The sequence below is a fragment of the Salvia splendens genome, chromosome 21 (assembly GCF_004379255.2).
Source record: "Salvia splendens isolate huo1 chromosome 21, SspV2, whole genome shotgun sequence".
In the NCBI taxonomy this organism is placed as follows: Eukaryota; Viridiplantae; Streptophyta; class Magnoliopsida; order Lamiales; family Lamiaceae; genus Salvia; species Salvia splendens.
Genome location: NC_056052.1, coordinates 10,257,409 through 10,329,497, shown reverse-complemented (window position 1 = coordinate 10,329,497; position 72,089 = coordinate 10,257,409). Strand labels below are relative to the sequence as shown.

Here is a 72,089-nt window from a genome sequence, read left to right as displayed (position 1 = left end):
AGCTTCCTTTCCTCTTCACAGGCTGTAGCATCCATATTCACTTTCTGTACTGCCCAGTATGCCCGGTGTTCAATTCCAACCGGTAAATGGCACATCTTCCCAAAAATGATCTGGTACGGGGACATTCCTATGGGGGTCTTGTAGGTTATACGATAGGCCCATAGAGCATCCTCTAACCTCACACTCCAATCCTTCCTAGAAGGATTTACAGTCTTCTCCAGAATCTTCTTTATCTCTCGGTTAGAAATCTCCGCTTGACCATTAGCTTGCGGATGATAGGGGCTCGAAAGTCTATGGTGCACACCGTACTTTTTCATTACAGCTTCAATTGTACGGTTACAAAAGTGTGTACCTTGATCAGATATGATCGCCCTCGGAACTCCGAACCGGCTGAAGATCTGACTCTTTAAGAACTTGGCTACCTCCTTTGCTTCATACGTGCTCGTGGCATTTGCTTCTACCCATTTGGAAACGTAATCCACCGCAACTAGGATATACAAATTGCCATAGGACGAAGGAAAAGCCCTATGAAATCCATTCCCCATATGTCGAACAACTCACAAACGACGATGAGTACCTGCGGCATTTCATCCCGGGCAGATATTCCTCCGATCAGTTGACAACGTTCACAGCTTCTGCAGAATTCGTATGCATCCTTGTTGAGGGTTGGCTAATAAAAACCGCTATCCAGAATCTTCCTTGCCGTCTTCTTGGGCCCAAAATGTCCTCCACACGCTAACGAATGGCAATGGATCAAGACATCCCGCTGCTCCCAGTCAGGAATGCACCTCCTTATCACTTGATCGGATCCCACTCTACACAGATAGGGGTCGTCCCAAAAGTAGTATTTTGCTTCACTCTTAATCTTCATTCTTTGGGCCTTGGTAATACTCGACACTTCTGGGAGCTCTCCAGTCACTAGGTAGTTGGCTAGGTCTGCATACCATGGTTCTTGCCCTACCTTTTCTTTCCCTCTTGCTGTATCGTACTGGCCAGTAAGCTTCATCACTTCTTCCCAGTCAATTTTCCTGACCTCAAAAATCACCTCACATAAATGCTCCTCTGGAAACGTGTCGTGCACCTCTTCGCTGTTTCCATCTTGCACTATTCTACTCAAATGGTCCGCCACCTTGTTCTCAACTCCTTTCTTATCTTCCACTTCCCTTGTAACAAGAGTACCCATCAGATCAAACGGGGTTTGGATTCTTTCTTGGCAATCAGATACTTAATCGCTGCATGGTCAGTATATACGATGACCTTGGATCCCAACAAGTATGGCCGGAACTTCTCGAAAGAATACACCACTGCTAGCATCTCTTTTTCAGTGGTATCGTAATTCCGTTAGGCTTGATTCAGAGTCTTAGATGCATAAAAAATTACGTACCTCTTCCCATCGATCTTCTGACCCAGTACGGCTCCCACTGCATAGTCGCTTGCGTCACACATTACTTCGAAAGGATAGTCCCAGTCAGGAGCCCGTATGATAGGTGCGGATATCAGCTTTTCCTTGAGAAGGTTGAAAGCAGCCTTGCATTGCTCATCAAAAACGAACTCCACTTCATTCTGAAGAAGTCGGGTAAGGGGTTGGGCGATCTTGGAGAAATCCTTGATAAATCTTCGATAAAATCCGGCGTGCCCCAGAAAGCCCCTTATCCCCTTCTGATCAGTAGGAAACGGCAATTTGGATATAACGTCCACCTTGGCTCGATCCACCTGGATTCCTCTCTCTGAGACCACACGTCCTAGAACAATCCCCTCGGTGACCATAAAATGACACTTCTCAAAGTTCAAAACCAAACTCTTTGCTTGACACCTTTCGAGAACTATGTCTAAGTGATGAAGGCATGAGTCGAAAGAATCTCCGTAGACCGTAAAGTCATCCATAAATATCTCTATATAGTCCTCAATTAGATCGGAGAATATGCTCATCATACATCTTTGAAACGTACCTGGAGCGTTGCATAGGCCGAAAGGCTTGCGTCTGTAGGCATAGGTTCCGAATGGGCAAGTGAATGTAGTCTTGTCCTGGTCCTCAGGATCCAAGTAAATTTGGAAATATCCGCTGTATCCATCCAAAAAGCAAAAGTACTTCTTACTAGCTAGTCTCTCCAACATTTGGTCGATGAAAGGCAAAGAGAAATGGTCCTTTCAGGTTGCGTTGTTTAACTTGCGGTAGTCTATGCACATTCGCCAACCCGTGACTAGCCTTGTTGGTATCAGCTCATTCCTCTCATTTTGAACGACTTGGATCCCCGATTTCTTTGGGACCATGTGAATGGGGCTGACCCACTCACTGTCCGGCACTGAATAGATAATCCCTAGCGACAACAATTTCAAGATTTCCTTAAATATTTCTTCTCGCATGTTAGGGTTTACCTTCCTTTGAGCATCTCGATGCGCTTTTGCTCCTTCCTCCAGCCTAATATGGTGCATGCAGACGTCGGGGCTTATCCCCACCAAATCTGTAAGACTCCATCCAATCGCTTTCTTGTTCTTGCTCAGCACATTCAGTAGCCTCGCCTCTTGTTCCTTTGTAAGGATGCTGCTGATGATCACTGGATATGAGTTCTCCTCTCCGAGGAAAGCATACTTCAGATTCGATGGCAGTTTCTTCAGCTCGACTTGGGGTGGAAGTGTGTCTTCGGGTAGAGGGTTTCTTTCAGCTTCTCCTTCTTTTTCTAATTCTCCCCCTAGGGGTTCCTCTATACTAGCTGGTAGCTGGGCCCCTGCGGCTCCAATGAACTCTGATTTCTGGCAAAATTCCTTGATTGCTTCTTCTATTTCTTCATCAGTCAACCCTTGGCTACTGATCAGATCGCACCATGCAGCAGCTTCTACGTCAGCCTGCTCATACATATCTAAAGCTTGAAGTTTCTCCTGCAATAGTTCGGTCTCAAGAAAATCTTGGACTAAGGGGTCAATCACATCAACATAGCATAAGTTTTCAGAATCAATAGGCTTCTTCATGGCCTCATTGATATCAAAAGTAAATTTCTCCCCATAGAAATCAATGCAAATTATCCCATCAGCCATGTCTACTATTGTCTTGGCCGTTCTAAAAAATGGTCTCCCTAACAATATGCCACTAGATTCCCTAGCCTCGGACTCACTCATTTTAATCACATAAAAGTCAGCAGGGTAGGTAAAATCATGCACTCTAACCAACACATTCTCTAAAACACCCTCAGGACTTATGCATGACCTAACAGCCAGTTGGATCAACACCCTAGTACTCGACAATCTAACTCCCTTCAATCGGTTATAGATTGACAATGGCATAACATTTATAGATGCCCCCAGGTCACACATTGCATGCTCGACTTTTACATCTCCTACAGTTATGGGTAGAGTGAACATACCTGGGTCGGCTCTCTTGGACGGTAGCTTCTTCTGCACTATTGCTGACGCTATCCCTTCCACCATGATTTTTCCATTCTCCTGGGCCTTCCCGGCTATGAACTCTTTAATGAATTTCCCAAGTGGGGGTAGCTTCACGGCCTGGAGGAATGGTATGGTGACATCCAGCTTCCCAAAAATCGACATATAATCCACTGGATTTTCCTTCTTCCTTTTGGTCACGAACCGGTAAGGGAATGGCTTCTCCCCTTTAGTTCCTTCCGTCGGTCCCTCAACAGCCTTCCCGTAGTCTTTCTCGGGCGCATTTTGGGCTGGAGTTTCCTTCGTCAGTTCCTTCTCCTTAGATGAGTCCACCTTGGGCTGCATGCCTCCGATTTCACTATTCCTCGACGGTTCTTCATCTAAGAAAAATGGATCCTGCATCCGAGGCATTGGTTTCTTTAGCTCTTCCAACGAAATGGTATCGCCCATTTTTTTCATCCCACTCGGTTCTCCATTGGCCTTTTTCGGTTTGGGTCCTTCATAGGTGGTGCCGGACCTCAGTGTCACCTTACTAACATTCTCTTTTTCGGGTATATGGACTGTAGAAGGGAGTTTCCCTGAATTTCCTCTCAAATCACCCACCAAATTGGCCAGTTGGGCCAACTGCCTGTTCATCATATCCATGTTCGCTTTATGTTCCTTCTGGGCATTCTGCATCCCATGCACTACTTCGTTGTGGGATTGCAACTCGCCCTTGATACCTTGCTGCGACGCGAGCAATTCTCCCATCATGTCCTCCATGGATCATCTTGTCCTGTTGGGATATTGTGACTGATTTGGGCCTTGGTGCTGGTTATACTGGGAACTTTGGTTGGGCTGGAAATTTTAGAAGTTTTGTTGGTTCTGGTTAGGTGGGTATTGGTTATACTGGCCAGGAGGGTTGTACTGGTCATGGTGATATTGGTTCTGGTTCTGGTTTTGGAACTGGTTTTGGTTTTGCTGATGTTGCGGACCCTGGTTAGGCTGATTCTGGTAATTTTGAAAGTTTCTGTGGTGGGGTGGTACATAAACAGGGTTTTGATTCTGGTTTTGTGGGTGTTAGTTTTGAGGTTGTTGACTATGGGGTTGTTGGTTCCTTCCTGACCAGTTGAACTGGTTGTTTGGATTTTCTGGGCTCCGGTTGAAAATCTGGTTCGGGTGAGAGTGGTATTGGTTCTGACTTGGACCTTGGTTTTGATTTTAGCCCCCATCTCCCCATCGAAAGTTCGGATGGTCCATCCATGGTGTATCCCGTTGTCTTCCCTAGATCCAATGCCCACTAGAATTGTAATACCCAGCAGCGTTGACTTGCTCCATATTCACGAAGTCATTAGAGCATCCCCAACGGTGGTGGAATGCTGCTCGTCCGTCCTTGCCGCTGGCAAGGACGCGCTCCGCCGCCGCTGCGCTCTTGCCGCTGGCACGGACGTGCTCTTAGAGCATCCACAACCGTGCTCTTGCCAGCGGCACGGTTGTGGGCCCGGGCGGTACTATTCATGCCTGCTCTCTGGCAAGAGCACAACACCCACAACTGTGCTCTTCCGCAAGGACGAGCACAATTAATATAAAATTCAATTACACAAAAACATTTTCATAATACTAAAATTCATTAAAAAAACCACAATAAAAATAACAAATTACAAATAAAATAAAAAGACATAATTAAAATCCTAAAAATTAAAAATTACATAATTAAAATACTAAAAATTAAAAATTACATAATTAAACTCCTAAAAATTAAAAATTACATAATTATTGGCTAATATAACCCGAGGAAGACTACGCATCCGGCGGCACCAACCCCAATTGTTTTTGGAGACCCAATATCATGGACTCGTGCGTTTGAAGTTGCGTGGGGGTCATAGTTGACCTATCGGCCATATTGAGTTGGGCCAAAAGGGCCCACAACGAGTTGTTCGGGGGTGGAGGTGGAACATAGGGTGCGGGTTCGGGAGCAGGGGCAGATGGAGTCGCGGCGCGACGTCATTCGGCCGCCGCCTTCTTCCTACCTTGCGGTCGGCGTCGGGAACCGCTTGGTTGGGCATCGGGGCTACCCAAGTTAGCTTCGGCGAGTTGGCTAGCCACTTCTTCGCCGGCGTCGGATAGGGATGCCGACCGTGAGCGTTTGGAGGAGCCGCTAGAGGAGGATGTTATGCCTCCCTTATACTTCGGGTGCGTCCGCGTCTCCTGCCAAACGTTAAGATATTTGAACGACTTACCGTTCATGGATTGGTAGGTGCTCAGCGAGGCGGTGATGATGTCGACCTCGCTTCGGCCGCTCCCGGCATTCCGGGACTCCTGGATGAAATAGCCGTTGAACTTGCCAATTTCTTCGTTGGCTCGGCCGATGCAGTTGCGCACCATACTCTCGTTGCGCTCGATCGTTCCCGGCGGCCGGTGTGCATTGTACCGGCTAGAGACGCGCCACCAAAAGTGATCGCCGGATTGGTTCGTTCCAACCACCGCATCTTCAGAGATTTCCAAGTACGCCTTGAACAATCTTTCCATCTCCGCCGGTGAGTACGGTGTGCGGACACCGGCGCGAGATGGAGGATTCGGCATTTGGGAAGGGGCGCGAGGCCTAAGCTCCGGTGTCCACCCGTAGCGCCCATCGGAGGCACCTTGATCGTCGATTGGGTATGGCCGGTAGCCACTCGGAACGCCCGAATCTTGGGTGAGAGGAGGGGCCGAATATTCCGTTTCCGGACTATGAAACGGTTGCGAACCGAACCATTCGGGGTTCCAACCGTGAGAGCCGCTTGGGTTGTCGTCGTTACCGGACATAGTGGTGTTGTAGGGTGTGAGAGGAAGATGAAAATGGATATGAGAGATTGATGATGAGAATTGTGTAGTGAAAGTGTGAATTTTTTGGAGTGAAATTGGGGGTATTTATAGATGAAAGTGTGTATTTTTGGGATAAAAAAAATAAAAAAAAAATTAAAAAGTGGGGAAAAACGGTTATAAACGGATATAATTATTTGGGGAAATGAAATTTTTTTTTTTATTTTTTATCGATTTTTTTAATAAAAATCCGATTTTTTAAAAAAAAAAATAAAAAAATGTTTGAAACCAACGGCTATGCCGTTGGCGAATGGGAGACCGCCACGTGTGCGTCCGCTGGCACGGACGTGCTCGATACATCGAGCAGCGCCGTGCCAGCGGCGCGGTTGCAGCTGTGGCGGTCCTTCGCCTTGCCGCTGGCACGGACGGCGGTGGCGCCAACCGCCACCGCTGCGGATGCTCTTAGCTAAGAGCACGGCCGTGCCAGCGGCAAGAGCACAAGGCGTCGACGTGGCATGGTCTGATTGGCCCGTTGATTTATCATTTTTTATTATTTTTTTTTAAAAAAATCAAAAAAATCTGAAAATTTCAAAATTAATTAAAAAAATATTGTCTCACTTCCTAATAAAATATATCCATTTTTTCACACTTTTAATTTTTTTCCCATCATTTTTACCCCAAAATTCTTACTTTCATCTATAAATACTCTCATTTCAAACACAAAAAATGACACTATACTAAACAACTCTCTCAATCTCAATTTTTAGGATTTTAATTATGTAATTTTTAATTTTTAGGAGTTTAATTATGTTATTTTTAATTTTTAGGATTTTAATTATGTCTTTTTTATTTTATTTGTAATTTGTATTATTTATTGTGGTTTTTTAATGAATTTTAATATTATGAAAATGTTTTTGTTTAATTGAATTTTAAATTGAATTGTGCTCGTCATTGCGGAAGAGCACAGCTGTGGGTGTTGTGCTCTTGCCAGAGAGCAGGCAGAAAAAGTGGGGTCGGGCCCACAACCGTGCCGCTGGCAAGAGCACGGTTGTGGATGCTCTTAGGCTGATCATAGCTTGGTCCTTGGTTTCCCTGTTCTGCACCCTTGTAGTTCCCAGCTGGGGAAGTCGGTGGTGCATTCTTCTCGATTGAGCTCAGGAGTGTCTTCTTCAATTCGTCCATCTTCAAATCCATCTTCTGCTCTATCTTCTGCTCCTGGTCAGTAGACAAGGCGCTAGCAATCCTTTCTCTGTTGTAACCATCTCTTGAATTGTCATACTCCTTCTTCGTGCTCAAAAGTTTCCCTATGACCCTCTTAGCTTCGCTGACCCTCAACTGCGTGAAGCTTCCTCCTGACGAGGAGTTTGCTAGGTCCTTTGTTGCCTTGTTCATTCCCTCATAAAAGGTATAATGTACCTCTATATCCGCCATGCGATGGTTGGGACACGCATCCAAGAGGCTCATGTACTTCGCCCAATAATCACTCAAGGGCTCATTGTACTCTTGCTTCGCACTAGTGATCTCTCTCTTCAGCGCGCTCGTCTTCGATGACGGGAAAAATTCTCCTAGGAAAGCTGACTTGAAGTCGGCCCAACTCTCGATGGAATTAGGAGGCAGTCGCATGAACCAGGTGTTTGCCTCCCCTTTCAAAACGAACGGCAAAGCCTTCAATCTGTAGTCATCCTCGGTTGCCCCTGTTGGCCTCCTATGCGCCCTACAAATCTTACAAAACTCATGAAGGAACTCGTAAGGGACTTCATAGCTCTTCCCGCAGTACGTAGGTAGAATTGCGATAACATGGGGCTTCACATCACAGGCAGTCTGCCCCGGGGTGACTACTATAGCTTGCGATGGTTCTCCCTCGGTATGCGCATTCAGCGTTCCGATCTCTGAATCATCATCTACATTGGCAGCCATCTCCATTAGGTTGCCTTCCAACAGTGGTATTCCTTCTGGTATTGACCCTTCTATGGTGTATTGCTCCTCGTCACTACTCGAGCCTAAGTCAGACAAAGCAGTCAACAGGCCGGATCGAGTGGTTACAAGTATAGATCCTCGCTGAAGTATCTTCGTTCTCCACTGGTCAGGAGCCGAACTGCTTCTCATAAACTGAAATAAAAAGAAAGAGAAAAATTATCCACAATATATACGCCAAAGCATCACACACAATAACAATAAATAACGCCATTCATCCCCGGAAACGGCGCCATTTGAAAGAGCAGGTTCGCGTCAGGTGTCGTTAAAGCGAAGGTATATCCTACTGATCAGTATGGAATCCCTGGCTCAGCCTGAACCTGGTATCAATAAATCCTCAACCCTCTTCTACTGGGTAGTATAGTGAAGGTAGGGGTCGAATCCCACAGAGATGAATGCGCTTTGGAAATTGTGGTGATATTCTGGAAGAGTTGGTTAGCTACCACGCTTGGGTTGAGTTTCTACCTAGACGGGAAATTAAGATGGTACTCTACTGACTAGGAAGGGTGAAGGGTGGTCGACATGTGGTTGTGTACGTGGAAATTGGGGAGCATAGGGTTCAGGAAATATATGGAAAGTACGAGTTTACTATAAAAGGCTAAACGGAATATCAGAGGAAAAGAGATAGTTAGGTGACTAGGCCTACAGATCTGAAAAGTGACAGCTGAAAAGTAAAGGACAAAAGTAAAAAGTGGTTAAAAAGCAAAAGTGGTCCAAAAGTTTGATGGAGATATTGTCTTCTTCAACATGAATCAAATCAGATCAGCGAATCTAGAATTATCACCATAGAAACACAGATTAACAACTTCATGAACACAGATCTACAATTAAAACCTCAAATCAAAAGATCAAATACCAAAACTGCAGCTAAACTTACTGGGCGACATGTAAGGTGGCAGAAATCACGTAAACTAGGCTTTCACACTTAACCATTTCAGATCTAAAATCTAACAGCTATCTAGACTTGCAAACTCAGGCAGATTAACTACAGAAATGAAAACATGCGATTCAACACTGGAAATTACCGTAACTACTGGATTTAAGCTACCTAGGCAGAATGAAACAGATTCAACAGAAAACGATGCTCAAAGACAACTTCATTGCATAAAAGGTGTTTGGATCTAAACGAAATTCTTCAAAAGCAAACGGAAATTGAAAGTGCAACAGGTCCAACGTAAGGAAACACGTAAAGATTAACTAAGAAAGCAATTAAAGATTGTTTGCCACTCCGGGCGATGAAACTGTTAACACTACGAAACACGTTGACTGGAACGAAAGGATGTGGAACTCCGGCGAACTAATAAGCTTCAGGTGACCATGGCTGTCGGCGAGGAGCGAGAATCTGGACTGGGCTGAAGAACTGAACTACCGAGAGATTTCTACCTAAGAGTGGATGATCATCCTCTTTTTCTTTTCAAGTGGCTTCCTTTTATAGGGAGGTTTGCCCTTGATTTTAGGGTAAAACTTCGTTGCGAAATGACTTCTCTGCCCTTAATTGCGGTTGACCAGCCCCAGCTATCCTTCTTCTCCATCTCGAGCCATATTTTTTTTGCATGCATCCTGGTCAGTATGTAATCGTTCTGACGCTCTTTTCACCTGAAGTATCCGAAGCTTTGCCTACTGGCTAGAACACTCATCCTGCACACTTAAGTAACTGTTTTGCAGATATTATCCAATTATGCACATCATACTGACCAGTACGACTTATCAAGTGCCTATCAACTTCCACTTGTTTCGTACGATCATGTTCAACTGAATTTCCGAAATGCTTATCGCCGCTTTATTATCACAGAACAACTTGCACGTTTGGGATGAAAAAAGTTCCAACTCCGTCATAATCTTCCGCAGCTATAGTAGCTCGGTCAGTCCACTCTTAATACCCTGAAATTCTGCTTCTGCGCTAGAAAGTGCCACCACCTTTTGTTTCTTACTTCTCCATGTCACAAGGTTACCTCCTACAAAAGTAAAGTACCCTGCTGTAGACTTCCTATCGTTTGGGTTTTCGGCCCAATCAGCATCAGTGAATCCATGTATCTGTAGGTGCCCATGCTTCTAAAAAAGAATCTCGTGTTCGACTGTCCCCTTCAAATATCGAATAATCCGTAAAACTGCCTCCCAGTGCTCATCTTGGGGTGCGTGCATGAACTGGCTTACAACGCCCACAACATAAACAATATCTGGTCTTGTATGTGATAGATAAATCAACTTCCCGACCAATCGTTGGTATCTTCCTCTGTCAGTCTGCTTTACCTCTTCCTTTATCTGCAATCCGTGGTTTTGAACCATTGGAGTATCTGCGGGTTTACAATCTATCATCCCAACTTCAGCAAGTAAATCCATCACATATTTCTTCTGATTGATAAAGATTTCCTTCCTCGATCGCAGTACTTCTATTCCAAAAAAATACTTCAACGGCCCCAAATCTTTCATCTCGAATTCGCTGAATAGATTTTTTTCTTAACTCCGCCATTTCTTCGGTGTCATCCCCGATAAGAATCATGCCATCCACGTATATGATCAGACACGCGATTTTATCCCCTCTTCGCTTGATAAACAACGTGTGGTCGGAATTGCTTTGCTTGTACCCATACTTTCTCATTACCTCTGTGAACCTGCCAAACCAGGCTCTCGGGGACTGTTTCAGCCCATATAGGGTCTTCTGCAGTCTACACACTTCTCCTCCTTGAAACTCGTCAGTGAATCCAGGTGGGGGCTCCATAAAGACTGGTTTTGGCAATTCCCCGTGTAGAAAGGCATTTGTCACATCAAATTGGTGAAGTGGCCAATCCTTGTTGGCAGCGATCGAGAACAGAACCCTTACAGTGTTAATTTTTGCCACGAGTTTCAGCGTAGTCAAAGCCATAGGTTTGGGTGTATCCCTTTGCCACGAGTCTGGCTTTATATATCTCTACTGTGCCGTCTGGCCTCCTCTTTATTGTGAACACCTATCTACAACCAACAGTTCTGACTCCTTCAGACAACTCATCTTTGACCCACGTAATATTCCTCTTGTAGATGCCAGTGTTTATGCTTCATTGCCTCCTCGGTTGACTGCAGAATCTCTTCTTCGTCATATAGGGCAGCCTCGAATGCTCTTGCCATTTTTGCTAGATTTCCTTGCACAAAATTTGTCACTCCGTATCTGCTTTTCTTCCCAATCTTCTCAGGGGAATATCTCTTTGGTGGAATTCCTCTTGCGCTACGTGGAGGAAGGACATATCTCCCAATGTCACTGTCAACTATGTTGTCTTCTTTCGACATTTCTGTATTTACCGGGTCAGTATCAACCGTATGGATATTCAGTTTAGTAATTACCTCTGATATCGGCGGAGAAGGATCGAGGGATCGCGATTGAGAAGACTCGCTTGACGAGACATGCTAGGCGGTAGTGACAACTGGTTCTGTTAGATCCTCAATCGAAGAATTTGGAAGTGGCACAACCCAACTTAGATAGTCCACAGAATTATCGGACTCATTTTCCCATGACTACTAAGGTGAGTGTGGTAGAAAATTTCGGTCTCTAAGAAATTACAATTCATGGTAGTGGTGGTCTTTCTAGTGCTGGGATCAAAGCATCGGTAGCCCTTTTGGTTCACCCCGTACCTAACGAAGACACATTTGGTAGCACATGGGGATAATTTGGTTCTCTCGTGTTTGGCAATATGGACATAGACCGTGTAGCCAAAAATCTTGGGTTGAAGGTTCAAGTGTTTGGGAATTTTAGACAAAGAGGACAGGATATCAAGTGGGGTTTTTTTTTAGGATTTTCGTGGGTAGGCGATTCATGAGGTAGACAGATGTGGCTATGGCTTCTGGCCAAAAATGTTGATGGACTTTGGATTCAATCATTAGCGCTCAGGCTATTTCCAGAATTGTCCTATTTTTTTGTTCGGCTACCCCATTTTGTTCAGGTGTATAAGCACAAGAAGTTTGATGGACCATTCCCTTTTCTTGAAAAAATTTCATCATAGGGCCATTAATAAATTCCCTCCCATTATCGGATCGAAGAGTTTTGATTGAAGTATGAAATTGGGTTTGAACCTTTTTAAAAAACAAGACAAACTTATCCATAACCTCAGACTTATGTTTCATGAAATAGAGCCAAGTCATCCTAGTGCAATCATCAACAAATATAATGAAGTATCGAAAACCATTCCCCCCAGTAAAAGGTGCAGGACCCCACACATCAGAATGTACCAAGGAAAAAATAGATTGCACACGGGTGTTTGAGAGCTTAAACGATTGTCGATGGCTTTTAGCCAAAACACAAGTTTCACAAAAGAAATCATTAGGAACAGACAGGTTCGGAAAAAACAGTTTAAAGTAACTAGTGGAAGGATGTCCTAGTCTTCGGTGCCACAGCCAAATTTCTTATTTCATGGACCCGTGAGCCAGCATCGCACTACCAGTTTGAGCTATCTCGTCCATGTAGGAGAGTCCACAATTCTCAGTGCCACGCCCAAGTATCCTCTTCGTCCGAATATCCTGTAAAATGCATAAATTTGGGTGCATCAGAAGAGTACAATTCAATTCTCTCGTTACATGACTGATAGACATCAATCGTTGAGATAAGGTCGGAACATATAAACAGTTCTTGAGACGCAAAGTAGGAGATATTTCAACAGTGCCAGACCCTTCAACAGTGATCAACTCCCCACTAGCTGTTTTAATATAAGTCTTGGTAATTTTACTCATATTAATAAAGTCATTCATATCTGGGGTCATAGTATCTGTTGCCCCACAATAAAAAATCCAACCCTTTTGTCATATTTACCTATTTATTTACATGAAATGCTGCGGAAATTTTTTCTAGGGGAGCAAATGGATTTTTTGAATCAAAAACACATATATGGTGGCTAATATTTTCGAACTTTTATCACAATGGGGTCAAAATGCAATTTCGAATATTCTCGGGGACCTTTTTGCAAATCAGGGGGTTGAAATTCTAATTTTGAATACTTAGGGGGGGCTGGCGTGATTTAAAAAAGGCCTAGGGTTTGGTTTTAAACCAAACCCGTTACCTCCATATGTCGGCGCCGCTCCTTCCCTTCCGACGAAACTGCCGGCTCCCGGGACGTTGCCGCCGTCGGTTGGGCCCTCAGGGTTTTCAGCTGGTCCGAGACCGGTCGTCCCCAACGGTTTCCAATTTGATTTCGTGGTTGACCCTCCTCGGTGACTCCGACGACCATTTTTGCTTGCGGCAGCGCCGCCCTCGTCCTCTGTCTCTCCTCCCACCACTCCGGATATCCGAGTAGTTTGAAGCACGTCTCGTATGTGTGCTTGGGTTTTTGGCAGTGTGTACACCACCGACCGGATTTGTTCGGTCGTCCTCCCGACCGGCTGGCAGCGATGGCGGAGCGAGGTGGTCCTCCGTTCCGGCATGGTGGGCGCTGATTCTGGGCAACGAATCCACTTCTAATGCCGTCCCTAGATGATGTATTGTCGGCGTCTTCGCCGATGGCTTCGCGGGTGGGGGATGACGATGCCGGTGGCATGATTTGACGTCGAGCCGCCTCCGTCTTCACCCACCCGTAGGCTGATTCGACTGATGGGTATGGTTCCGGTAATATGTCTCCAAGTCCATACTCCCCTGTTTGATCGTGATTATTTTCTCATCCAGGTCGTTGATGAGATATTTGTCAGCTTTGTTCTCGAATGTCACAGCGAGACTATCCCATAGTGCTTTTGATGTTTGGTGATGGGCGAAATCGGCAGTGATTTCGTTCTCAATGTTGTCGACGATCCACGAGAACACCACCAAGTCGTCCTCTTCCCAATCGTTATATGCCCGGCTTTCGGGTTCTGGGGGCTCTTCCCGTATGTGCGAGTAGGCGCCCCTGCCTCCAATCTTGACTTTCATAAGTCGAGGCCATAATGAGTAGTTTTTTCCGTTGAGCTTAAATGCTACTGTGACATTTTTGCTATTTTTCAGTTTTGATTGTTGTTCTGGATCGGTTTTGTTATCCTCCGTATCTGACATTTTGATGTAGGGTTGGTTATTTTGGTTCTTGGCTAAGGAAAGGTCGGGATTGGTATTCTCCGACTAAGATGATAATTTTCTGAGCCGAAAGGCAGTCGGCTCTGATGCCATGTCAAAAGGAATCGGTTAAGAAGAAGAAGTCGGTAAAGAAGGGATTCTATTATTCATTCATTTGTTTATTATACATTAGGCACTCATATATAGGATTAGGATAGACTATACAAGGAAGAAAACAATTAATTACATTGATTTGGTATCTTCTATGTTTGGTAGAATATAATCTCCCATATCTTCGGTAATTTGGAGGATATCCTCCGTGATCTTCGTGATGTTCTCCAACAGTTTAATAACAAGAAATTTACACTACAAATAAAAAGGTATTTGGCGAGCACTTTGTGAGTAGCAAGTATGCTTTCCATCAGCTGTCATCCCAAAGTATTGCGAGCATATGCCGAGCACATGGCTAGAAAATTGCGAGCATATGTGGATGCTCGCAATGAGGCTAGAGATTAGTAATTTTCGAGCACCTTTCTTTGCTCGCAGATCAGATTGCGAGCACCTCTGTTGTGCTCGAAAATCTGCTCAATTTAGTCGAAGTTCAGCTATCCCTTGTGCTCGAAAATAATTCAATTTTATATCAAATATTTGCGAGCACAGTAGTCCTGTGCCATAGAAAGATGATGGTTTTTATTTTTCAAAAAATTATGTAAATCCTATTTTTTTCAATAAAATTTGTACTCCCACCGTCCCAAGGAAGACGTCTCATTCCTTGGATGGAATGAGATCTATTGCAACTTTATTTTGTGTGTTAAATGGAGAAAGTAAAGTAAGAGATAACGGAATATATTAGAGATACATGTATTTTTAATTTTAGTAATAGGTCATCTTGGTTGGGACAAAAAAGAAAGAAAAGTGGGTCATCTTCAGTATGACGTATTTTTTTTAATTATTCTCTCCGTCCTACCAATGATGACTCATTTTTCCTTTTGATTTGTTTATACCAAGATGACTCATTACTAAAAATAGAAACACTTTTATCTTTACTTTATTACATCTCTCTTACATTATGAAAATCTTTTCACCTTCTCTTTTACTTTATCATTTATTGGCCCCACCATCTACCGTATCATTTCAACTATTTTTTCTCATCCATCTTACTTTACCAATTACTCTCTCCGTTCCACAATAAGAGTCACATTTGGTGTGGGCAGAGATTTTAAGAAATATAAAAAATAGCGGGTTGGAAAAGTTAGTGGAATATGGGGTCCTCTTTTTTATAATAGTTTTATAATAGAATGTGAGTGAAGTGAGTTAAGTGAATATAAGACCTACTTATCATCTATGTTAAAAGTGAAATGTCACTCTTATTGTGGGACGGACAAAAATGACAAAATGTGACTCTTATTATGAGACGAAGGGAGTATGTAATAAAACTCGTATAATCCCAAATGGTCTATTTTAATTGACGGAGGGAGTATTATGGTTTATTTTATAAAAATCATATGAAATGAATTTAAGCCACGAGAATCAAATCATCATAATTGCACTTGCTTGAGGAAGCACAAGCACTAATCTTGTCGTTGGACAATCAATTCTCGTTTCAAAAACCTTAACATACACACGATGAAACTGGATTTTGGAAGTTCAGCAAAAAACACAATGAATATTGGAAACAATAACTTACAGCATTTGCATCGGTACTCTTAGTTAAGAGCAGGCACTGTGCTGACGGCGCGGCCAACACCCTGCTCGTCGTTGTGCTCTTGCCGACGGCACGACCCTGCTCTTAGCTAAGAGCACCGTCGTACCGATGGCAAGAGCACGAGCAGCTGACGTGACATGCACTGATTGGCTGTTGTTTTATGATTTTTTTTTTGTTTTTTAATTCGAAAAAATCTGAAAAATTCAAATTTAATAAAAAAAATATTTTTCCACTTCCCAATAAAATATATCCTTTTTTCCACACTTTTAATTTATGTTTTATTATTTTTATCCCAAAATCACCAAAATTCACACTTTCATCTATAAATACCTTCATTTCAACAAAAAAAAAAATCAAACTATACCAAACAACTCTCTTACCCTCAATTTTTAGGATTTTAATTATGTAATTTTTTAATTTTAGGATTTTAATTATGTAATTTTTAATTTTTTAGTAATTTGTAATAGTATTTTAGGTATTGTTAATGCATTTTAATATTGTGGAAATATTTTTAGTAATTGAAGTATTTAAAATGAATAATAGAATGGTGGGACCCTTGAGCATGCTCTTGCGAAAGAGCATGGATGTAGGTGTTGTGCTCTTGCGGAAGAGCATAGATGTGGATGTTGTGCTCTTGCGTAAGAGCAAGGAGTAAAAAATGAATAAAAGTGGGTCCGGGCCCACATCCATGCTCTTTGGCAAGAGTATGAATGTGGATGCTCTAAGTTATTGTTTCCAATATTCATCATGTTTGTTTGTAGAAAATGCAGAAAATGTATTTGTTTTCAATAAATGTCATATAAAATATAATAGCCCAATGGTTTGATTGTTGGGTTTTTAACTAAGTGGTCAGGGTTCAACCCTCAACAAGAACATATTTTTTCCATTTTTTACTTTTTTATTTTATCAATTCATATTTCTTCTTATTATCAAAATAATACCTTTAAAATACTTTATGAAATCTAAACTTTTACTAATTTGCATATATTATGTGATTATACTTATTCTTTAGTTAAAATAATTTTAATCTTGTGTTAATGTTTTTTTCCTAAAGTACTTATAATTTGTGATCCCTGCATCTTAATTATTCTCTATGTAACAAAATAAACATTTTAAATATTTTTGAAGTCTAAATATTTCCTACTCTACTTATATCACTTTTGTATATAATATTTAGGATGATTTTGAATGTATATAATGTTTACAATGATTTTATATTTTTAAATGAATAAAACATTTGAAAGCTAATGCATATTTATATTTTATTAACAAAGCGAGTGCTACTTAAATATTAATATAATATTATTTATTTTATTATTAAATTAAATATTTAATATTTAAATATTAAAATCCATTCCCTCCATTTTCGGGGTTTGAATCCATCACTGCCTAAGACTGCACTCTTGTGTCTTGGCATTTGTGCCTTTGCATAGGTTTCCTTCTAGAAGTTTATTTCTTGATAACTCCATGCAATGTAAGGCCATCCGCAATGCTGTCTCTTATCCGTCTCTTAATCGTCTCATCTCTTAACTATTCATGGGCTCCACTGTACTTTTCACTCCATCTCTTAACTAAGAGACAAAACCTGCAACTCTCCATCTCTTATCTGTCTCTTAACCATCTCATCCATTAACTATTCATTCAATTTCATTTTTTATCTTTATTTCCAACAAATTCAATTAATAAAAACACACTTCATTAAATAAAATAAAAATTACAACTTAAAATCCTAAAAAAATAAATAATTAAATTCGTGGCAAAATAAATAAAAGACATAATTTAAAATACAATTTTATAGAAATTATAAAAACTACTCCGTCGGTGAATCATCCCCCGGAGGCGGTGGAGGCGAAATACCAAGTTGTCCCGCCAGATACACAATGCCGGCATGATGGGCTTGAAATTGGGCAGGCCTCATGCGGGAAGTGTACGCCATTGTGGCGGTGAAGTACATGAACATTGAGGAGGAGGGCGGCCCTTGGGAGCCCGCCTGGCTTGATTCGCCTCGGCCCCTCCTCCCTCTAGCCGCCATCGCCGCCTTGGTCCCTTGCGGCCGACGGCGCCCACGGGAGGACCCCCCCTGAATCGTCCGCCGTGCCCTCAACCTCCTGCGAGGCAACCTATTATGCGGCGCTGCCTAAACCGCCCCCACTAGACGAGTATTGGCCACCCGCCGTGTGCTTCGTGCGCTTCGAGGTCGAGCCCGTGCTGGACTGGACACCGCCGGCCCACCTTGCCTCGTCTTTGACGATCTCCCAAACATCGACATGTTTGAATTCTTTGACGGTGTTGTCGAAATAGACTCGCAAAGCCGATCTCAGAATGTCGGCTCCCGTGGCTCCGCTTTGGTAATGAGCCGCTTCAGTCTTGTAGATGCTGCAGAATTTTTTGACCTCTCTGTCGACTCGGTCAAAGTGAGCGTTGAGCATCTTTAATGTGCGGCGGTGGGACCCCTTCGGCTTAATCTTGTTGTAGGCCTCGGTGACCTTTTCCTAGAAGCACTTCTGGGTTTGTTGATTCCCGACGATGGGATCGTGCGAGACGCTGATCCAGACGTTGTACACAGCCATCGTGTCCTTGCGGCTGTACGGATGCCGGCCTACATCCTCATCCTTCTCGACCGCCTCCGCCTCTTCCTCCACGGCGTCGAATGCCCTGGAGCTTCCACCGCCTCGTCCTCCTTCCGGAGTTGGTTCATCCGGATAATCCTCCCTAATTTGGGATAATCCCTGCGAATACCTCAGGGCGGAGGGACGAGCGTATGCATCCACATCAAAATGGGGTGGTTGGTACCCGCCGGCGTCGATGAGCCTTGGGTGCCCGGCGTCGACGAACCGGAACCCGAACCACCCAATACATTGTACATGCCCCCCCAGTCGCCAAACGCGTTGATGTCAAACCTGCCGGAGCCGCCCTCGTTTCCGTCGCCGGACATTTTGTGATGAAAATTGAAGAGGAAATGGAGATGATTTGGGAAGAATAAATGTGTGTTTGTATGTGTAATGAGGATGAAATAGGGGTATTTTATAGAGTAAAAAAATAAAAAATAAAAAAAAGAAAGAAAAAACGGTAATATTACCGTTTGATTTTTTTTATTATTAAATTTGAATTTTTTTTCAAAAAATTATTTATTGCGTCAGCGTGACGAAGCCCACTCGTGGGCCGGCGAGTGGGTGTCACGCGTGGCGCCAGCCCGCGCCACGTCACGTGCGCGCGTGGCGAGCTGGCTCGCCATCCGTCTCGGTGGGGCGGGCGTCTTGGCAGGATGGTGACGAGACAGGACGCTGCAACGCGTCCCGCGCGGATCTCGTCTCCGAGGGACGAGATAAGAGACACCCGCGAGATGCGTCGTTGGTGCTCTAATCCACTATGGAGATGTGTCCACTTGGTCAGCTTGATGATTTTTCTGCACGCTCTACGGCCATATGACTTTTATTCACACTAAATTGACCAGTTTGTGCACTATCTCCTCAAAAGATACAGATGAAAGTTGACCTAAAGACCAACACAAAACATGTGTTATCATGAATCAAAATAATAAAAAAAATTTAAATTTTTTATAAAATAAAAAATATTATCCTACACTTCATTTTAGTTCATATTAGTAGTCTATTCTTCACTTTTTCTCATTTGTTGGAATTGAATCTCCACCTGATCTCGCAATCATTTTTTCTTACTATATTTCTTTTTTTACTAATTATTTCTTAAAATTTATACAATTTCAAAAGTTTTATTTTTAATGGACAGAAGTATCCTTAACCTCACAACTAGTTCTAATTTATTATAGATTATCCCAACTAGGGATTATGACGTGGATCAAACGGGATCTCTCTAACTAACTAAAAAAATCGCATTCCATACTTTAGAAGTAATCAACTCAATTAATCATTTAGGAAGAATCAATTCAATTAAACATTTAATACCTAAAATATATAAATTAAAGATAAAAACAATTATAAATACTGACATGGTTCAGTGAAACCTTATTATCAATCGCAAAACTAGTAGTACTAGAACATAAAAAATGACTGAACACTAGATTCACTGTATATTCACTATTAAGGAGTAATAATTAGCTGATCAGTGTGGAATTAATAATAATCTTTAAGCTTCCTAGTTTTAATGGTGACACGTTACACATATTTTAAGAAACTGTAGCAAAAACAACATAATTTCTGTTGGATTAGATCATATCAGCAAAGGCACATAATAAATTGGAAAATCAAATAACTGTTAAATTTATCTGATCAATTAGTTCAGTTTTTAGGTAAGTTGAATATGGTGTGGTTAAAGTTTTATCAAATTTTCGGAACTATCCGGTTTTTTATAACGTGTCATCCACAACCACACCAGATTAGATTGATCTTTCAATATAAATTAAATGGTCACAAATTTTGCTTATAACAACTATTCTAATATAGTTAATGAAGCTTGCATTTTTTCGCCTGCTTTACGAAACTTTAATATATAGCCACGATACCTTTATATTATCAAACTCTTTCAAGATGAAATGATGTGTTTTATTCTAACAATACACGTAATCCCTTATTTTATTACCCACCTGTCTTGTGGATATGGTGGACATAATTTACACTATTAAAAATACTCCATCTGTCACATTCTTTAGACCATATTGAATAACAATGAAATCGAAACATGAAATTCATTTTAATTACTATCTCTCTACCATCTACCCTCAATTTTCGTGATTGAATTTGATTTTAGGATTGGTCCAAATATTTTGCGATAGAGTGTTCTCGATTTCAGTCGAATTCATCCCAAAATATCACTATAAGTCTATAATAAATTCATAATAGTAGTAACTTTTTCAATGTTTCTTCAACTTTATTGTACTGGAGTCGAATTAAATTTTAACAATTTCGTTATAATTATTGAATCATTTTTTCGGGGTAAATAACAAAACGTATCTCTCTTAGTTTAATTTTCTATAATTTTTTATAACTTATGTTGTATATTATACTGTGTCTAGTACTTTATTTTTACTAAACGCCATTTTTTTTATAAAATCTCTTACTATATAGATAAATATGTTAGTAATAGTAGAGCGGAGAAAGTACTAATTATTTGAAGTGGCCATTTAATGTAAAATGATGTGACAAATTTGAAGTATCTAGAACACACATCTAATCATGATCATTATGAATTTAAAATAAAGTAGTGGTTTTTATCAAATATAAATATTATCCGTAAATGAAATTTAATGACCCGTTACAAATTTGTTGTGTATTTATATCATAGTCGACATTGTCGTACTAGTAAATTATAGTTAGTCCAAAATTTAATATAGATAAAAAAAGGCATCGCAATTGGCAATTATACAATAACACATCTCAAGAAAAAACAAAGAATAATATTAATAAAGCCAAGAATGCGGCATCCGAAAACGCAACCTATTTTATGAGAATCTGCAAATTTATTTGTTTCCCAACTTTTCGCATAGCTTAACTTGAACTTGTAGAGACACCTCCATTCATCATAAAAATGGTTGAGTTTGATGATAAAGATAAATTATCCGATGCTCTTCTCAGAGATGTTGAATCCTCATCGTCAGATTCCCATGCTTCCGTCAAAAGAACAGGTTACTCCAATTTAATTTCCTCAATTATCTCAATTTATTACAAAATGAGCTCTTTATTTATGGTGTGTGTGTGTGTATGTGTGTTTCTTTCTTTTTTAATTTCAAATTGTAGAAATGTGAAGTAGGTGTAGGCTTATATTATGATACTGAAAAATGGGAGCTTCTTGAAATTCAATGATGTTTTTTCTACTACTTTGATTTTTCTAAGTTTTATTGGAAAAGGACTGGATTTTTAGGTTTTTTGTTGATGGATTTTGTGGTTTTGGATGTGAAGGGACTGTTTGGACGGCAATTGCCCATATTATAACAGGGGTGATAGGCTCAGGAGTGCTGTCATTGGCATGGAGTGTGGCTCAGTTGGGGTGGATTGCAGGCCCTCTCAGTATGGTGTTGTTTGCAATTGTCACTATTATTTCTTCCAATATTCTTTGTGATTGTTATAGATATCCTTATCCTGAGGATGGCCACATCAGAAATAAGTCCTATGCTGAAGCTGTGGGCTCTTATCTAGGTATATTATCATCCCATGTTTCGTTGTTATTACTACATATCTCAACACGAGCTATGCCTATTGCCATTGATGTTGATAGATAATGGTAAAGTGCTGCTAATGATGAATTGCAAGGATTGGAGAAATTCACATTTCCTTTTCTTGACCAAGTTGTTTAATTGATGGGTTTGGAGAGACCTTGTTACGTTCTCTTGTTTTTTGAGATGAATAAAAGTTTTGAACAGCCCTAAGTAAAATATTCATGGCAGGGAAGAAGTGTATGTGGGTGATTGGAATATTTCTTCACGAAAGTTATTTTGGATTTGGAATTGCATATACCATAACATCTGCAGTCAGTATGAGGTATTTTATAGTGCCATTAAATCTGATTTTGATATTAGTTTGTTGGATAGTCTGCAATCTAACGGTATTGATGAGGTTTCAGAGTAATTGTGTATCGATGAGTGTCACTGGGAAATTAAATTTCTTAGTTCTCCTCGAAGATCTCCCTGATCATATGTGCTTAGTTAGTTTCAAAATCCTGCAGTTAGTGGAAGTTGTCACCAAGTGTTCTTACATAGTTATGTATTATCTTTTCAAATTTTCACTTATCGATTTATAATAGATGCAACAAAGACTGCAAAGACCAGCTATAGAAATTTCGTGCTAATTATTCTTTATGTTCTCTTTGCTCACACTGAATGTCATATTAGCTTCGAGTTTCATAAGAAGATTGAGGCTTTGATACTTTTCACAAGTCGTTTCAAGAAAATATAAATTTCAAGAGCCTGATTTTCTACAACCTAATGCCTTATATGTATTACACATCTTTTTGTATCCGTAGTTCTGAATCATCACACCGAGAATATCATTGATAGTTATCTTTATGATCATGGCTTATTTAGTTTCCGAGTTTTGTTGGTTTAGGGCTATTCTGTTATCAAATTGTTACCACAAGGAGGGGCACGATGCTCCATGTGAATATGGAGACAGTTTGTTTATTCTCTTGTTTGGGGCCGTTCAGCTAGTATTCTCTCAGATACCTGACTTCCATAACATGGAGGCGCTCTCGATAATGGCTGCTGTCATGTCCTTTGCTTACACCTTCATCGGTCTGGGTCTTGGTGTGGCAAAAGTAATAGGTACCCTTTTAATTCATTTTGATGCCTTGTTACATCATGTTTTTCAAATCTTGTGTTTATCTATGGCACCAATGGAGCCACTAATCTTTTGCATCTATATATTTCAAAGTAAATCTGCCTAATTCATAATTAATCGATGCATCTAGATTTTGGACTCCGGTTTTACTGGTTGCTTTGATCAATGCAGGAAATGGACAGATCAAAGGTGATATTCATGGTGTAACGGCAAGTAGTGCTATTCAAAAACTGTGGCTCTCTTCACAAGCATTTGGAGACATAGCCTTTTCGTTTAACTACAACATAATTCTTTTGAACATTCAGGTTAGACACCCTTTCTAGTCTTGATTGTGTTGTTTTTTCGTGAGAAATTTCCAAATCTTAAATACTGAAAAGACAAACTTGCAAATGAAGGACACTCTCAAGGGACCTCTTGCAGAAAACAAGACGATGAAGAAGGCTTCATCTTCAGCCATACTTATCACGTCCTTCTTCTTCCTCACCTGCGGATGCTTCGGGTATGCTGCTTTTGGCGATGAAGCTCCAGGAAATCTTTTGACAGGCTTCGGATTCTATGAGCCCTACTGGCTCGTTGACCTTGCTAACGTGTGTATTGTTCTTCACCTCGTGGGAGGGTATCAGGTATATCCTATCTCTGAATTCCCGCTAGTGTTTATTTGATACTCGAAAGATTAGAACCACAGTGTTTATGTCGTATTCATACATGGATTTAACGAGGGTGGATGCATCGAAATCTTCATGCAATTGTTTCAAGAAAAGCTACTAAAAGAATGCTTACATACGCAAAGGGGTTATATATTTGCAGATATTCAGTCAGCCATTGTTTGCAGCAGCTGAAGCAGAGGTGGGAAGGAAGTACCCGGATAGCGGGTTCGTGCACATGGAGTACACAGTGAAGCTCCCACTGGTGCCTAGTTTCAAGCTGAACCTTCTCCGGCTGTGCTTCAGAAGTGTGTACGTTGCAGCCACGACTGGACTGGCGCTACTGTTCCCCTACTTTAACCAAGTGTTGGGAGTGCTCGGGGCCTTGAATTTCTGGCCGTTGGTGATATATTTTCCGGTGGAAATGTACCTGGTACAGAATAGGGTGAGAGCTTGGACAGGTATATGGATACTTCTCCAAGCATTCAAGATCTTCTGCTTGCTCTGCACCATATTCGCGTTTATCGGCTCGGTAGAAGGCCTTATATCCAACAAATTAAAATGAGTGCCACCATGATTCTCTTGTATTGGAGGTTTGAACTCATATTTTGTGACTGTAATTACTGAAATCATTTGTGTTTGCTCCTTGTGCTGTTTTGTAGTATTTGGGAAGTGTTTTGTAGAACATCAACAGAATATATCAATCGATATAAATCTGTATTTGAATATATCCATTTATGGGTTTGATAGTGGAATTGAATATCTTAGGTAGTGCCGTTGATGAAAATAGGGTAATCACTCACAAATTTTAGTGATATACTATAATCAATAATTATGGTAATCCTATTATCCGAGCAACAACATGCTCAAAATCATTTTCACATTATTTTAATACGTATATGTCCAAGCACAATAGAGCTCGTTATTTATATCCGAACACATTATTACTCTGAATATTTATTTATATTTATTGGATTTTGTCGTAAGCACTGCACAAGTAGTGCGATTTTCCACCAAATTTGTTTGGGCCGTGTTTTTGTGTGAGCACTTATTGGTGCTCGGAATATCTAGATTTGTTGAATTTACTTTATAATTTTTTGCAGATTATTATTCGAGTTTATTTTATGTTTTCTGATTTATTGTATAATTAAAATCAAATAAACAAATGACATCAAATAAAGGGTTATTGGTGGGATCGAAACGGGTACCCGCGGATACCCAAACTCGATTTTACGGGTACCTGTACCCGAAAATTCAATATTGTACTACTCAATCCCGACCCGTATAGTTATACGGGTTTACCCGATACCCACAGTTGCGGGTACCCAAACCCGCAAGCATAATTTGAATTATGTATTCAATGGTATTATGCTTTTAGTTTTCGCTTATCATCAATGCTAGTCATCTAATATAATAATTTTATGTACATGTTTGTAATTCTAGAATGAATTTTGGGATTTTTGCTAGTTGCTACACTATGATTTTGATTTGTATTTTCTTTGACTTTGTTGTATTTGCATAATTTCCAACTATTAACTATGCACAAATACGGTGATTTCTCATCTCTTAAATATAATATGACTACGTATGAAATATAATGCACATCCAAATTTCAAATAAGCAAATATGATAGAAATATCAAGCATGTCTAAAATTAAATCACCATTCAAAAGTTTAATATAAACTGATTATATATAAATTTGAAACTAATTAACTAAAATAAAATATTTTAAAACCACAACCCTAAAAATAACGGGTATAATCGGGTTTAACGGTTATACCCGATCTGACAGTATCGCCGAACTTTTCCACAGGAGGAGCATTGTTATTGTTTTCGGCCATGAACTCGGCTTCTGAATCACTGCTACTACTCCCAAAATTTGTTTCAAGAGGTGGATTTTCTCTCACTGGACTCTGATAGTCCTGATGTGTATCAATCACAGCTGAATTTTGTCCTCTTCTATGATGTATCAATAACCCAAATTGCGGTGTACCCTTAAATCTAGTTCGCATCCACTGTTTTTTTTTTCTGTTTTCAATTTTCTAGAACACCTACACAACAGAAAAGAAACCAAGCACAACTCAAATATACCAATTCTACCGAAAGCGAGACTCTCGACAACTTCGGGGTTAGTCTTAGAAAAATTGTGTGCTGGAATGTGTACTAGCAAACTTTAAAAGATAAAAAAGAAGAAAAGAAAAAAGAAAAAAAACACAAGGAGTTAGAAAGATACTACCACAAATAAAACACTCCTTCGTCTTCGAGTCCAGACGTGGTAGATGGCTATCACGCGTAAGAACACGAATTAAGTACCTATAAAATAAAATTAAAAAGATTAAATAAAAATAAAAATAAAACAGAAAGTTAAACAAACTATTGCCTTCCTCGGCAACGGCGCCAAAACTTGATGTGTAATTTTAGGTCTTTTTAAATCAGAATAGATATGCACTCAAGTTCACAAAATTATCCCTAATATTACCACTTCACTGCAAGAGTACAGCTTCGTGTGTAGTAATTTAAGGTGTCGATCCACAGGGAAGGTAAGTTTGTTTAACTCCAAATAAATAAAAATAATAGTAAAGATGAATGTTTTTGTTTGAAGTTTGTTTTATGAAAATAATGAAAAATAAAGTTGAATTCAAATGAACACAAGTGAGACAATTGTTACTCCAAACACTTGCTGACAAGACACGGATTTATCCTATGCATTCAATTCTATCTCATAGTTCGGGACAATTTAACATAATCAACATGCAAGCACTAAACATGCTAAGCATCAACTAGTCAAAGAATAGCTAAACACTTACTCTTTAAACCAACTCAATAATTAAGATCAAAATCCATTATCAAGTTGTCATCTAAACAATTCCAATTGATAATTCATTACCACCACAATCCATCCCAATTCAAGCTAAAGAGGCATTAAATCAAGACTATAGAATTATCACTAAAGATGCACCTAAAGTAATAATTCATTCAATTAAATAAGTAGTAATAACGAACATGAGATAAAAACGAGCATAGAATAAATCACGAAATCAAAATGTCATACTACGTGTTTGGAGCAACACAAGATTCTTAGCCTAACATAATTAAACCAAGAACAATGATAAATGGAGACAAAACCCTAGAAACCATGGAGTAAATTTGGAACAGATGATGGCTGGAATTTTCTCCTTTCTATTCTCTCTTAATTTCTCACGTTGAATTCCTCCGAGCTTCTGCAGTTTTCTCTCTTCTCAAAAGCGGCGTATCTCTCTGTGTCTCTGGTCAAAAGTAGCGTCTCCTTCCCTTTTATAATTTGAATTCCTCCTTCAAGTAGGTCACGCCTAATTGGGCTTCTTTTATTTTTTTTAACATAATTGATGGGCCCATTTGATCAAGCAGCAGTAAATGGCGTGTGCTTTTCTAGTATGTGAAGAAAATCTTTTCTGCTCAAACAAATAAGAATCAAATCATACTTTGTACAACACGTCAATTTACATATATCAACTTGTAAAAAAATAATAAAACTTTAATGATTAATTGATATATGATTTAATATAAAAATTAGGAGAAATCATGGAGTAAAATTAACATTATTTGATTTACATCACCCACGTGGGTAGCGGGTATACCCATACCCGCAAAAATTTAAAACAAACTACCCGATCCCGCTCCGTTTCCCATTGTTGTCGGGTAGCGGGTATCCGATACCCGGCGACTAGCGGGTCGGGTTGAGGGTTTCCCGATTCCCGCTACCCGTTTCGACATCCCTAGGTTGGAAAACCCATATACTTATTAGGGTATATGTATAAATCATGCATAATCGAATTGTTTGTATGCAAAAACCTTTATTTCAATAAACAAGAAAAAAATATTTTTTATTGCATGGTGTTTGTTATTTCGTTTATATTGTATTTAACAAGCATTAATGTGGTTTAAGCAAACATGTCAATGTCTTCCGCAGGTCATAACTAAAGGTCTCTTAATCGGTGTCTTAAGAGCATCTCCAATGGCGGACGTCCGGTTGGACATCCGCGACGGGCTACCGGGACGTCCGCCATTGTAACGAAGCAACTCGGATACGGACGTCCCGTAAGGACGTCGGATGTCCTCGGACGTCCGGGCGACGGGCGGGCGGACGTCCGCCATTGTGGCGTGGGTCGGACGTCCGGTATTAAATTTTTTTTAACTCTATATATACGGCTCGTTGAACTTCATTTATGTTTTTTTTCGAATCATGTATGTTTTTTTTAATGAAGTTGTTAATTTTTTCCGTTCGTATTCGTGTTGAAATTTTATTTCCGTAAACGTAAATTGCTTTATTTGTGAATTTGTGATTTTTTTTTATTGCGGGAAGTCCTAGAGGGAAGGGCGATGGGAATGGCGGATTGTGCAGGGGAAGTCCTAGTGACGTGGCAGTGGGATGGGAAGTCCTAGTGACGTGGCAGGAGGTGTTTTTGGGAAGTCCTAGTGGATGTCCGAGTGGGACATCCGTGCATTGGAGATGCTCTTACGTAAATAAAATAGAATTTCACAACCTAGTAAGACTTTGGCAATCCATCGTGAAGGATAGCGGTGTCAACCTAAAAGTTTCCTAACCTTGGGAGACTAACGATATTGGTGTAGTTTATCACTGAACGGATTCACAGTGAGATAGTTTTTATAGCTAATTATTGAAAGATAAGATCTCAAAAATTATTTATTTCTTAATCTTTTTATATAAAACTAAGTACACAATATAATTATGCATTGTTTTGACTCATCAATATGTGTAGTTTTTTCACAATCTGACAAACTTGATAATTAATTAAAGTCAATAGCGGACTTAAATTAATTATTGATATTGAAATCTTAAACACAAGAAATGAATTAAACTAAAAATGAAGCCCAGATTACTCGTAATTTGGATATGGATGGGTAATCAATACCAATCCGACCACTAAACATAGTCTCATTGATGGACGACACAAATTTTAATACGAAATTGGTCAAGTATAAGAGAGAAATAGATAAAGTGGGTAATCATGTTGGTGATCAGATTCAGGGGCTTAGATGTTGCATTGATCGTGGCAATGATAACGTCGAACTAGTACGACCCCCACTAATCTCCGTCATCCGATGAACGAGAAAAGGATCCTACTTCGCAATATCAGGTACAAAATTTCACATATTTTCACGGAGGGAAACAAGGCGGCGGACTTCCTCACGAAAAGAGGTGTAGAAGACTTTCATTCAAGGTGGATACAGGCAACCCGAGGACAATTTGGAAGGTTGTAAAATAGACTAGTTTGTATGTCTTGTTATTGTCGATGTAAATATGTAATGTTGGGAGGTGTTTTTTCCTCGGCTGAGGGCTAGTCCCCTTCCTGCTCTCATTTTGTTGTTCATTGTCTTTTGCTTTTTGGTTGTTCCTTTGTTTCACACTTTTTGTCGGTTGTGTATTTTCTCTCGTTGAACCTTGGAAACCTCTTTGGGAAGCAGAACTGGTCTGTCAAGTCATTATAATTCAGAGCATCATGACTAAAACTATGAAATTTATGTGTTAGGGTTTGTAGCGGAAGATTTGCAAATTAAAGAAATTCACATAAATAATCTATTTAGGTGATCATATGATTTAATCGCTTTCATGAATATTCGAATAACAATATGCATAAAACACAATTAATGCACGTAAAGAATTAAATCCTAAACATGAATTCTACTATAACTTACGGTTTTATTTCTTCAAAGAATCAAAGATTACTTGCACGTCTCTGCATGATGATTTTTCGTACTCCACCATGAATCTTTTAATCTTTATCAAACTCAAATATAATCTTTTGTGTGGACAAACTTGATTATATGCATATGACTTGATTTAGAAAAGTGTGTTTTGTAAATGCAATTTTCAAAATCTCACCTTTAGGAACTAGGTGTGTCAAAATTTTGCTTGTGATGGCTAGGTTGTTTATAGGGTTGTCAGTGCAGCCCGCAACCAATTAGTTAGCCCGAATAGCCCGTTAAATCTAGAGGGTTGGGTTGAAAATTTTCAACCTGATAAAATTACAATTAGTTTAGCCTGCAACTTGATAGAGCCTGACCTGAAACCCGATGTGTTGGACCAAGGTACAATAGTGACTATTATTTCTTCATGTTTGACATATAATTCGCTATTTTATTAATTGTTTTTATAATATAAATAATTATAAAAAACATTTAATTTTATTTTAATATAGACATATGTCAAATTTTTATTAATATAATAAAAAATAAATAAATTAAAAATTCATATTAACTATACAAAATAGTTTATTTCCAATATACGCTTTAAAATTTCTCAAAATATATTTAATTTTTATTTTATTTATGCAAATTTTGAATTAGTACTAAGTTTGACTTTAAACATAGTATATCTTAAGTTATCATAATTAAATGATTTACATTCTATAAATATAACTATTTTTCATCGTTATGTATTGGATTGATCATATGTTAATTTTATTGGTAGCAGCCTGATTAGCCCATTGAGCTAGCACGAAACCTAAATATTTATAGTTATGGTTGAATATTTATAACCCAATTAGCCCACACTCGATTAACTCGTAGTCCGAGGAGGGTTGGCTTGAAACCCGCTGAGTTGACCTGATTAACATCACTAGTTATTTTATCTCTCGTCTAGTCTTCTATTTGTACATTTATGTTAGGCTATATCAAGGGTCAAAAGATCATTGTTTAGCATTTCTATTGAACTTTAACTAATATTGACTGACTGTCCATATCCAAATTATAAGTAATCCAAACTTCCCTTTTAATTTATTTTATTTTCCATATTTAAAAATTCTAATATCTATCCGTCCCATTAGAATGTAACATTTGCTTTTCGGCACGAGATTTTATGTAGTGTTGTTTTGTTAATTAATGAGGAGAGAATAAAGTAAGAGATATGAAAATAGTAGTTATGGTGTTGTTTTCATTTTATAAAAAGTTTCGTTTTTAATGGGGTAACCCAAAAAGAAAAACATTTTATTTTTAATGTGACAGACAAAATATTTATTATTTATGGAATAAATTCTAACTAGTTGAATTTCTACTAAATAATAAAACCTTAACTAAACACTCGTGAAAATATTCTTAGCCCTAACACGATTCAATACAATAATAATTATAATACCGCTAAACATTAAATACAATTGGCCAAGGTAATAAAGGATACAAAATTAATTGTTTTTGTTGAATGCTCTGTTAGGGTTGGTATATTGAAGACTGAAGAGCATGTTTCATGTAGTTCGCACGAATAGAATTTTGCTTGTATACAATAAACTTTACAATCCACTTTTAACTCAATTTAAGAAGAAATAATATTATTACATTGTATTTGTTTATGCATTTATAAGATGTTTCTCAAATATTTAAATGTATAGGCAAACGAGTCTAACTCTTTTGCTCAGTAGTCTTGTTGTGGGCGTCGTTCACAGTAAGGTAACACAGTCGGTTCTATGCAATACTTTACAAAAAGATTTCACAATCTAGGTAGGCTTTGACTACCTATCGCGAAAGGTTGTAGTGTCAGTCCGCATGTTTCGTTACCTTGAGGGAATAAATGTGGTGTGGTATAGCACTGAACGGATATAACGGTGAGATAAGTCCTTCTTGTTAATTACTGAAAGACGAGGTTTCAGTGATTGTTATTTCTTAATCATTGTTGATATAACATTGAACATACGATATTCATTATGCACTACTTTGACCTATCAATAGGTGCGGATTTTTCGCATACCAAGAATCTTGATATCTTGGGTAGTAGTGATAAATGTCTAGAGGTGCTTGTATTGTTATTATAATGAATCCCAACGCTAGATGAGTCTAGTATGATAATATCCTCAAGAGGTGTTCGAAATAAAGATTTATTATTCAAGAAATCTGGTGGGTTGAAATTTATTCCATGATGATAACTATATTTTTCGAACTAGACAATTCTTGGAAAAATATGTTAATTAATTAAAGTCAAGTAGCAGACTTAAATTAATTAATGGATATTTATATCTTAAGCGCGAGAAATAATGTATTAAAGAGGAAAGCCCAGACTTGCTCATAATTTGAGATTGGACGGAAGGTCAATATTGTAGTACTGTAGTAGCTGATTATAATATTCTGTTTGAGCTTGAAATAAATTGAGGCTCAATTTAATTAATAAGAGTCTAACAACTTAGCCCAAGTCCAATCTCCATGAACCCCTAATCTGACCCATCATAACTTTGTATAAAGGAGACTAGACATAAGACATTATAATTAATTGATCATAAATTTTAAAATTCCTCTATATGAATTTTCGAATTCTCTCTTAGATTTTTGAGAGAAATCTTGTCTTCTTTCTAGTCTAATCCTTTTGATTTTGATATGATTTCCGCATCCAAAGGTCATTATCTGAGTTCGTGAACAGATTAGAAGATTTGTGGTCGAGTTCTGAAGATCATCACATGGATAAGATGCAAGCAATCATTGATTCTTTGGAGAATCAATTCGGTAACCCGAAATCGTAGAATTCATGTTTTAGGATTTATATTATTTAATAACATGAATTATTTGTGTTCTAGCATGCACTTATGTGTTAACATGTAAATTGATTAATCTCATAATCGGTCAAATAGAACTTCATTATGATTTATTTGTTTTATTCAAGTCTTTCACTATGCAAGGGGCACCAAACCTCAACATGCCCTTCGAAATAGCTTATGAAAAAAATAACGAGACATTTCAAATATTACTTCTTGTAAATCATTTTTTCATTTTTTTAGACATTTAAGTTTTCTACATATAAGTACTCTAAAGTGACATAACAATATTTTAATAAATTAACGATATAACAAATACTTTAATAAATTAACTGAAATAGAAAAGATAAAATATTTTAATAAATTAAAGATATAACAAAATATGACTCTTATTTAGGAACGGAAGAAGTAGTCCAATTATATTCAATGAAAGAGTTAAATTCAAATTTCGTCCCTAGAAAATATATTTTGCACATATTATGTTCTTGAATTTAGAAAAGACTAAAGGCCATTTATGGTCCTAAACATATGACGATTTTACGATTTTGGTCAAGAACATTATGCTTTGAATTAGTGCATCCTGAACAAATGAAAACGGTCCAAATTTAGTCCATTTTGGACGGAGCCGTTAAAGTTAACACTCAACGCTAATTAAGTGAATTTTGACTAGATTAACAATTTTTAATTAAAATATTTAAATTATTCAAAAAAATTCAAAAATAAAATAAAACAAAACACTTAAAGAGAAATATCAATACTAAGTCTCTGAATTAGAGTATCATATAAGGTCCTTAATTTTCGTTTTTAACCTTGAATCCTAATAAGAGCATAAAATTTCTTTTGTCATTTTCTATAATTTCTTTTCTATTTCCTCTCCCACACAACTTCTCTCTCATCTTTATTTTTCAAGTGGTACAATTTTGACGATAGTTAACCTTTTATATTTTGGGCTGATATAATTTAATACTACAATCTTAAATTTTATATTATACTATTGTTCAACTCAAATTTATGTTATTTTCTCAACAAATTCAATTTCATTTTAATTTAACGAATGATATTATATAAAATTATATATACATATATCAATTCACATTTGTACAATATTGAAGTATTGAGTTTTCAAACTCAGCAGGAAGATATTTATCAATTAACATATTATATTATAATTTTAATATTTTTAAAGTACGACAATTTAATTTTCATGTAAATAGTAATCATATGATAAAAAGTGGAAAAATGAGAGAGAGAGAGAAAGGTTTTGTGCATTTTCCCATTGTAAAATTTAACCTCCTCCTTCACACATATTCCCAACCCAATTCATTTTAGCCCTTTCTCTCTTCAGCCCTAATTCCTGTGATGCTTGTCTATCATTGATACACAGACACGTAATTCTGCCGCCAGTATATTTGAAGGCGAGCTTCTCCCGGATTCACCGTCGGTCTTCTACACTTCTCTCCGATTGAAGTTTGTACACCAAGTAGAATGGTAGTAGTTCTTAATTTCCTATTTAATCTTTATTTATTTTTGTTTTCTTTGAACCGTATGTGTATCTATCGAATTACATCTTAAACTGATTTCTCCAATGTCCAATTGCTTAGAATTGGCTTGATTTTAGTTTTATTGGAAATTTCTAGTGCCTAAATATTTATGCGATCAGGTCTTAGGTTTAGCGAATTTTCACCTCCATTTATCCGTTGTCATTTTAAAATTCGTTAGATTTTTATATTTTGCTTTTGCTTTTGATAGATGATACTATTCGTTTTACCGTAATGTACACATATTGTGGATGATCCTGCTCTCCTTGGAGCTTCGTATTTAGATCCTATTTGTGTTGGTTAATGCTTTTTCTTTGAAAGGATTTTCCGTTTAAATCTGTATTGCCTCCTTTATTATTTACTATGTTTGCTGTCTTATTTTATTCACCACATTGTAGTCTTTGCTTGTACTATGCGCTTGCATATATTTATTTAATTGAAAACAAATTGCTGTATTTGGCGTGTTTTCTTTTTTCTGAATGTTTGTTATGCTTTTTCTGCATTTTTTTTGGAGTCCAATTTGCAGGACTATCCGTATTTAACTTACTTCTGTAAATAGCCTAATTATGTTAATGGTGTGTTTGTTTGGAAACTATATGCTCATCTTTTAGGTTGATTTATCTTATTTGTTGATTCTTCTATAGAGCTTCAGAGAAGGAAGAGGCAGACCTCGTCGGGATTACCCTTCAAGATCAGAAGATAGATCCTACCATGGTCGGGGGAGTAATCCGCCTTCAAGGCACCTCTGGGTTGGAAATCTTCCTCATAACTTAAGTGAAAGTGATGTAGCACATCACTTTTTACACTTTGGAGAGCTTGAGAGCATTGCATTTCAACCAGGCAGGAGCTATGCTTTTATTAATTATATAAATGAAGAAGATGCCTATGCTGCCTTTAAAGAGCTTCAAGGTTTTGGTATCGAAGGCAATCCACTTAGAATTGAGTATGCCAAGGCGGTTAGTTTTGCCAATCCTTGTCTTATTTCCTCTGGTACTGTATTGATGCCTTTCCTGTTCTGCTATTCATTAACCTCCGTTCAAGATAGGGTGTTTGTTATACTGCTGAAGATCCCAAAATACACACACATGGAGATTCGACTCATTGCACAATCAATTCCATCTCATTCTTTGCATATCAGTTACTATTCATTATTCAAAGGGTTCCACTCTTCTTATCTTCCATTCCAACATCAAAGGGGATGCAGAAAAATAGACACTTAATTAGGCTCACTTTTAATTGATTAAGATGCTGATCCTCATTTTGCTCCACAGTCTGATGTGCAATTACTTAGAACAAGTTCAGCTATTTCTTGAAAAACATCTTACATCAATGCAATCCGAGGTGCTGAATCAATGCCTCCTTTTTGCACGTGATCTTGCCATCAAAATGTGGATTCTTTGTGCAACTCTTCTTAAGTGGAAACATGCCTAAGTTTTACCTGTTACTGCTCTGTTTATCATAGATGCAATTGAAAGAGCACACAATTTAACATGTGGAAGAGTTACTGCAAAGTACTCTAATTCAACCAACAAATTTTCAGTTGCACTGACAAAGGTGAAACACCATTGTGGACCAGGAAATCAATAACTTGTCACGACCCACATTTGATTAGACAATTTCAAACCACCTGCCCTAGAAAACTGCAAAATCATATTTGATAGGTTTGGAATTGATGTGAATCCAGATAATTTCTAGTGATTGCACTAAATAGGGATTAGGAGGATGTAAGATGATTCTACAGTAGTGTTGATTTCGGTTAAGAGTTTGGAGGGAAACAAACTATTCACACATACATACATCATTCTAGAAATCCCTCCAAGAGGATTAAAAGGGACATATTTGGTGCAAAGCCTTCTTCTGCCCTGTCCATTACACCGCATCTGACAGTTATTAGGCGGATACATTTCCTATAAGTTATATATTTGTAGCAAAAATTATACGTTGGATTTTGGTTTTCATAAATGACGTCATTTATGAACGTATGCTGGCAGATAAATTAGATTTTGTACTTCATCAAATCATGCTTGAAAATGCCTGAAACCACCTTGCCTCATCCTTGTCTTTTCTTAGTAATTTCTCGTGGGATCTTGCAGAATAAAATTATCTGAAATAGGCTCTAGAATGTTCTTGAGTATATTTTACTGTTACATGTATAATTTGCCAGAAATCATCTCTAGTAAATTCTTCATATGATGAAGAAAGCTATGCCAACTAGCTCTATTTCTTATATATGTGCATCCGGTAGCCAGAAAAGTCAAGACTTTATATTCTTGTTGGTTGCTGGGATTTACATCACATGAATAGGATTAGCATTGATCAGCAGGCCCTCTAAGGCATATATCTCCAGACATGTTTCCAAAAGTTGGAATTAGTTGAAATGTGTAGTACTGAATTTGTGGTTTCCGTTCCCCAAACCATAATATGTATCCCACTTTGTGGTCTCAGTATATCAAACATTGCTACAAAAAGCAGCATTTTGCAACTTGGTGGATGTACACAATAACACAACTAACTTTAGACAACAAACAAACCTCTTATTGGAATCTACTTTGCTTTTCAAATCAAGCAGGACTTCTCATCTCATCACAATGCTAATACACAACTTTATACCCTCACAACTGTATATTCACGTATTGAACTTATTGTTCGGCACTGTTACTTCTGACAACACTGCAAGTAATATCTGATCTTGTATTTTTTCATGTACCATATGCAATTCCATTGCATCAAACCAAGCATATCGTTATTATGTTTTCCCATAGCTTGTACCTGGTAGCCAGTGATTGCATTAGAAACTCAAATCACTTTTCTCAGGAAAGTTGAAAACAATAAAGATGAAGAAAACAGTCTGCACGTCTCTAATGATGCGATAAATATAAGTTGTTCATTTCATAGTGATGAAACATATTTGGCCCATGATACATGTATCTTTTATGCAATTCTGTTTTTAGAGAGACGAAGATATATTGTTCATGGTCAAGTGAGTTGGGCCACATGTATCCATGGAAGAGTTCGGCTGTATGGTGAAATCCATTCCTCCAAAGAAATGGGAAGGTCTAAACTGTCACCACAGTTGCCCATTCCTGATATATAGCATTATGCCGTATGTGTGATATGGACCAAGACTTCAGGATGGGGTCAAAAGAGTTTCTGTTTCAAGGAAGCAAAGTACCTTTATAACATAGTCACCATCAAATGCATGCCCCATATTAGTGCATCTCAACTCCAACAAAAAGAACAAACATCACATACAGCCAAACGTCAACGAAAAGCATGTGGAGTCAATGAATGAAATGTACAATGCAATTTCGAATCGAATTAACCATAAACCTATGTATCTGATTCTTGCTCTGATTGATAAACTTTTCCTACTAATTATTCCAACTGGCTAGCATTCTGGTTTAGTTCAATAACATGCTTGTCAGGAGAAAGAACACATGAATGTAGTAGCGTGATTCTCTCAGCTGTTGATGATAAGCAGAATGCTGTATAGAGATTCCCCTTTCTGATTTCTTTTGAAATCTTTTCTCAGCATTAATATTAAGCTGTGACGATAATGGTGAAGTTGGTTGCTGCATTGACATGTAGTTCTTGGTTATATAATAGCTGCAGCTAGTCATTTTATCAAGAAAACCTAAGAAAACACATGTATAGCTGCTAGACACTCCTCAACAAAACTTTTCCAAGGGTACTTAGGATTTTCTTATCTTATATAGGCCAATATCTGTATATAAGGGGATAATCTAGTCTGAAACCATGGGCTGATGTATAGGCTGAGGTCTACACTTGCTTCCATGTTTTTTAATGAAGGCTAGGAGACCCTAGGTTTTTTGAGTTCCTTTATTTCTGCTTAACCAAGGTGCACTAAAAAATGTGCAACTCATGGAACTTTAAGCACGTGTGAATTATGGTTAGGTGAGACATTATTTGAAAATTTGAAATTATTAGGAATGTCAGTTAAGGTAGTAAGAAGATTGTTTTAGGGGTAGGTATTGTTCTCAGGCTATCACTGAGAATTCTGAATGCTGGTGTTAAGGAGCAAAGCCATTGGTGACCTAGAAATGAATTCTTTTGTTAACTCTTTTGGACCTCAGAAGTTGGAGATCTTTGTGAATTACTCTGGTTCAATCTTTTTGTTCACTTGAGATTTATACTGGATGCATCTCCCTGTTTAGATGCTATATGCAGGACTTTTTTTTGTTGGTACCCTTAGCAGATAACTTTCCACACACACTCACACATGTATGTACAAATTTAGTGTATCCATTTTATTTCTTTCGAGGGATTTTCCTATATCTTAGCTCATCTACTGTCAAGCGAGTGAAACAATGTGAAATCCTCTGATGCTTGTGGTCGCAAAACTCATTACCAAACTACTGCTTGAAGGCTTATATGTTGCTATTATGCTGAAACTATGTGAAACCTCTGTTTGTCTGCATAAGTGAGACCTTTTCCTCTCTTTTGTGTTTCTCAGCATTTTGATTTATCGACTGCTACTTTTTTGATTTGGAACGGTGTCAAGATATCATGGTTCATTTTTTTTTCCTTCTGTTTTATGCCACAGTGAAAATGAAATTTCTTTCTTAGAATTTAGGCACTGTTTCTCCGGTCCCAAAATGATATGGATAATAGGAAGGTGGACTTTTCTTTTCAGTACTTTCTCAATTTGTGTTTCTCTCAACTCTCAAATGTTTAGACTATAAAATCTCTTTGCTGATTTTTCTAAAGTAAACCCTGAAATGTCTTATTCGAGAAGAATCAGTGCACATTGACCTGGGGGCTAGAACATGTGTATGCGTTTGTGTCTGTCACAGAGCGAGAGAGAGAGAGAGAGAGAGAGAGTGAGAGAGGTTGGAAGGAATCTAATGCAGTTGCATCTTGAACAATTTAATTATGGATTAGGGTTGCGGAAGAAGCATTGACTTTTTAAGTGTGATTCAATAGTTGTAATGGAGTTCAAATTTGCAGGAAAAATCATTAGTTCCACCACGTGATGCAGACTACGCTGAGCGAGAACAGAGGGACAATTCACATCCCAGGGGACGAGGGTCTCCCTTCTCCTCGAGGGACGCAAGAATGCGTTACTCTAGTCCTGAGTCATTACATCACAGAAAATCCAAGACCAATGACAAAAATGCAGAACCAAGTGAAGTCTTGTGGATTGGATTTCCTGCCCAACTAAAAGTAGATGAATTTCTTTTGAGAAAGGCCTTTTCACGGTTTGGTGATATTGAGAAGATAACTGCATTTCCAGGCCGCACTTATGCATTTGTTCGATTCAGAGATGTGATGGAGGCCTGCAATGCTAAAGAAACTCTGCAGGGTAAGTTATTTGGAAATCCCCGTGTACATATATGTTTTGCAAAGAACGAGATGGGGCAATCAAACAGAGAGAGGAACTCAAATGTTCCTCCTTCACCACACATTGTAAAATATGGACGGACTGAATATTTTGATTATTTCCCAGCTGATAGGGAGTATGGTCATAAATCTGGGGATCCCAGCATGAGATCTCCTTCTGTGTCGAATATGGATCGTCGTGATCGCAACATAAGGAATAATAATTCGTGGTCCGGGAGAAATGATATCCATGAGCGGAGAAGATTCAGCGGTCAAGGGTCTGAGCTAGGGTTATCCCCAGATATTTATGATCATCCCCATAGCCCTTCAAGGAACATGAGAGTACGTATTCGTGAATTCTCTCCTGAAGGTTATCCTCATCAAGGTCCTATGTATGATGATCCATGGGATTTACCTGAAGATGTCTCTCTCTTGCACGGGACAAAAAAAGCGAAGACCATCACATTTCCTACTGATAATGAGTTACCAGATTTTCCATTATCTGATTTGGAGAGATCAAAACGAATGCCTTCTCGTAATATTCCTCAGTCTGGTCTCCTAGATGATGACAATTCCAGACATTCAGGTTATAGATCCATTCCTGAGCATTTGATGAACACTGGCCAACCATTTATGGAAAGGGGTGATCATTGGAATGCACCATATGACGATTTTCAGGTTGCTCCTACGCCGATGCCTCCCCTTGATCGGAGAAAATTTACTCCTGACTCACGTGGATCTTCCTCAAAAGAAGTGTGGAGGTGGGAGGGAATGATAGCCAAGGGAGGAACAATGGTTTGCCGTGCTCGCTGCTTTCCTGTTGGTAAACCGCCGGACATGGTCCTGTAAGTAGTAGCCGATTATAAACCTGTTAAAAGAATATGGCGACTGCTGAGAATTTCTTGAAATTTTGTGCAATTGACGATAGCCTTTTCATTACCTATTTCACCTTGTGCTTCCATATTACTCATGAAATGATCTTGAATGGTGCAGGCCAGAAATTCTCGATTGTACAGCGAGGACCAGCTTAGACATGCTTGCAAAGCATTACTATCAGGCGGCTAGTGCTTCGGCTGTATTTTTTGCCCCAGCAAATGATCCCGACATTTCATATTACAATGAATTCATGAGCTATCTTGGGGAGAAGCAGCGGGCAGCTGTCGTGAAATTGGATGAACGGAACACCTTATTCCTCATACCTCCGTCCGAGTTCTCTGAAAAAGTTCTGAAAGTACCTGGTAAAGTGAGCATATCTGGTGTTGTCTTGAGGATAGATCCTTTTGGTTCTAGCTATGGCTCCCTCCCTCCAAACGAATTCCGAGAAACTTCATTCAACTCGTTTCAGAATGACTCAGTAGACCAGAATCAAGTCTCACCCTCGCTGCCTTACTTGCCGCCTCCACCACCTCTTACTGGATATGGAAAACCTGCAACTGTAGCTCCTATTCTGGGGAATTCATCTTCTGATTATGATCGGAAGCCTGCAATCCCCCACGATTATCAGAACTCGAACTCCAGTATTAGAGATATTACACCACAGGCATCCAATCCTCCAACGAGTTCCATGGGTCATCCCTACTATTCAGTTCCTCGACAAATGCAGGAAGTAACTCACAGTAGCTATACACCTGGTAACTCCGGTCTCCCCACCAGTGGAAATGGAAAGTGGCCTATTCAGGAGAACCCTTCTATTCCTTCACCATCGCCTGTTGCAGGTCTCCCACCGGAACTTGCTCAGCCGGCGTCGTCTCTTCTCAGCCAACAGGGACACTCGAGCTCCGGAGAGTATAAACCATCAGGAGGAAACCTCAATCAACCTGGATACCTGCACAGAATGCCCCAAAATTACGGATTACCTAATGATCAGATGTCCTCCGATTTCCCACCATCACAGTATAATAATCAAGCGCGGCAGCTGCAGCAGCAATCCCCAAATTTAGTTGCATCCCAACGAGAGGCTCAGTTAACTCACCAGCAGCAGCAACAACTTCAAACTGCCGAGCAAGATGATCCCGATGCTGACCCACAGAAACGTCTGGAAGCAACGCTGCATCTCGCTGCAGTGCTTCTTCAGCAAATCCAGCAGGGAAAAGGTACCTGAAAGATTGAAACTGTTTGTAACATTCCAGAGTTTTATCAAAACCGGCTTTCTGCGTTGCGTTACCTCTTGTACTTGTCATGGATTGTTATATAACAGTAGATTAGAATGGAATAATATGTGGATAAATGCATCTGCACTTTCACTTTCATTCTTCAAGTTGGCTTTGTGTTATATGTTTAAGCAGATAGGATTCAGGTTATATTCCTCAATTTTTGATTTTTTAATTCAATTGAGTATCTTTAAAATCGGTTAAATTATAATGCCTTTTGTGTTCATGTCCGTGAGACATTTCCTTTTATGATAAAAAAATAATATTTTATCTCTATTTTTTTCTCATTCCTACCTTGAGTGGTTGATTGGCGGTTTGGTTTGGTTATTAATCGAATCAATTTGTCAATCAAGCCCCAAACCGATGGTTGTCCTGCTTACCGATTGGTTTATGTCTAGCAAGTTAGTTTGTTATTCCAAAATAACAACAATAGGAGTACAATTTTTAAACTAATTAACATTTTTCCTATGGGCCATTTGAATCACCCATGAGATAGCGACATGTAAAACCCACTTTTCAGATATAAAAAGTAAATTTGAACATTATTTGATGGACGGAGGAAGTATAATAAGTTGTGCTAAAATGCAATTTATTTAATTCATGCAATGTAGTTTATTCAAAGAGAAGCATGTTGAAACATTAAAAATCAATTCAGAAAACCACTCAAAAACTACAAAAAAAAAATGGTTCAAAGGTTCAGGACATTCGAAAAGAAACATATGACATAAAAGGGAAAGAAAGTTCCATCCCAAACTGTCTTTGCAAAGACTAAGAAATTGTTTGTTGATAAATTATGACATTTAGATACTACTCTACTCCCCATCCGCTCCACAAGAATATGCACTATTTTCTTTTTAGTCCATTCCACAAGAACATTCACTTTCCAATTTTGGAAACTCTTTCTGTCTAATAAGGTGAAACCCATTTATATTAACAATACTTTAATTACTTTTTCTCTCTACCTCTCTCTTACTTTACCGGTTTTGCATTAAAACCCACGTCGTCCTCAAAGTGCATATTCTTTGGGGACGGAGGGAGTTCTATGATTATAATTCTTCGTAACTGATAAACTGAAATTTTCCTCGTACAATAAATGAAATGAAATGAAAACTGAAATTTTAGTAATCAATTAACAGATTATCGAATTTAATAAGTTAGGCTACCAATTAGTGGATACTCGACTTATCAATCCTGTTTTCTTTAAGTTCTATAGTCATAATTCTTCGTAACTGATAATTGAAAATTTCCTCGTACAATAAATGAAATGAAATGAAATCAAAACTGAAATTTTAGTTATCGATTAACAGTTTATCGAACTTAATAAGATAGGCTACCAATTAGTGGATAATCGACTTATCGAATCCTCAGTCTTCAATACATGCAGGCTCCGTTTGGTACACGAAATTGGAATTCTTTTAAATTGAATTATTTGTTTATGCAAGTCTTCCGCTATGCAAGGGGCGCCAAACCCCACCAAAGCAGCCGACGATTCTTTGGAGAATCTAAACGTTAATTCTAAAATGTAGGAATTCATGAATTAGGGTTTTATTTCCTTGAGCATGAATTATGTGCGTTTTTGTATGCAATTGATTGTATAACATGTGATTAATTGCTCTCATAATCTATAAAAATATATCATATATCTGATTTATTTATTTTATGCAAGTCTTTCCGCTGTACAAGGGGCACCAAACCCCAACAGTTGGGCATTGAGATGGTAAAAACTAGAGATGTCAATCGGGCCAACCCGTTCGGGTTCGGGCCAATCCGTTCGGGTTGTCGGGCCATTCGGGTATGGGTTATTCGGGTTATGATTTTTTCGGGTTATAAAAGTTCAACCCTAATAACCCTTCGGGTTTCGGGCTTACCCATCGCGTTATTCATGCGGGCCAATGCGTATTTTTAGTTTTTTAAATATTTTTTGAAAAAATAATACATATTTTTAATTTTCTTTAATTATATACTTATTTTTAATTAGTCATGCAACAAGTATTTTTAATTTTCATTATTTTTTTAAAAAAAGATTAAGTTTTTCTAATTAAAATAACATATTCATTACATATTTACGTAAATATTTACAAAATATCTATCAATAGTATGTTTATGTTTATGTATTTAAAACATAAATCAATACTTTGTTTCAAAATTCAAACATAAATCAATTCTTAGAAAACTGAATAAAATTTTCATAACGTGAGAGGTGGAGCGTAGATGTAACAAAAATATTTTGAATTGTTGAAGAGTGAATTATAAGATGCTAGCTAATTGGAGTAACTCTAAATTTTCTTGAATTATGATTGGTCAAATTTAATTTATTCCAGCTGTAAAAAAGTCAAATACTAATGTATAATAATCAAAGTACGCATAATTCAATGACGGAGCGGCGCCAAAACACTTTGCACTATTATATTAGAAATATACTAAAGAAAGCTTTTATATATGAGTATTTATGAATCAATGAACAACATAATGATTTTTTTTCGTGATCTTATATAGTCGGTTGACGTATTTGGATTTTGCATAGTTTTAGAGAGTTGTCTTGGATGATTTTGGTTATATTTCTATATTTTATCAGATTCCTTTCCCTCCTCCCTTCTACCTTATCATGCTTGTCCGTTTGTAAAGATAGCTTCTATCTTTCCAACTGTTGGATTCACTCAGTCACTCAATCCTCACCAGAATTGTTAGGAACATTCACTCATTCATTTTGCCATACCATTGATGCTTGAGTTTTATTGACAGAAACTAGTTCCTTAAGGTCTTTTCTTTGGTTGTAATGGGGCCAGGGTTTATAATATGCATACTTTCTATTTTTCTCTCTTCTTTTTTTGTGGGCCAGGTTATAATTTCCTTAGAATGTACATGTATTTTTTTCTATTCTCTTTTTCTGCCATCTTGGCTACGATTCTTCGTCACTATCCCCTATACCAGTTGGTGAGTTTCCTAAGTCCATCCCTTTGTTCACATGGCATGAAAGCTTAAGGTTTCCAATAGAAGGGATAATTATAGTTCAGGCTCAAAGGGCGTTATTAGGAGGTGCCCTTACAATGAGGCAGGTTCATAAGATGCGAAAGAATTTGGCCTCAACTAGTTATTCCTATTGCCTTTAGTCCTCACTAGCCTATTTTATTTCCCCCTAAGCATCAATGGTAGCCTCTCCAATTTTTATATCAGTACAAAGTGTTATACTTTGGCTTCTAACTCATATTTAGAGGGCTTCACAAAGGGTTAGATTAAAGCTACTTCTATCTTTCTTACATCCTACCAACAGATTTTGGTTTATTAAATGAGAGAATCTCACAAATCAACATGTATCCTCTCTTCAATCACTCGTACTAAGGGAATCTTGCCTTTATTTTCTTAACTAGTTAATATCCAAAACACATAAGTTTAAAACAACTAACATATGACTCCTAACCAATTTAAACTCACATAAAGTTGACACCAACTACACCAACTGTTCCCCTCTCCCATTTCATTTCAGCTTGTCCTCAAGCGAAGGTGATGAGTGATACGCTCGGATTTTGCACTATTTTAAGGTCTTTATTTGATCCATTTTTAATGTCAAAATCACAATTCATTTCCATATTTTGCATATTTTCTCTATTATGGTATTTTGACGTGTTTTGTGATATTTGTGCATATTTGAGCCTAAAAAGACAGCAAAAAGTCAAAGTTGGAAATCTAGAGCATTCAAGACGCCCAGCGGTCCACTGCAACACGCACAGCGACCGATGGGGCCCAACGACCACTGAGCCAGTAGCGGTCCGCTCCAGAGAAAGTTGTGCTGAAATGAAGAACACGCCCAGCGACCGCTCGAAGAGTTTCCAAAGCTACGGGATTATTCACAGCGACCGCTGCAACATAGTGTAGTGGCCTCTATCCAAGAGGCAGAGGCTACGGATCAGTGTGCAGCGACCGCTAGCCAAGGTGCAGCGGCCCGCTGCGAAAACACGGCACACGAATTTGACCTACTTCCTTTTTAAGATTTACCAAACTTAGCCACCTTTTACCTTATTTCATGCTGCTCGATTTTTCCTTTATATATATATATATATATATCCCCTCAAACCTCTTCATTAGGATCTTCTTTTTGTCTTATAATTCTAGAGCATAAATTTGAGAGAGTTCTTCATTGTGCAAGAGGTTGAAGAAGAAATCTAGAGAAGATCAAGGCTACAAGGATTCAACCTTTGGGTTTTATTGCTTTAGTTCTTATGTTCTTTTTGTTTTCCCTTCATTCTAGGTTTTTAGATTATTCAATTATGTGTAACCAAATTAATAGGATTCTAGGGATGTGTTAGTAACGACCTTGGTTATACAATTCTGTTTTCTATTTAATATCCGTTTTGTTTTTACTTTGTTTCTTCCCTAAGTTGTTCCATAATACTTCACGTTTGAGTGACACATTCGGTGATAATTTAATATAACTTGCTACATAATCGTGAGAGGAGGTTGGCGAGTAAGATCCACTTAGTAGACACTACAATTAGCTTCCCTTAAAACGACACTGCTAATTGAGAGTGGGGACTTTTCAAGGGTCTTAGGAGCTTTTAGGAGTTACGAATCTAGGATTGACAACCCTAGTGTTAGTAATCTACAGTTGTACCGCATGGGCAAAACTTATGTGACTCGTTCTATTGAAGGATAAACTGTGTTAGGGTATTGTAGTTGGAATTTGTATAACCATAACTGTGAACGCACATCCCTGGAATTCTCTTATCTCTCATATTTTACCTCTTCAGTTATTTGCAATTAGTTGTTTTCTTGCTTTCAAATTGTTTTTAGTTTTCAAAATTTTCAAAACTTTCGGTTTTCCTAATAGTGAACGAAGCTTAGTAGAAGGTACACAGTCTGTGATTGTTTTTCCCGTGATCGATATCCGGTACTGACCTTTAGCTATACTATTCCTATTCTGTATACTTGCAGGTATTTATAGTGCTAATAAAAAGTGCATCAAGTTTTAGGCGCCGTTGCCGGGGACTACATTCACTTTGTGATTGATATCTTCAAACAGACGAATTTAATAATTTGGATTTTAATTGCTTTCTGTTTTTAATTTTAAGTTTAACTTTTGTTTTGTCTTTTTCAGGTAGTGTATGCGAACGTGTTTTGAGAAGGACATCTTAGAGGCGCTCGATCTCGAACTTGAAAGGACACATAGGAGAATAAGAAGTGATCGAAACACAATGGAGGACAAGCTAGAGTTGAGTTGGAAAGGCTGCAAGCCCAAGTAAAGCAGTTGATGGATGAAAAGATTGCCCGAGAGGCCCAAGAAAAAAAAACAGGGAGGTAGTTCCTGTTATGCATATGTTTAATCATGGGAACATGATCACATTTCCCGAAGGCCCTCGTATAGATGCTAATAATTTTGAGCTGCGAATACCCCTTATACAAAGGGTTGAGCAACATCCTTTTGCAGGTAGGGCTACAGAAGATGCAAACCGCCACCTCTCGAAGTTCGTGGAGATTGCAAACATGCTGAAATTGAATGGTGTCGATGACGACGCCATTAGGGTAAGACTAATTCTCTTTTCATTAATCTATTATGCTAAAGAGTGGTTTGAGTGTCTACCTACAGAGCAAGTCTCCACATAGAAGGATATAGTGGTAGCATTCCTCGATAAGTGTTATCCGCCGGGCGCTATTCTGAAATTGAAGAGTGATATCTTCTAGTTCATTCAAGGCCCCGACGAGCCTCTCTATGAGGCCGTTGCTCGTTTCAAAAGCCTCATCCGCAAGTGCCCCAACCACGGTTTCACTGTGGACCATCAGGTAGGCATACTTTATAATGGTTTCACTGAACAAATTTGTGCTATGTTGGATACATGGGCCAACGGAGGATTTCTGCGGAAGATTGGACCAGAAGCCATGACGGTAATTGAAGAGTTTGCGACCAACATCAGAGGGTGGTTTAAGGAGTGACATAGCTTGCGACAAGTGGCGGCCATCAACGAAACCGATGATAGCTCTTTAGCTAAGGAATTGGCTGAGCTTAGGGTGCGGGTTGACCAAATGGACACTTCAAGTAGAGAGGATCCGGTTCCACCGACCTCCGTCATAGCGGTCACCAAACCCGACGCTCCTTCCGCTCCTTCCGAGGATAACAACAACTTCTTGCAACCCCCTGCAGGATTTAATGTGAGCAAATGGGGGGTAGTTGAGCCCGTGAAGAAAAAAGAGAAGTGTGACCAAGGGATCATGAAGATCTTGGAGGTGCTAGTGTAAGATAGAAAGACCAATGACACCAAGATTGGGGTCGTTGAAGCAAGGTTGAACAACCTCGAGGCCGGAATCAACACCGTTGTCACCGCCGTCACCAACATCAAGAATCAAATGGACCAAGTCCAATAAAAGATAGAGGAGGACAAGGCAAAGGCAGCAACACGAGTGGTCGATATCAACAAAAAGTGGGTTGCAAAGCAAAAACGGACGAAGTGGAAAACTCCGCGATAGATTCTGGGGTCTGCCCGATGCCCAGCGGGCCGCTGCAAGCTTCCCAGCGTGCCGCTACCGAACAAGCAGAAACACCCGCGAAGGATGGACTCGTGCGGCACAATGGGATCATACTCCCTTTTCAGCCAAAGAGGAAGTTTAAGCTTGAAGAGTAGTTCAAGCACTTTTTAAACATGTTTTGTAAGGTCCATACTAATATTCCTCTTGTTGAATCGTTGCAGGAAATACCTAGGTATGCAAAGCTACTAAGGGAGGTTGTGTTAAAGAAGAAGAAGCCTACGAAAGCTGACCTTAAGTTGCCTCATCACTGCAGCGAAATCATCCAAAGGGAGAAGGCCGTGAAGCAAAGGGATCCCGGTCAATTCATCATTAGGTGCTCAAATGGGGAAGGAAAAGTGGATAAGGCTCTCTGCGATCTTGGAGCGAGCATAAACATCATGCCATTAAAGTACTATGAAAAGCTCAATATCGGACCACTCAAAACATCGAATGTGATTATTAGGTTGGTCGATAACTCTGCAATCAATGCGGTGGGCATGATCGAAGATGTGTTGGTAAAGGTAGATGATTTTATTTTCTCTGCCGATTTCATTGTGCTTGATATGAAAGTAGATAAAAATGTACATCTAATCCTAGGCAGAGATTTTCTAGCCACAAACAAAACTCTTATTGATGTAGGTAAGCGGGAGATCACGCTTAGTGACAATGTTAGCAAGTCCACCTACAAGATAGAGAGCGTGATGCTCAAGTATGAAGAGGCGCTAAGAGCAAAGATGAAGTATGAATGCATGGTGGTTATGATGACCGACACAACAAAGCCTAAGGGACCACAAAAGGGGAAGATCTTTCTAACCCTTCTATTTTTGTTGTTAATGCTTTGCCTCAAGTTCCTAAAAAGGGCAAGCCTAATCCTCCTAAGGTTCCATCGCAGGAAAAACCAAAGAGGAAAAAGAAGAAAACTCAACCACAAGTCGACCCCGAAATCTATGTGATCAAGATCGCGAAAGGAAATACAAATGGTGGAAAAAGTTAGGCACTAAATTTGTCCAATTCACGGTTTTCAGCACAAGGGTCGTCGATTCGCCCACCTAGTTGGGACACTTCAAGTCGAGCCAACGACTTAAAAAAAGACGCTTGTTGGGAGGCAACCCAATTTGTTATTTTCTTTTTTTTTCATTTTTTTCATTATTTTTATTTTTCTGCAATTTTCGTGCATTTTGCACATAAAAATAATAATAGAATAAATTTAAATTTAACCCATAGCGGCCGCTGCACAATCCACAACGGTCGCTACATGTTTACACGTGTGAAGGTACAGGGCTGGTCCTTAGGGCGGGCCGCAGCGGTTGCTGCGCGGGCCGCAGCGGCCCGGAGAGACGAGAAGTTTTTCAGAAGACCTGCAGCGGTCGCTGCGTGTGAGGCAGTGACGCGAAATTACCTATAAAGGTAAGTTTTTCTTATTCCATTCTTCATCTTTTTCTCTTCATTCTCACTTGCACACGACCCCAACTCAAATCTTCATCAATTCCACACATCCACACTCTCATTCATCCATTGCATCTCAATTTCCAAGTTTTCATCGTCCAATTCACTCCAACACAAGGTATGAATTCTAATTTGATTTATGAGTTTAGTTTCAATTCTTTCATGGATTTTGCTCTCTATTGTTGAAATTGTTCGGATGAAAAGCGTGTTTTAGCATGAGGGATGATTTTGGTGATGTTTATACTTGTTTTTCATGGTTAGATTTTTGCATAGGGTGGTGAATTCCCTCTTGTTTTTCATTGCTTATAAATTGCAATCATGTTCATAACATTGTGAGGCTATTATTACTTCCATGAATTGCAATACTTGTGTAGATTATAGAGATTGTTGTTTTGTGATGTTTATGTTGATACGTCTCTGCATGGGGGATTAATTCTTGTTAGGGGATGGATTATTGTTGTTCTTTTGTGTTGATATTATTTTACATGTTCACATGCTACACTCTAGAACACATATTTGATACAAACTTGCACTTTTGTTGATTTTTGATTTATGTTTGGTTGAGTGCAAGTTTGGGGGAAACCCTTGTTTGTCTATTTGTTTGGTGCTCTTCTAAAAACTTGATTTTCTTTGTAGGAAGATGACAACAAGAGGCAAGCCCGAAAACGCGAAGAGCTATGGAATAAGCCTTCTGTTGGATGTCCACAAGGCTATTTGGAAGAAGGTCTCGGCTAGAGACATGATGCCTTCTAGGTTTCTGGACTCTCGCCAGCGACCGTTTCAGTGTCAGCAGCGGCCCGCTGGCCACTCTCGAGAAAGGTTCTGACGCGTCGTAGCGACCGCTGCCCAACTGCAGTTTCCAGCGTGATTTTTCAAAATTTTTAAATTTTCTCCCCGTCCAGCCACTACGCGAAAAATTTTCAAGGTACGTTTTCTTTTTACTAGTTTACTCACGTCCCTACCGATTCTACAAACTTATTTTACACTGTGTTGTAAATACGTTTCGGGGGATGAAGTGGTGGACCGTGAGTTTAGGTTTTTGCTTTTTGTTTTTAGGGTTTTAGTTAAGTTTTTGTTTTAAAATCCGAAGGTGAATCCATGTCATGGACTTAGCATGAAGAACTTAGAAACACGCATGCTTAGGGACACATTAGACCGAGTTGCCAATGATACAAAGTTCTTTTTATCTTTGATTAAGTATGGCTCGACGTCTTGATTTAATGGTTTGGTGAAAAGGTGCATAAATAGTGAATTGCTTGTTCGCCTTGAATCATGCATATACCTTGTGAGATTTGAGCCTAAATTCTTTCTTGTGTGATTATCTGCATTCATGTATATGTTTCTAGAACTTGATCCTAGTATGCCTAAGTTTACATAGTGTTTAAGTTGATTTAGGAGGATGGTAGACCATTTTTTCTTAGTTACTTTTATTCCCAAATTTTTGACCCTCTCAAATTTTTCCTTTTGGAGCCAATTTTGAGCCTTTAAGCCTATTCTTTGGAAGCCAAATAAATGGGGACAAATTTTGAGCCTTTAAGCATATTCTTTGGAAGCCAAATAAATGGGGACAATTCCTTGGGTTAGTTTAGTTTTTATTATCTTTTGTAAAGGAATTGGAGAGATAAGGAGGGAAGTTATAAAAAGTAGTGTGCTTAAATGTAGAAAAGTGCAAGTTGTGAAATAGAAAAATTCAAAAGTGTGCTAGATCTAGAAATGACGGTTATGAGAAAAGAAAATAAAAATAAAAAGAAAGGTTGTGTGAAAAGAAAAAGAAAAATCAAAGGTTTGGAAAGTGAGTTGAAGGAGAAAAATAAGTATTAAAATTGTCTTGGGTTTTTAGAAAAGTGGAGTCATTTTAACTCTACTTGGGATATTTTTATTTTGAGTCACTTTTTAGCCAAATATTCCTCACTACCAAAGAGCCTACATTACAACAAAAAATAAAGACCTTTCGAAATTTTGATGCTTAATCACATCAGGTAGAGGAGGGATTAGACTTTGAGCAAACCTATCGTAAACTTTGCATGATGCATGATTTGAGTGCTTTTACACTTTACCTTTATACACTTCGAGAGAGAGAAAGAATCACTTCCCATCTTTGGAAATTTGCCACATGTGAGTGCATGAATTCAAGGTGATCCACGAGTTAGTAATGAAAGTGCACTAATAAGCCCTGCTTGATTTGATTGCGTTAATACAGGCTTGATCTTTCTATTCCATACTTAGAGGTAAATACGAAGTCTAGTCCTTATGCATTCTGTGCGTCTATTTTGTATTGATAAGTCGCATTCTAGGCCTTGGTTACTGGTCAGTATACGTGCATAATTGGATTATATCTGCAAAACAGTTGCTAAAGTGTGCAGGGAAATGGTTCCAGTCAGTAGGAAGGATTTTGGATAACTCAGGTGAAAAGAGCGCCAGAAGGGTGCAATACTGATCAGGATGCATGCCAAAAAAGGCTCGAGATGGAGAAGAAGGATTGCTGGGAAGGATCAACCACAAGCGAGGGCAAAAGAGTAATTTCACGAAGAGAGTCTACCCTAAAAATCAAGGGCAGGCCTCCCTATAAAAGGAAGCCACTTGGAGAGAGAAAGGGGGATCATCAACACACTCCACTCTTAGTTAGAATATTTTCTCTCAGTAGATCAGTTTCCTTCAGCATTGTCCTATATCTTCTCGTTCCTCGCCACAGCCATGGTCACCTGAAGTTCCATCAGTTCGCCGGAGATTCACCTTCCATCGTTCCAGCCAGTCTATTTCGTAGTCATAGCAGTTTCATCGCCCGGAGTAGGAAAATAATCTTTATTCGCTTTCTTAGTTAACCTTTACTTGTTTTCTTTCGTTGGATCTGCTGCATTTTCAGTACTTATCATCTTATGAAGTGTTTTGTTAGCTCCAAACGTTTTATGCAATGAAGTTGTTTTTATGCATCTCTTTCTGTTTGAATCTGTTTCATTCTGCCTAAGTAGCTCAGATCTAGTGTTGTAGTAATTTCTAAGTGTTGGAAGCATGATTTCATTTGGAGTTGTTCGATCTGAGTTTGTAGTTAAGTTTGTTGTTTAGATCTAATTCCCGAAGTGTTTAAGTGCGAAATTTGAGTTTACGTAAGTTCTGTCACCTTGCATGTCGTCCAGTATGCGTAATTCTTGATTTCGTGTGTTAATCTTCGAATCTTGTTGTTTTAATTTGTGGATCCGAATCGTGAAGTTGTTAATCTGAATTGCAGTCCATGGAATCTGAGTTTGTTTGATTTGGGGTGCATACTTGTTGGAGAAGATAACATCAACATCTAAGTTTGAGACCACTTTTGCTTTTTAGTTGCTTTTTGCTTTTGTCATTTGCTTTTCATGCTGGTACCCTACAGATCTGACAGTGTAGCCACCCAACCACCACTTATTATAGTAACTATCTACTTTCCATGCTGCTTCCGTTTAGCCTTTTATAGTAACTATCTACTTTCCACTTGTCCCTGAAGCACCGTGTCCCCCACACTCACGTACACAGCTGCATGTCGATCATTTTCACACCACCCAGTCAGTAGAGTACCACCTTTAATTCCTGTCTAGGTAGAATCTCAACTCAAGCGTGGTAGCTAACCAACCCCTCTCTAGACTATCACCACAATTACCCAAAGCGCATCCATCTCTGTGGGATTCGACCCTTACCTCCACTATACTAACCAGTAGAAGTGGGTTGAGGAAATTTAATTGATACCAGGTTTAGGTTGTCGTGCCAACGACTCAGCTAGGTTGAGATATTATCCTGATCAGTTGGATGCACACATGCATATAACACAATACCGAAAACCTGCTCTTTCATGTGTCTTTATTATTTTGTTCGAGGACAAACAAAAATGTAAGTTTGGTGGAGTTGATACGCTTGGATTTTGCATTGTTTTAAGGCCTTTATTTGGTCCATTTTTAATGTCAAAATCACAATTCATGTCCGTATGTTGCATATTTTCTCTATTTTAGTATTTTAACGTGTTTTGTGAGATTTATGCATATTTGAGCCTAAAAAGACAACAAAAAGTCGAAGTTGGAAATCTGGAGCATTCAAGACGCCTAGCGGTCCGCTGCAACATGCACATCGACCGTTGGGGCCTAACGACCGCTGAGCCAGTAGCGGTCTACTCCGGAGAAAGTTGTGCTGAAACGAAGAACACGCCCAACGACCGCTCGAAGAGTTTCTGAAGCTACGGTATTATTCACAGCGACTGCTACAACATAGTGTAGCGACCGCTATCCAAGAGGCAGAGGCTACGGATCAATGTGGAGAGACTACTGGCCAAGGTGCAGCGGCCCGCTGCGAAAACGCGACGCACGAATTTGACCTACTTTCTCCCCTAGATTTACCAAACTTAGCCACCTTTTACCTTATTTCATGCTGCTCGATTTTTCCTCTATATATATCCCCTCAAACCTCTTAATTAGGATATTCTTTTTGTCTTATAATTCTAGAGCACAAATTGTTTTTAGTTTTCAAAATTCTCAAAACTTTCGATTTTCCAAATAGTGAACGAAGCTTAGTAGAAGGTAGACAGTCTGTGATTGTTTTCCCCGTGATCGATATCTGGTACTGACCTTTAGCTATACTATTCCTACTATGTATACTTGCAGGTATTTATAGTGCTAATAAAAAATGCATCAATGAGGTGGAAAACAGGGATGTTAGTGACAAGATAGGAAAATAAACTTTTCACACTTAGACCAAGCAATGGGCTAAGTGGGAGAAGTTAAATCACATCATACTGAAATAAGCACAATAAAAGGAAAATAGAGAAACTTCTCTCACTTAGACCATGCAATGGGCTAAGTGGGAGAAGGCCAAGCAAAGCATACACAAACATGTAAAAAAGGAAAAACAGAGAAACTTCTCATACTTAGACCAGACACTGGGCTAAGTGGGAGAAGAATACATATAAGTAAACAGAATCATATATACAAGCAAATAGGAGCAATCATAAGCACGAAACATAAAACTAAACCAGAAATTAAAAATTACTTGGTTAGTTTAGTTTAGTGTTTCTTCTCGCTCCCAAGGGAGCCAGAGTGCCTGGTCAGCCTGGTCCTCTTGGCCGTGGATGAGACAGGTAGTGCAGAGGGTGGTTGGCTGGTGGTGGTGGTTGGTCTCCTTTTCTTTGATGTTCCAGCAGGGTTAGTATCTGGAACGTTCTGATGGAGTTTATTCTGACTTGATGCTGAACCTGCCGGTGAGGGTTGGTGGGAGAATTGAGATTCTTTCTCCATCCAGGAGATTACTCTGTCAACCAGGTCAACCACCCTAGTCATCTGCCCCATTGATTTTTTAGCAATGTGTTTTATTCCGCATTATGTTCACCGTCTCCTCCAATCGTCAGGTGCAGCTGCCTCCTCTTCATCAGTCTCTATCAAATCTTAGATTTCTCTAATGGGATTCTCTTGGGGCTCTCTACTGACCACGCCTGGAAGAGTTTGCAGTGGCTCTCCCAATTCCTGCGTTTCTTTTTTACTTTCCTTTCCTCTCCTTTTCGATTTCACACATCTCCCGAATCACCTCAGACGCGATTTCTTCAAATGTCCGGCCGGTTCCCTTCTTCCCCTGGTTCACCTCTGCTTTGCTTTCGCCGTCTGTGCTAAATCTGGGTGAGGAAGACGTCTTAGGTCTAGCGGTTTGGGTGTCCGATAAGGTTGCGACTTCACTTAAACTCTCAATAGAGTCTATCTCTCTCTCTCCTTGATTCCATCATGATTTAGTTTGGCCATCGCCTCCTTGATGATCTCTGCATACAAATTGCCCGCGGACGTCTCCGGTGGATGAGATGTACCGACATTCGAGAGCGCCGTGGGTCGTGAGGTGAAACGTGTCGTGCCCTCTGGCTTGGGAGTTGCTGGAATCAACCGAACTCAACGTCCGGTGGAAGTCAAGCAACTCCAAATGAAATCATGCCTTTAACACTTAGAAATTACCGCAACAACTAGATCTAAGCTACCTAGGCATAATGAAACAGATTCAAACCGAAAGAGATGCATAAAAACAACTTCATTGCATAAAACGTTTGGATCCCAATAAAACACTTCTAAAGATAACAAGTACTGAAAATGCAACAGATCCAACGAAACGATAACAAGTAAGATTAACTAGGAAAGCGAGTAAAGATTGTTTTGCCACTCCGGGCGATGAAACTACTACGACTACGAAATAAACTGGCTGTAACGATGGAAGGTAATTCTCCGGTAGAACTTCAGGTGACCATGGCTGTGGCGAGGAATGAGAAGATTTTGGATTATGCTGAAGGAACTGATCTACCGAGAGAGAATACTCTAACTAAGTGTGAATGTCGATGATGATTCTCTCTCCAAGTGGCTTCCTTTTATAGGGAGGCCTGCCCTTGATTTTTAGGGTAGACTCTCTTCGTGGAATGACTCTTCTGCCCTTGGTTGATCCTTCCTAGCAATCCTTCTTCTCCATCTCGAACCTTTTTTGGCATGCATCTTGGTCAGTATTACACCCTTTTGGCGCTCTGTTCACCTGAATTATCTGACCCCTTTCGTACTGATTGGTACCCTTTTCCTGCACACTTTAGCAACTGTGTTGCAGATATAATCCAATTACGCACGTTATACTGACCAATAACCAAGGCCAAGAATGCGACTTATCAGTGGAGCTGATGGATTCCGCCAAGTTTCATGAGGGTGTTGACGTTGGTTGGCCGAAGCGACAGAGGGTCAACATCGCTGGCTAGTACAGCAGCAGCGCCGGTTCCCACGACCTCCCCGACGATGCAAAGAGGCTCCGACCCCTCCTTTGTTTTCCCGCCACCATAGCCCTGTTGGGCAAAAGATTTAGGGGAGGCGCCGGCGGGTCCCGGGAGGTCCAATCGGCAGCTCCTAGTGTCCAGCCGAATCCTGAGCCCGCCCACCTCGCGCGCATGCAGCACCAGTAGAGCATGATAGACGTCATACAAAAGTGGAGTATGACGACTGACCCCTTACATAAGAAGATGCTCAAGGGGGTCATCGACAGTATGCGGTGCGATTTGGGGCTCCCACCTCTCGGCACAGGGGGAGCCTCTGGGGACTCTGATGCCGCCGGGTCTGGCCAAGGGGACGACGATGAGTGAGAGGGGGGCGCGGGTGTCGAAGCTGTAGGATGGTTTTTTTTTTCGTGAATTATGTATATATTTTTTTATTATTTATGTTTTTTTATATATAAAATGGTTGCATTTTCCCCGTATTCCTGTTGAAATTTTAATTCCGTATTTGTGAATTTGTGATTTTATTTGTTGAGATGTCCTAGTGCTTGTCCACTATTATGCAGTAGGATGTTCTAGTGATGTGGCAGTGCAGTGGCTAGTCCTAGTGACGTGGCATACGGTGTTTTTTGGCTAGTCCTATATCAATCTTCCACCACAAGCCACAATTTCTTTCATTTCATCATAAATACGCAATCAATGGAACAAAATAAATATAGTGGAAAGAGTTCTTACCGAAATTTGTGAAAAAGAAGACGGGAAAAGCTTGTGAAAAGATGGGGATGAAGAAACGATGAGGAGGGAGAGGAAGAGGGGCTACCGGAAGCTAAACTCGCCGGCGAATTTGAGAGGGGGAGAAAATCTGATCCCTTCCCACCATTGTGTATATGTGTGTTTAGAAAGAGAGTTGAGAGAGATTCATAGGAATTCTAGAGAGTTATATTTAGTGTGTGTTTGGGTGAAGTGTGTGTGGAGTATTCTAGATCCTAATGTTAGCACGTGTGTGTGTTTAGGAATAGGATTTAATTTCTTTCTTTATTTATTTTTTCTTTATCATCATATTGACACAATGTGCACACACATACACACTTGCATATTATTTTAACATAGTAGCTAACACACGTATAAGCACAAAATAAAAAAAAAGCATCAAACAATTTTGCTCTAATATTTTCTAATTTGATTTCAAGTCTCTAAAACTACTAATTTAACCAAAAAATCAAATACGATCACTTAAACCTTATTTGTCTTGCTAAGGCGCATCCTCGGTTTAACTAGGACAACCTCTAAAACATTTAGAAATCAAACTCATTAGTTTAAAACGGTTACAAATAATGAATTGATAAATAAAAAATTCCAAAATCCTTTTTGAAAATTCCAAACATATAATATTATTTATTATTATTATTATTATTATTATTATTATTATTATTATTATTATTATTATTATTATTATTATTATTATTATTATTATTATTATTATTATTATTATTATTATTATTTTATAAAAAGATACAGGGTATTGCAGAAACGAACTCTCGATCATGTAACTCAAGTATAGAATGTAGCAAACTGTTCTTAGATGAAGCTTTAGGTGTATTTTAGTATTTATAGTCTTCAAGTCGTGCTCCTCAATATGGTAGATCTTCTATCCTAGTAAGGCAGAGAAATTAGGTAAAATTACACCCCAATTTTAGTGATCGTTGCTGCCAATGTTCTGTCTTCTCGGTGCAACTTTCAGCTGATCGATGCGCACGTACCAGTAGCGTTGGGCGTGTTCTTCGTTTAGAAAGAATTTCTGAGATGGACCGCTGTAACTCTAGCGGTCGATGGGCTCCGTTGATCGCTGACTGAGGCCAAACGGTCCGCTGGTCGGCTTAAGTGCTCCATCGAATTCGACTTTTTGCTAGGAGTATCTTTTTAGGCTCAATTATACACATTTGTCACAAAACGCGTCAAAATACTAAAATAGACCAAATATATAAATAATGGACATGTAGTGCAACTTTTACACTCAAAACAGACCAAATAATGTCCTTACAGCAGTGCAAAATCTGAGCTTATCACCTACCCCCACTAGCTATATTTTCTGGGTCCATCATTGGGTACAAAAACATGAAGTTCATTATTAGATAATTCGGAATTCATTTTTGTTGCGTTTATTTCATTTTAGAAAGCAATAACTAAAATATCTAATAGTGAACTCCGTAATTTTAAAATCTAGATTTTCTAAAAGAATTAAAATTATTAAAAATGAACTTTCATGTTATTTAAAAATATCCTGAGATGAACTAAAACGTACTAAAAATAAATGTTCGAGGAGTTTTATGCTTCAAATGAGTTCGACTTTGATCATAATCCACTAATTAAGATTTGTATAAGCAACAATAATTAATAATTTAATTCTTTATTTTTAATTACTGTAGTTGACAATCTTCTGCCCCGTAACTCTCATTAAATTATAACGAAGAAATATCTGCCTAGATGGCAAACTTTTCTATACTATTTTGTACGACGAACTAATGAACTCATACAACAATTTACTACTACGATTTAGATGTAAAATTAGTACTAATTTCATGTATTTGACTTATGAATAAGTCATTTTTTCTTGAATTATATACATTTTACATACAATAATAAATGATTTAGATGGAAAAACTGGAAGTTATGAATAAGACATCTTTGTTTCTTGAATTATAGTCATAAAAAATCAGACCTAATAATGTGTACTCCCTCCGTTTAGTGGATGCATTTCTTTTCGGCGCGCAATTTAAGATACATTGTGCTAAGTGAGTGAAGTAAAGAAAAAATAAAGTAAGAAATAAAAAAATAGAAAGATGAAGAGAGAGTAAAATAAGAGAGAAGAAGTGTGTTGTTTTTTGCTAGAAAAGAAATGACTCAACTATAATAGAATGTACCAAAATAGCAAAATGACTTAACTATTGTGGAACAGAGGGAGTAGTATTTATACCCGTCCCACAAGAATATGCAACTTTCCCTTTTAATCTGTCCCACAAGAATATTGAATTTCTAATTTTGGAAACTCTTTTTTCTCTAATGAGGTGTGACTCATTCTTCACTGCTAACAATATTTTAGTTACTTTTTTACTTTACCTCTCTCTTATTTTGTAGTATTAAAACATGTGCCGAGTTTAAAGTGCATATTCTTTTAGAATGGAGGGAGTATAATTTTTTTTGAAGCCAATTTGTAAAAAAGAAAGCAATGAAAACGGTGAAAGGAAAAACATAAAAAAAGTTATAAAATAAAAAGCTATTACTCTCTCTGTCCCACAATAAGAGTCCTATTTGACTTGGACACAAGTTTTAAGAAATGCAAAGAAAAGTGAGTTGAATAAGTTAGTGGAATGTGAGTCTCACTTATATATATTAGTTTTATAATAAAATGTAAGTGAAATAAATTAGTAGAATTTGAGACCTACTTATCATTTATGATAAAAGGAAAATAGAACTCTTATTTTGGATGGACAGAAATAACAAAATATAACTCTTATTGTAGGATGGAGAGAATATTGCAAAAGTCAGCTTTTTCTATTTTTACAAAAATTGGTTGCAGTATATTAGTACAAAGTGTAAAATAGCCTTACGTCTTTCGGAGCGTTTTGTTCCAAAATAGTACTCCCCCCATTCGCTATTAGTGGTCACTAGTTTCTTTTTGGTCCATCAGCTAATACTTGTCACATTTACTTTTTAGTACATTTAGTAATGGACCTCACAGTCCATTAACGCATCACACTCACACTTTACTATGAATCTACTCCTATTCACGAAATGTTGTCCGCGTTTGACTGGGTACGAATTTTAAGAAATGTGAAGAAAAGTGAGTGGAAAAAGCTAATGAAATGTGAGTTCCGCACTTGTATATTAGTTTTATAATCAAATGTGAGTTTAATGAATTAGTGAAAAGTGAGCTTCATTTACCAAAAATGGAAAAAAATGCAAAGTGGACAATATTTAATGGACGGAAGAAGTAAAATAAAATTAAAACATTTCAAATGTGATTACACCCATAATTTAGGGACCACCAATAATATTTTTTTTTCGGAACTAGATGGATGAAATCTCATGAACTTATGGACTAATTATGTATAGTTGAATGTAAAAATTAGATAGTACATTTGTTATATGATATTGCGGACCCTATTACATGTTGTCTGGAAATCGTCATTTTTAAGACAACGTGCTACTTTTTTTTAATTTAGTTACGTATAATCTATTAATGACGTAAAGTAATATTTTAAAACTTTTTTTAAATTTAGTTATGTTTAATACTCTATATTAATAACACATATAAAGCATTATTTCAAAATTAGACTGGATCGACTGGTTGAAATGGTATGGCTGCGAGCCAATATTTTGTCCGGGGATTGAACAAATTATATGTACAGTTGGACTGTCGTGAACTGAATAAACTGATCGGTTCAAATCTGAATCCACATGTGTTAAACCTATTTCTGATTTTCGATTTTTAATTAATTTGAAATAAATTATAAATAATGATCTTAAAATTATTTCAAAATTTTGATTTAGAATGATTAGAATAATTTGTTTAGGTTCTATTTAGTAATTAACACTCCCTCTCTCCATCATTAATCGATATTCTACGCAAAATGTTTCAAGTCAATGTAATTCAATTAACGATGATATAAACCCACAAATTATAATTCTACTCCTTTGACTTCTTCTATATCTATTCGTATCTTGTGCCAAACTCAGTCTATAAATACGAATAATATAGCGATACCATGCATCACACAAAAAATAGATAGTGATAAATTTTTTAAAGTACTCGTTCATATCATGGTTTCTAAGGTTCTTCACCCCATCTTCATCTTTCTCATTTTCATCTAAGTGAGTGAAATAAAGAAAAAATAAAGTAAGAAATAAAAAAATAGAGAGATGAAGAGAGAGTAAAATAAGAGAGAAGAAGTGTGTTGTTTTTTGCTAGAAAAGAAATGACTCAACTATAATATAATGTACCAAAATAGCAAAATGACTTAACTATTGTGGAATAGAGGGAGTAGTATTTATATCCGTCCCACAAGAATATGCAACCTTCCTTTTTAATCCGTCCCACAAGAATATTGAATTTCTAATTTTGGAAACTCTTTTTTCTCTAATCGACTTATCAATCCTGTTTTTTTAAGTTCTATAGTCATAATTCTTCGTAACTGATAATTGAAATTTTCCTCGTACAATAAATGAAATGAAATGAAATAAAAACTGAAATTTTAGTTATCGATTAACAGTTTATCGAACTTAATAAGATAGGCCACCAATTAGTGGATAATCAACTTATCAAATCCTCAGTCTTCAATACATGCAGGCTCCGTTTGGTACACAAAATTGGAATTGAATTAAAATTGGAATTCTTTTAAATTGAATTATTTGTTTATGCAAGTCTTCCGCTGTGCAAGGGGCGCCAAACCCCAACAAAGCAGCCGACGATTCTTTGGAGAATCAAATCGGTAATTCTAAAATGTAGGAATTCATGAATTAGGGTTTTATTTCCTTGAGCATGAATTATGTGAGTTATTGTATGCAATTGATTGTATAACATGTGATTAATTGCTCTCATAATCTATAAAAATATATCATATATCTGATTTATTTGTTTTATGCAAGTCTTCCGCTGTACATGGGCCACCAAACCCCAACAGTTGGGCATTGAGATGGTAAAAACTAGGGATGTCAATCGGGCCAATCCGTTTGGATTTTCGGCCCATTCGGGTATGGGTTATTCAGGTTATGATTTTTTTAGGTTATAAAAGTTCAACCCTAATAACCCTTCGGGTTTCAGGCTTACCCATCGCGTTATTCGGGCGGGCCAATGCGTATTTTAGTTTTTTAAATATTTTTGAAAAAATAATCCGTATTTTTAATTTTCTTTAATTATATACTTATTTTTAATTAGTCATGCAACAATGAAATGCGTATTTTTATTTTCTTTAATTTTTAAAAAAAAGATTATGTTTTTCTAAAATAACATATTCATTACATATTTACGTAATTATTTACAAAATATCTATCAATAGTATGTTTATGTTTATGTATTTAAAACATAAATCAATACTTTGTTTTAAAATTCAAACATAAATCAAATCTTAGAAAACCGAATAAAATTTTCATAACGTGAGAGGTGGAGCGTAGATGTAACAAAAATATTTTGAATTGTTGAAGAGTGAATTATTAAGATGATAGCTAATGGGATTAACTCTAAAGTTTCTTGAATAATGATTGGTCAAATTTAATTTATTCTAGCTGTAAAAAAGTCAAATACTAATTTATTATCTTCAAAGTACACATAATTCAATGACGAAGCGGCGCCAAAACACTTTGCACTATTATATTAGAAATATACTAAAGAAAGCTTTTATATATGAGTATTTATGAATCAATGAACAACATAATGATTTTTTTCGTGATCTTATATAGTCGGTTGACGTATTTGGATTTTGCATGGTATTAGAGAGTTGTCTTGGATGAATTTGGTTATATTTCTATATTTTGGTATGTTTATATGTTTGTTGAGAATTAATAGAAAATGCATTAGAAAAATGTACACAAAATATGTGGATGTGCACAACCTTGAAGTCCGATAAGGCCCTAATGCATATCACTCTCTTCGTCTTCGAAAGAGCTTCGTGTGGGTATCTTGTACACCTCAATCAGAGCTTTGTAGAAAAAAATATGCCCATTACAAAGACTGTGCGCAGTCCAAAAACCCTCAACCCGATGGGCTGACCCGACAACCCGAACGGGTCAGCCCGCCTAACCGACAACCCGAACGTCTTGATTTTAAATCTGGGCTGCAAAATTGCGACCCTAACCCTGTATTTTTATCGTGTTATTCGGGCCAGCCCGCGGGTTCCGGGTTATATTGACATCCCTAGTAAAAACCATGTGCATTCGAGGTGAATACCAACAGAAAAAGATACACATTGTCATTGTTAAAATGGTTGAATTCTCATCTTAGCCAAAGCAGCTGATAAAATGAAGTGACCATTGGGAATGAGATCGTAGTGAAATGGATAGAGTCATTAGAAGCACTTGGGAGTTGGTTCTACGGTTATTAGGAGCAGTGAAAAAGCTCGAGTCTTCTCTTTGTGTTCTCCTTTGTCTGCTGTATCGTTGTGAATTGCTCAAGTTAGATTGTTGAACTGATCCAGCTAGCCAAGAGTATGTCCTCTTATATGCGGATATCGGTGAGTGGATCCAGTGGAAAGTCAACTGATTAACTCGACTTAATCCAGCTTCAGTGCGCAAACGGAGAGACTAAAAAAAAGCGTTTCAAAACCTTAACCCACAATACTATTAACCAGGGACGGATCTATATTAGACTCACAAGGGGCAAATGCCCCACGTAAAAAAAAAATCATTTATACTATTTTGATCATAATTTGAAATTTTTGGAAATATCCCTTATATTTGCCCCTTCTCTAATCCTTAAAATATCTTCATGTGTATTTTTGCCCCATCTATATAGAATTTCTGGTTCCGTCCCTGCTATTAACTAGTATAGGGAGGTAAGGATCGATCCCACAGAGACGATGTGTTTTACATTTGTTGCGGTCACGAATGGGAATGGCCGCAGCCACGCTTTACGGGGTGGGTAAAGTTAAACTACTTGACTTGAGAGACTAAACTAACCAAACCGGATCCACTTACTAAACGAGACTAAAATTTACTTGATCAACTCATACTAATATTTCCTGAAATAGCCAAACAGAATAAAACGAACGACAGCCAGTCACCTGCAAAACATACGATAAGGTAAAACTTTTCTAACAACTTCATCTTCTTCACAAAATCAACATGAAAAAACAGAGCATATTCAGATCTGAACCTTTTCGAATAACAAAACTATCATAACAACTCGTAAACTTAAATCTACTCCTAAAAAGTAAATTGGTCCAGAGCCTTTGTCCTAGCGGCAATGAGCTTAGACATTCTTGTAAGAGGTGCTGAGTTCGAGCCCTCTTGACATCAATTGTAATTTTCTCCTTTCTATAGGAGTTTATTATAAAAAAAAGTAAATTGCACCTACGTAAATAAGAAACTAAACCATGATCATGCAGAAATCACAAATTAACTCTCAGATCTAAACACACTTAAAAACTTCATCCATAATTTTCTTCGAAATCACGCAGAAATCAAAAGTAAAACTCAGATCCAGTAGATTAAACAATCAAAACACTCAGCTTAAACATGAAATGTCACGCCCGCACTACCTAAGGATAGTATAGTATGGAAATTCGTGACTAAAGGGAAGGGTTAAGAGAAGTGGGGATGAGAAATAGGGATGAGCAATAACAAGTACAGATTCAACCGGGAGATTATCAAAATATCATGTATACATCCTGGAATACTTGAGTAGGAGTAATATAGGATCAAAAGATAGCGTTATGATACAAAATAGGATTAGTAGTTATAGCTTTCACAGCAGAAGTAAACAACACAGTTTCATGTATAGAGACATAAACCTCGGAGGTCTTACTAGATCAAACTCAAAAGAACTTTCTCTCAACACCCTTGCTTCACTGTTTTGCAGCTCAACCTACACATTTAGAAATACATACAGAGCTGAGTACAGGAGTACTCAGTGAACACAATGCCGAAAGATACAATTATACATTTGAAAATATTGTCACGTCATTACAGCAACACTCATGGATTTTTTTACTTAAAAGGCCCGAGCTTGCTAAAATTCTATGTTCAACCGCGGTCTAAGTTCCTTTACCATATCTTAACATTTGTGTACCGGGAAGGTGGCCACCTTCCACGACGGTCACATGACCGGCCAACGGCTCACGGTCCATTTGTGTACACTAGTCCAAGCAAGGTTTGCGGCCTTACTTGAACCCGAATTCGATTATAACATATTTGACATAACCAAGGCAGATAGGCATAAATCATTTATGACGGGACAATAATATTGACGAGCATAAATTTGGATTTTCAACATAACTTATCTCGAAATTACTTTGCAATTTTTATCCACATTAATATGTAGGATGGAAAGCTCACCTTATTTACTTTCCAACTATTAGGAAAAGATCCTTCGTTTTCCGTCGTTACTTTCTTCGTAAATCTCCCTTCTTTGTGTTGCTTTTTGTTTCACTTCAAAACCCGACGTATGTTTTAGTGTAGGTGTGAATTTTATGAAGTGGTGTAATCTCTTTTTTTTTTAAAACATCAAAGAGGTGTAACAGAAGATCATATATATATAAGTGTTCATTGGTAACTTTATGTACAATTCATGACACGTACTATTTACTAACCAAGCCTACTTTCTTAGCTTTGATTAGTCAACAAAATGACTAATATAACCTACTTTTGACTCATCAAAGCTATACTTGGAATAAATTAATATTCTTTTATTAATTAGTTTATTTATATTTATTATATATTTTTTTAAAAGTTGGGAAAAAGAGGGACATATACATATTTAGCCGTCACTTCTTACATTTATAATATCAAAAGTTCGGGTCGTCACATCCTCTCCTCCTTCAAAAAAAATTTCGTCCCGAAATTTGTTGTTTCTTACATAAACATTTCTGTGTATTGTTCTCTCATTTTCTCCTCTAACTCCCATGTTGCCTCTTCTTGTCCATGGTGATTCCACAAAACTTTCACTGCTGATATTGACTTATTCCGTAACTGTTGTATCTTTTGATCAAGGATAGCTATAAGTTTCTCTTCATAGTTTAAATCTGGTGTTAGACTAACCTCTTCATAGTGGATTATGTGCTTCGGGTCATAAACATATTTCCGGAGTTGAGATACATGAAACACGTTGTGTACATTCTCAAGGCTTGGTGGTAATGCCAAACGATATGCCACCGGACCTACTTCGTCAAGAATCTCGTAAGGCCCGATGAAACGTGGCTTCAATTTTCCTTTGATTCCAAACCTAGTAATCCCTTTAGAAGGAGATACCTTCAAAAACACCTTATCTCCGATGTTAAACTTCAACTTCGTCCGACGTGCATCGACATAAGACTTTTTCCGATCTTGTGCCTCCTTGATTCTCAATCGAATTTGTTTCTGAATCGTTCTAGGGCCTGAATCGTTCTTTCTAACTGTCCATCCGTTTGTGGATGAAATGCTGTGCTAAAATTTAGTATTAAGCCCAGTTTCTTCTGCAAGCTTTTCCAAACCTTTGAGGTGAGTTTCGGATCTCGATCCGATGTGATTGTTATCGGGATTCCATGCAGGCGTATGATCTCTTGGACATACAACTGAGCTAACTTCTCTGACCCATAAGTGATGTGAATGGGAATGAAATGAGCACACTTGGTAAGGCGGTCAACGATAACCCAGATAGTGGTATGTCCTTGTTTGGTTTTAGGCAGACCTATTATAAAGTCCATTGTTATATGATCCCATTTCCACTCAGGGATTTCTAAAGGTTGCAATTTCCCATAAGGTCGTTGGTGCAATGCCTTAACTTGCTGGCATGCTAGGCATCTTTCCACGACCATGGTAACGCTTCTTTTCGTACCATCCCACCAAAATTTCTTTTTTCAAGTCTTGATACATCTTGGTGCTCCCTGGATGGGCAGTATACGGTGTGTCATGAGCTTCACTCAAAATCTTATTTATGAGCTCGTCATTATTTGGCACACAGATTCTTCCATCGAAGGTGAGAGCATTGTCTGTTTCTTCTTTAAAAATTTTTTCATCACCAGATCGTACTTTTGCTCGAATCTTTTCCATGATGTCATCTTGTCTTTGTGCATTTATAATTTGAGTTCTCAAATCTGGTTCCATCACTAAGGTGGAAATCCTTGCTTCCACTGTTTCAGGTGGTTGTACTACTTCCAGCCCCATTTTGTCAAATTCTCACCATAGTTCTTCTTCTTAAGTGATCACCACTGCCAATTGATGAGATTTTCGACTAAGAGCATCGGCTACCACATTAGCCTTGCCTGGGTGGTAGTTTATGCCACAATCGTAATCTTTCACTAATTCAAGCCATCTTCTCTGTCGCATATTCAATTCCTTTTGTTCAAAGAAGTATTTGAGACTTTTATGATCAGTGAAAATCTCACATCGAACTCCATAAAGGTGGTACCTCCATATTTTCAGAGCATGTACTACCGCGGCTAATTCCAAATCATGCGTTGGGTAATTCATATCTTGGGGCCTCAGTTGCCGTGACGCATAAGCAATTACTTTCCCATTTTGCATCAACACACAACCCAACCCATTCTTTGAGGCATCAGTGTAAACTACATAGTTTGTTCATGATTCAGGGACTGCTAACACCGGAGCTGTTGTTAGTTTTTCCTTCAGTAGTCGGAAACTGTGTTCGCATTCTGATGTCCACACAAACTTGATGCCCTTTTTAAGTTGTTGCGTCATTGGCCTAGCAATCTTGGAGAAACCTTCAATGAACCTTATGTAGTAGCCGGCCAACCCAAGGAAGCTTCGAATTTCATTAGGGGTGGTTGGTGATTTCCTCTTTTGTATAGCCTCCACTTTTGCCGAATCTACTCGAATGCCTTCCGCAGTTACCAAGTGTCCAAGGAAGTTCACCTCATTTAGCCAAAATTCACATTTGCTAAATTTTGCATAGAGCTTTTCAGTCCTCAGGTTTCTAATGCAACTCTGAGATGTTCTTCATGTTCCTTTACACCCTTCGAGTAGATGAGTATATCGTCTATGAAGACCAAGACGAACTTATCCAGATAGGGATGAAATATGCGATTCATGAGATCCATAAATACAGCAGGGGCATTAGTCAATCCAAAAGGCATTACTAAAAATTCATAGTGACCATATCGGGTGCGAAAAGTCGTTTTGGGTACATCTTCTGGCCGAATCTTTAACTGATGATAGCCAGATCTTAAATCCATTTTGGAGAATACACTAGCACCTCTGAGCTGATCGAACAAATCGTCTATCCTCGGCAATGGGTATTTAGTCTTAAGTGTTAGCTTGTTCAGTTCCCGATAGTCAATACACATTCTTAGCGATCCATCTTTCTTTTTGACAAAGATTACAGGAGCTCCCCATGGTGAAGTGCTAGGTCTAATAAAGCCTAGATCCATGAGTTCCTGTAACTGTATCTTGAGTTCTCCTAATTCCTTTGCCGCCATCCGGTATGGTGCTTTCGATATTGGGGCAGATCCAGGTTCCAAATCAATGTTAAATTCCAGTTGTCTATCAGGTGGTAACCCAGGTAGAACATCAGGAAACACGTCTGGAAACTCACACATGACGTTCACATCCCCGATTTCTATTTTTTTCTTATGTTCCTCGTTCAGGTAAACGAGGTAAGCGAGATACCCTTTTCTTATTAATGTTGTTTCTTGTAAGGCAGAGATTATGGATTTTCGTTTATTCATGCTGACCCCATAGAAGCTTGTTCGTTCTTCGCTTGTGTTTTGAAAGAAAATTTTTCTCTCTTTGCATTGGATGGTGACATGGTTTTCGGCCAACCAATCCATTCCTAGTATAAGGTCAACATCACACATTTTCAAGACCTTCAAATTACTAACTAGGATCCTATGTTCCCCCAATAAAACTTCTATGTTCGAGCAAGTTCAAGTGATTTCTATAATTCCTCCGACGGGTGAGGTTACCTTAATTTTATATTCAGCTTGTTCAGTACGCAGTTTCAAGGTATCAACACAAGAGTCCGATATGAAAGAATGTGAAGCGTCAGTATCAAATAACAAAATGACAGGCATGTCAAGTAGCATGGCCATACCTGCCAGATTTCCTTTTTCTCCATCAGGCTGCCCCCGCCTCAGTGCGTAGGCCCTGGCCTGTGTTGGGAGCCTCACTTGATGGTGTTGCGGACATCGTGGGGGTTATTGCTGACCTTTCTGAGGTTGTGCATTTACCGCCCGTAGCAGGGAGTGTTGTCCTAGTGGATAGGGTCCTGTACCCCTTCCATAAGACTTGGTTAGACAATCTTTAGCAAAATGACCAATTTTACCACATTTATAACAAGCTTCAGTCCCGGCTCTACATATCCCATTATGTATCTTGTTACAATTGGAGCATGGAATGGGACTTGGCCGGCCTCCCGCTGAATTGAAAGTAGACTGTCTCAGAAAGTTCTGCGTACGATCTTGGCCATACCATGGTTTCTTTTGTTCATACTGAGTTCGATTACCATCCCACTTTCTTTTGTCTCCTGGACTTTGAATTTGAGCACGTGGCGGTGGTACACTAGGCATAGGTTTCTCTACTGGCATTGCTAACTCAATGTCAAGCGCTCGTTTAAGAGATTCGGAATAAGATAACCCACCAGGCTTGCCAGTGCCATTCTTATTTCATGTCTTAACCTGATCCGGGGAATAAGATAACCACAAAATTTTTCAGCTATTTTCTCCTCTGTGTTAACCTGATCCGGGGCATATCTGGACATGTCAGTGAATATACGCTCGTAATCTGTTACTGACATCCTCCCTTGTTTCAGATTATAAAATTCCATTTCCTTATTCTTCCGGTAACTTTTGAGAATATATTTCTCATAGAATCCTTCTTTGAATTTCTCCCAGGTCATATTAGTTAACTCTTGAGCCCCCATTATTTTTTTTCTTACCTCCCACCAGTAATCTGCTGACCCTTTTAATTGGAAAGGCACACAAATTAAACGCTCTGGATCTGTGAAGTGAAATAAGTCGAAAATACGTTCAATTATGCGTATCCAAGTTTCTGCATTCGTCGAATCACCCATACCATCAAATATTGGTGGTTTTTGTTTCAAGAACATCTCTTCTTTTCTTCGATCCGGTACTAGAGGTGGTGGGGGGGGGGGGGTGGTGGAGTTATTTCGCGTTGTTCCTCAAATGCTTCATGTTCGGGTGGTGGCACTACTCCAATTCCTTTTCCTCTCCCTCTCCCTCGAGGTCGCCCAACTCTCCTTGGTGGCATTCTAAATTGAGAAAACATTTTTTTTGATAAGTCTTTACGTGTATATGTATATGTGATAAAACCATTTAGATTGATAAAATGAATAAATAAATAAATAAACGCTATTTGTATTGTGTCGGGCTAAAATTATTCAACAATACAATCGAATCAACAATACCAATAAGGATAATGAAGTCATTGAAAATATGTACATTTATATATATGTGAAAATTGCCTTTTTGGGTAACCAAAAGGACTTTTTGTACAAAATATAGTTTTACAAGCATCATGCTACCATCCGAAACATCGTCAAAACCTAAACATGAAATACATGTACCCATATATGCATCATACCAAAAGTAGTAGCTACTATACACAAAACAAAAACACATAACAGAACGGTCTCACAACGGGTCTGTTTCGGGTAAGTACAATGATCACATCTACTCTACTACTAAGGTGTTGTAGGTTTCGTGACACTAGCTTCTGACTTGCAGGTCAGACCTTCTTCTGGCTCTTCCTCTGGCTCTTCTTCAAAGTCTTCATCATCAGAACTGCTAATGACAATGGCAGTCATGCGACTCCCTCCTGGCCTATATCGTCCATGAGTCATCTCATCAAAATGACTAAATATCCAGGCATTAAACTTGAGCTCCTCTGAAGTCGGCGGGTGGTAAACAGAGACCGGAGAAGTTCCCTCAACTGGAGATACGCGTGGGGTCACGGATAGAAGCTGTAAACGACCAATACCCACCGTAGCTGGCTGATCGTTCAAGTCGATAGGAGTACAAGCTGGGGCCTTACCCCGTCTGGGCCTCTTTGCTGACGTGTCTGTCGTTGTAGCATGTTCCATAGGTGCTTGGGCCTCAGGGATCCTCACTGGTGACCACCTTCTTTCATCTGATAATGGTCGTGACGGGCCTGCCTCAGGCTCATATCGTGCCTTATGTCCCCGAGTAATGGGCCAAGGAGAAGGTGGCATCATACCAGGCATGATACTCGGCTGACCCGGAAGTATGGATCCTCCTGCTGGGATGGGGTCACCAGGCAATATATATGGCCCTAGAGGAGCATGTCTGAAAACAGTATAACACAACTGAATTTCCCCTAAGAAGCGGAGGAAATCACCTGTGTACACAAAGCGTGGCCTACGATAGAAAATATAATCCCTGGAGATCATCCTAGACCATTGCTGCCAAGTAGAAGGTAGTAGACTAACAAGTCGTGAAATCCCATCCATATCATCAACCCCATACCGGTGGGCCCATCTCCAGAGCTTGCCAAACCGAGCAAGAAATTCTCCTAGATCTTCATTAAAGCGGATAACACATTCCTCGTACTCTTCTATCATATCTTCTGGGCTTTGTATCAGTGACGTTCTCATCCTAGCGGTAAGTCGGAAAGGGGCCATCTACACTAAAACATTCATCAATTAACATCTCTTCGTGCCACATAAGTATATCTATATCTGTGATATTAAAATAAAGTATGAAGAGATATGATAATATATTATTGCCTCAAGATTCCACACTTAAGTTTTGTTACTTGGTTGCTTTCTACTTGTTATAATCCTCCATTTACTGTTATTTTTCGCTCAGAAAAGCGAATGATGGTAATAACTTATTTTCTTCTTTGACCCGATTTCTCGTTCTTTATTCATTCCTTTCATTAATTACATAACTTGGCTTTTGAATCATGCGATAGGTGAGAGTGTTGAGAGTTGATCACCTTACAATCTAGTGGAAAAGAGTCTAGACAGAGAAATGAAAAGAAATTGATACTCAGATTCAGGGCAGAAAAGAACTTGCTCTGATACCACTCTGTCAGTCCCGCACTACCTAAGGATAGTATAGTATGGAAATTTGTGACTAAAGGGAAGGGTTAAGAGAAGTGGGGATGAGAAATAGGGATGAGCAATAACAAGTACAGATTCAACCGGGAGATTATCAAAATATCATGTATACATCCTGGAATACTTGAGTAGGAGTAATATAGGATCAAAAGATAGCGTTATGATACAAAATAGGATTAGTAGTTATAGCTTTCACAGCAGAAGTAAACAACACAGTTTCATGTATAGAGACATAAACCTCGGAGGTCTTACTAGATCAAACTCAAAAGAACTTTCTCTCAACACCCTTGCTTCACTGTTTTGCAGCTCAACCTACACATTTAGAAATACATACAGAGCTGAGTAAAGGAGTACTCAGTGAACACAATGCCGAAAGATACAATTATACATTTGAAAATATTGTCACGTCATTACAGCAA

General features: G+C 38.5%; 3 protein-coding genes, 2 long non-coding RNA genes and 1 pseudogene across 5 annotated transcripts; 2 read left to right on the top strand and 4 right to left on the bottom strand.

Moving 5' to 3' along the window:
• Window positions 1-586, bottom strand: part of LOC121784217 — a 98,407-nt pseudogene extending 97,821 nt beyond the window's left edge.
• A 20,578-nt stretch (window positions 587-21,164) lies between these two features.
• Window positions 21,165-24,461, top strand: LOC121785135 (probable amino acid permease 7). The gene is made up of 7 exons (XM_042183504.1): window positions 21,165-21,414; window positions 21,689-21,925; window positions 22,174-22,267; window positions 22,832-23,046; window positions 23,234-23,367; window positions 23,458-23,685; window positions 23,870-24,461. Exons 1-7 carry the CDS (start codon window positions 21,318-21,320, stop codon window positions 24,269-24,271), a joined length of 1,407 nt encoding a protein of 468 aa, XP_042039438.1. The 5' UTR covers window positions 21,165-21,317; the 3' UTR covers window positions 24,272-24,461.
• An 872-nt stretch (window positions 24,462-25,333) lies between these two features.
• LOC121783530 lies at window positions 25,334-26,957 on the bottom strand. The gene is made up of 2 exons (XR_006046588.1): window positions 26,834-26,957; window positions 25,334-26,020 (listed from the first exon to the last, which is right to left on the bottom strand). It is a non-coding gene; the product is annotated as an uncharacterized LOC121783530 (long non-coding RNA).
• A 6,525-nt stretch (window positions 26,958-33,482) lies between these two features.
• On the top strand, window positions 33,483-41,358 carry LOC121784708 (flowering time control protein FPA-like). Its single transcript, XM_042182922.1, has 4 exons — window positions 33,483-33,711; window positions 34,406-34,717; window positions 38,730-39,946; window positions 40,095-41,358. The coding sequence occupies exons 1-4, from the start codon at window positions 33,709-33,711 to the stop codon at window positions 41,200-41,202; spliced, it is 2,640 nt and encodes an 879-aa protein (XP_042038856.1). The 5' UTR covers window positions 33,483-33,708; the 3' UTR covers window positions 41,203-41,358.
• On the bottom strand, window positions 40,800-56,853 carry LOC121784709. The gene is made up of 3 exons (XR_006046764.1): window positions 56,661-56,853; window positions 41,074-41,198; window positions 40,800-40,926 (listed from the first exon to the last, which is right to left on the bottom strand). It is a non-coding gene; the product is annotated as an uncharacterized LOC121784709 (long non-coding RNA).
• Window positions 56,854-65,489: 8,636 nt separating this feature from the next.
• On the bottom strand, window positions 65,490-66,779 carry LOC121784216. Its single transcript, XM_042182379.1, has 2 exons — window positions 66,487-66,779; window positions 65,490-66,054 (listed from the first exon to the last, which is right to left on the bottom strand). Exons 1-2 carry the CDS (start codon window positions 66,777-66,779, stop codon window positions 65,490-65,492), a joined length of 858 nt encoding a protein of 285 aa, XP_042038313.1.
• Window positions 66,780-72,089: the final 5,310 nt, after the last annotated feature.

Bases quoted from the DNA above. Each gene is read 5' to 3' on its own strand.
- LOC121785135 (XM_042183504.1), top strand. From the start codon at position 21,318: ATGGTTGAGTTTGATGATAAAGATAAATTATCCGATGCTCTTCTCAGA. The intron at 22,268-22,831 runs GTATTTTATAGT...TTGTTGGTTTAG, and splicing joins ACATCTGCAGTCAGTATGAG to GGCTATTCTGTTATCAAATT. The intron at 23,368-23,457 runs GTTAGACACCCT...TTGCAAATGAAG, and splicing joins TAATTCTTTTGAACATTCAG to GACACTCTCAAGGGACCTCT.
- LOC121784708 (XM_042182922.1), top strand. The intron at 34,718-38,729 runs GTTAGTTTTGCC...TCAAATTTGCAG, and splicing joins GAATTGAGTATGCCAAGGCG to GAAAAATCATTAGTTCCACC. The intron at 39,947-40,094 runs GTAAGTAGTAGC...TGAATGGTGCAG, and splicing joins AAACCGCCGGACATGGTCCT to GCCAGAAATTCTCGATTGTA.
- LOC121784216 (XM_042182379.1), bottom strand. From the start codon at position 66,779: ATGGGGCTGGAAGTAGTACAACCACCTGAAACAGTGGAAGCAAGGATT. The intron at 66,055-66,486 runs GTATCAAGACTT...ATTTTAGCACAG, and splicing joins CATCCAGGGAGCACCAAGAT to CATTTCATCCACAAACGGAT.